The sequence below is a fragment of the Aulonocara sp. 'chitande type north' Nkhata Bay genome, linkage group LG5, assembly GCF_057382095.1.
Source record: "Aulonocara sp. 'chitande type north' Nkhata Bay isolate Kocher_YH1m ecotype deep benthic linkage group LG5, A_spYH_male_GT1.1, whole genome shotgun sequence".
Taxonomy (NCBI): Eukaryota; Metazoa; Chordata; class Actinopteri; order Cichliformes; family Cichlidae; genus Aulonocara; species Aulonocara sp. 'chitande type north' Nkhata Bay.
In genome coordinates, this window is record NC_141348.1 from 3,482,764 (window position 1) to 3,554,852 (window position 72,089).

At 46.9% G+C, this 72,089-nt stretch overlaps 1 protein-coding gene and 1 pseudogene across 1 annotated transcript; one reads left to right on the plus strand and one right to left on the minus strand.

The window, feature by feature from the left end:
* Positions 1-20,882: 20,882 nt before the first annotated feature.
* On the plus strand, positions 20,883-23,298 carry LOC147329712 (E3 SUMO-protein ligase ZBED1-like; annotated as a pseudogene).
* Positions 23,299-42,790: 19,492 nt separating this feature from the next.
* Positions 42,791-43,869, minus strand: LOC147329713 (uncharacterized). The gene is made up of 3 exons (XM_086290867.1): positions 43,538-43,869; positions 43,131-43,413; positions 42,791-42,997 (listed from the first exon to the last, which is right to left on the minus strand). Exons 1-3 carry the CDS (start codon positions 43,867-43,869, stop codon positions 42,791-42,793), a joined length of 822 nt encoding a protein of 273 aa, XP_086146993.1.
* Between the last annotated feature and the right edge of the window lie 28,220 nt (positions 43,870-72,089).

The following is a 72,089-nucleotide window of genomic DNA, read 5'->3' on the forward strand; positions in this document are numbered from 1 at the left end:
TATAATATAATATAATATATTATATATATATATAGCAGCTGGATAGCGTAGTGGTTAGACTACACGCCTTTGGAACAGAGGATCGCAAGTTCGATTCCTGCCTGGGGCGTCTGTATCCAGTAAGGGTCCTAAGGCTAGACCCCCTATGCTAAGCAAGCCTACCGCAGACATGAGCGAGACAGATAAATATGAAGGCATGCCGGCTCGGACGTCGCCCAGATCAACAAGGTCCGCGTCAGGTGTTGAGGAACCAGGGCACCCTGACGAAAAGTGGGCTACTGGAACAAGAAGGCATCGGTGGGCAAGAGACGAAAACAGGGCGTTGTTGGAATGCTACTATGCAAGTAACCCCGGCGGAAGGGGCTACATGAATAGGATGAGGGACCTATGGATTCTTCGATACCCAACATCCACAATGACGGCGAAACAACTAGTAGCTCAGTGTTCCAACATTCGAAAGAAGGGACTGCTCTCACAGCTAGAGATTGACGAGGTACAACACAAATGCTACGGCAAGGAGGAGTCAGGACGCCAGGTCAGGGGGGAGATATCATCACCCCCACCCGAGATTGGGTACATAGCCCCAAGTGCGATAGGAGAAGGATCGTTGAGTGCGAGAGGAACTGACCTGAAAAATAGGATCATGGCCAAGCTTGAAACCTGGATCCCGCGTAGCCGGTTACCAAGATTACGTGAAGTTCCCTCAGAAGGTCTGCTAGATGATGTTAATGCAGCACTACGGGCAATACCTACAACCACGATTACCGACACTAACAAGCTGATCTACAATACGGCAACAGTTATCAGTGAGATGCTTGGCTACAAGTTGAACAGCGACAAGGGGCAGTACCCTCCATGGAGAAGGAGGCTAGAGGGCAAGATCAAAGTAGCACGGAGGGAGGTTAGCCAACTAACGGAGTTGCAGAAAGGTGCGACAAATAAGGTGCCTAAGAAATACAGCAAGCTGTCCATACCTGAGGCCTTGGAAACTGCCAAGCAAAGACTCACAGCCTTGGCCAGCCGCTTGAGGAGGTACACCAGAGAGATAGAAGGCAGGAGAATAAACCAGCTGTTCTCCACAGAACCAGCAAAGGTGTACTCTCAGTGGCAAGGGAACAATAAGAGAACAGCACCACCAAGGCTGGAGATGGAGCAATACTGGAAGAGCATATGGGAGAAGGATGCAACCCATAACGGCAATGCTCAGTGGCTAGAGGATCTGAGGGCTGACCACAGCGACCTCCCTGAACAGGGTCCAGTAACCATCACAGTGGCAGATATCCAAGAAAGGGTCTCCAGTATGAAGAGTTGGACAGCACCAGGTCCTGACATGGTTCACGCCTACTGGCTGAAGAAGCTGACTGCACTCCACGAGCGTCTGGCAACACAAATGAACCAGCTGCTAGTTAACGAGAGACACCCGGAATGGCTAACTGAAGGCCGGACGGTCCTGATCCCCAAGGACCCCAAGAAGGGACCGGTCCCCTCCAACTACCGACCAATAACCTGCCTCAGTACTACATGGAAGCTCCTGTCAGGCATCATATCGGCTAAGATGAACGGGCACATGGGTCAATACATGAGCGGGACACAGAAAGGAATTGGCAAGAATACCAGAGGCGCAAAACACCAGCTACTGGTAGACAGAACAGTCAGCCGAGACTGCAAGACCAGACTGACCAACCTGTGCACTGCCTGGATTGATTACAAGAAGGCCTATGACTCAATGCCCCACAGCTGGATACTGGAATGCCTAGAATTGTACAAGATCAATGGGACCCTAAGAGCCTTCATCAGGAACTCAATGGGGATGTGGCGTACAACACTAGAGGCCAACTCCAAGCCCATAGCACAAGTCACCATCAAGTGCGGGATCTACCAAGGAGATGCTCTGTCCCCACTGCTGTTCTGCATAGGCCTGAACCCCCTCAGTGAGATCATTAACAAGACTGGCTACGGATACCGACTACGGAACGGAGCAGTTGTCAGCCACCTCCTGTACATGGATGACATCAAGCTGTATGCCAAGAGTGAACGAGACATCGATTCACTGATCCACACTACCAGGCTATACAGCAATGACATTGGAATGTCGTTCGGACTGGAGAAGTGTAGTCGGATGGTAACAAAGAGAGGGAAGGTAGTCAGAACTGAGGGGATTGAACTACCAGAAGGCAACATTGCAGACATAGAGGACAGTTACAAGTACTTGGGGATCCCGCAGGCGAATGGGAACCATGAAGAGGCCGCTAGAAAAGCTGCAACCACCAAGTACCTGCAGAGGGTCAGGCAAGTCCTGAGGAGTCAGCTGAATGGTAAGAACAAGATCCGGGCCATCAACACGTACGCCCTGCCCGTGATCAGGTACCCTGCTGGGGTAATAGGCTGGCCAAAGGAGGAGATAGAAGCCACTGACATAAAGACAAGAAAGCTCCTTACCATGCATGGAGGGTTTCACCCCAAATCCAGCACCCTGAGGCTGTACGCTAAGCGGAAGGAAGGGGGCCGGGGACTGGTGAGTGTCAGCACCACAGTCCAGGATGAGACAACGAACATCCAAGAATACATTAGGAAGATGGCCCCAACTGACCGAGTGCTCAGTGAATACCTCAGGCAGCAGAAACCCAAGAAAGAGGAGGGAGACGAGGAACCATCATGGAAGGACAGGCCCCTGCACGGTATGTACCACCGGCAGATAGAGGAGGTGGCTGATATCCAGAAATCCTACCAGTGGCTGGACAAAGCTGGACTGAAAGACAGCACAGAGGCACTAATCATGGCAGCACAAGAACAAGCTCTGAGCACAAGATCCATAGAGGCTGGGGTCTATCACACCAGGCAAGACCCCAGGTGCAGGCTGTGTAAAGATGCCCCAGAGACAATCCAGCACATAACAGCAGGGTGCAAGATGCTAGCAGGCAAGGCATACATGGAACGCCATAACCAAGTGGCCGGCATAGTGTACAGGAACATCTGTGCCGAGTATAACCTGGAAGTCCCGAGGTCAAAATGGGAGATGCCCCCAAGGGTGGTGGAGAATGACCGAGCTAAGATCCTGTGGGACTTCCAGATACAGACGGACAAAATGGTGGTGGCTAACCAACCGGACATAGTGGTGGTAGACAAACAGAAGAAGATGGCCGTAGTGATCGATGTAGCGGTTCCGAATGACAGCAATATCAGGAAGAAGGAACACGAGAAGCTGGAGAAATACCAAGGGCTCAGAGAAGAGCTCCAGAGGATGTGGAGGGTGAAGGTAATGGTGGTCCCCGTGGTAATCGGAGCACTAGGTGCGGTGACTCCCAAGCTAGGCGAGTGGCTCCAGCAGATCCCAGGAACAACATCGGAGATCTCTGTCCAGAAGAGCGCAGTCCTGGGAACAGCTAAGATACTGCGCAGGACCCTCAAGCTCCCAGGCCTCTGGTAGAGGACCCGAGCTTGAAGGATAAACCGCCCGCAGGGGCGTGCTGGGTGTTTTTATTAATATTAATATAATAATTATGAAATCCGGACTTCAGCAATTATTGACCTGTTGAAACGCTCAGCTGTGTCCAGGTTTCAAAGGTCTAAGTGGTGATTTAAGGAAAAGCTGAAGAATTAAGAAGAAAACAGACACTGTCAGGTTGCTGGGTCGTTGGTCCACCCTGACAGTGAGTTTATTTTGTATTTATGATTGCTTTTTACTGCATTTTTCGAGAAGTTCAAGTTTTTGCAGTTAGTACGAAGTTTTTTTGTATTTCTAGTTCATGTTTTCCTGCCTCTGGCTCATTCCTGTGTCTCATCTGAGAGTCTGTTATGTCCTTTGTGTATGTTTCCTCAGTCATGTCTGTGTTTCCCTCCATTTCTCTAGCTCACTTTCTCTTTCTTCGTCTCTCGTCTCCCTTTTCTGTTCCCATGTCTCCCCTGTCTGTCATGTGTATCCATGTGTGTTCTCCCTCAGTGTTTCCTGTTTTATTTTGACAGTCTCTCTCATCCTGCGTTCAGTGTGTTTAGTCCCAGCTGTGTTCCCCATGTGTTTCTACTTCCCTTGTCACTCTCATGTGTATATATTGTGTGAGTTTCCCTTTATGCCTGGTCAGGTTGAATGGGTCAGGTTAAACGTTTCAAGAACTTTTCATTTTACACAAAGCTTTCCCTCCATCAGGCAACCTACTCCACAGCGTCCCAATATACTCTTTGTTGATTGGCTCAAAGCTCTAACAGTTGAAAGTTGATATAATGCTGAATGGTCTATTTCAAAATGTTTTTAAAGACGTCATTTTTGATTGTTGATATGTTTTTGATTAACATCATTTTAATATTTCTTCGAATAAAGAGAACTGAAACATTTTTGCACACTGCCTCGATTTTTTCTTAACTTCCCTCTTTCATCCAGAAAGAAGAAACAACAACAACAAATATTACTAAGAAAAATGTGCACAGCAATCACCAAACGCTCGTGTTGTGCAAGTACTATACCAAACAGCTATACAGGCCTTTCATATATATAAAAATACAGAACTTTAAGATCTACTGTTTAAACTTTTACATGCTATCTGAACTTAAGCTATTTGAAGACTTAAGAAGTGTGTTGAATTTGATCTTGAGTTTAAGTAAAGAAGCCTACTTTGCCCTGTTTCACAGAGTATGGCTTGGTTCACTGCGTCTGAAAATTCACAAGTTTTCAAAGGGGAAAGAAATTATGTATCTCTATAACCCACAGATACAATAAAATAATTCTGATTATATGTCTTATACTATGTATTAAATACAAAATCCTGCTCTCTTACACACAGACACACAAGCAGTCACCACCACATCCATTAAAACCAAACATCAGCTGAGCACTCTGTGTTCAAGACGGTCATTGTGCAGACATATGAGACACAAAAGGAATTTGAAAGCCCAGTGAGCACGATTAAAGGGCAGGAAGCTCCAATTAAATCTGCAGGTCCACTTTATCCCCCCTGACTGATTACTCATGACTTACAGTACATATCTGAACTGATTTGGTAGATGAGACACTTTGATCATCTTCTTATTTTGTCATGGTACCAGCATTTCTAAGTCTTAGGCTTTTGTTTAAGTTTCCAGTTTAAACATTTGTATTTCTAATTTTCTTAGTTACTATCTGCTCAGGTTATATTTATAGTTCTAGTCTTTAGGTTTTTGATACTGTTCCTCCCCTGTTTTCCTCATTTCATGTTTAGTCTCTGTTATGGTTCAAAAATTGAGGAAGGAGAGTACAAACCACCATGGTCCAGAAGGTCTTTGGTCAAACAGTTGATTTTTAATGACACATGTGGGAAGACACTCTGTACGCAGACAGCCAGTTGTCTTCGACTTAATCAACACATACACAGATTCTTATAGCATCAGGGTTTGAATTTACTGACGCCCCTTCATACGTCACAAACAGGATATATACATACGTCAGATCAAAACCACAAAGACCTTTTAACACAGTTTTTAAGAACATCGTCTTCCATCTCCCTAACAGGTGCATCCTGTCCCTGCCGGATGCTCGCTTTGTCATCCTGACACCTCAGCAGCAGTTTGGCGACAAACTGCTTTTGCAAGCCAAGCAAAACATAATTAAACTTTCCCCCATAAATGATTCTCTCTAACTGAGTGTGTGTGTCTGTGTGCTTAACCACAATTGCACCCTGTTTCACCTCACGACTAGCTCCTGACCTCTCACCAGACAGAGAGACAGAAACCACTCTCGTATATGTAATAATCGAACTGAAACTATGGATATATCATCTACTTAAAATAAATGTTTTAATCAAGAACCTCTACTAAAAAGCTTAATACAAGAATATAAAAGTATAACAGAATCTTTTAAATAACCTAGCAATTAAAATAGCCTCGTCTAGCCTGCTCCTCAGAATAACTTTCGGTTTCAGTCCTGCAAACTCTCTGCAACTTCCTGTTTCCTGTCAGCCTGTCACTTAATCTTTCTGAAAGACACACACTGTTTAAACCTCTGAATACAATATCAACTCCAGATTATATTTTTAATGCAATGGTAATGATAATAATTATTTAGCAATAGCAGTAAAATAATTTCCCTGCTCCACATTCCCTCTCTCGACCTCTGGCACACCAGAGGTCGCAATACATTGTGTCCTCTCGGTCCCTCTCTGGTGGTTCCTCAGGCCTCGAGATCTCCAGGATCCTCGCCCCTCCTGTGGTCACCGAGATCGATCTTCTGCAAAGGAAGCAAAACACCTTTTCCTGCATCTCCCTAACTTACCCTATTTGGGACTCTGTAATCAAAAGCCTGATCCTAATTATCTTCTTTAACTTATTGACTTGTATTTATATATATATTCTTCAACGTTACTCATCACTTTAAAACTCTTTTTCCCTTATCTGATCATCAACATCCTGTCAAGTTCCTCCCTAACTTAAGTCACCTTTTTAACAAAAAATCATTATAAGCGCCTATTCTACTAAAAGCTCCAAAAGAAAACAACCACTTTAATCAATTAAGTTTAAGCATATAAGCAATTACTCCTGTATACATTCCATCATAGCTAAATGCTGCCTTGAAACCACTCCTGTGTGTTAACACTAACTTCATTTTAAAACCTCATTTCCTATGTTATAATCTGTTTTTGGTATAGCTTTTTGTTTCATTTTGCTCCTTTTAATGTAACAATACCTTCTAATTCTTAATTTATCAGACTTAACCAAAATATATGCTTTCCTTCCTTTGGTCCTTCTTTAAGTTCAGTTAAAAGCTAAATGAATTTGAGGCCTTTTGCCTGGAATCAATACTGTCATGTGTGTTTCTTAACCCTGTGTTTGTAAGCATGTGCAATCCTTCAAAAACTCATATTTCATCCTCACAGTAGATTGGCTAATCATAGCGCTAGCCAAAGGCTCATGACCCTCAAGAGACGAATTGAGCCACAACTCCTTTAAAGGCACAAAATGCAATATGTATAAAAATCACTTCTATGTATAAGCTCTCCCCTTTATCCTAAAAATAAATCTATGTGACATCTGTATGTGTAAGCCTACATTATAACCACTCCTTCTAGAAATCAAAAAAGAAATCAAACCTGTTCTCCTCCTTAAACTTCACTAATTTTCCCTCTAAGATTTATTCACAGCTTTGAAAAGCCGGCATTGTATCTTCTAAACAGGATTCAGTTCACTTTAACCCTTTAACCTTAAAATAACAGTTTCAGTTTTACCATACCCAAATGACAAACAAACCCCCAAACATGATTACGCATAATAAGAACCAAAAAAATGCTCCTAACTTATTAAACAATTAAAAACAATTAAATTATTAAACCCTAAATTCCCCCTTTATTTTGACACATGAAATGTGTCACAATACAAACTTAAAATGCTCAGTTTTTCCCCCTCATGCTCCAATCTATGTCATGAAAATAAACTTAAAACAGAACAATTATCAGTCATGTGTTTTCTTCAATTAATGGTAACTCAGTTACATCAAAAATGTTTCCCCTTTAACATTTGGCATTCTCCCCACAATATACTATAATCCCATAATCTACCCCAGTCAACAAAACAGAAATTTTCTCTGGTAAAAGCCAATTATTTGTCCACATTTATTCATCCACACTCACATGCAGTCACACCATATTTTGCTAATAGTGGAGCCTCCCGCACGATCAGATTCTCCACCCTCAGCAAAATGAGCTCATTCATTTTTTATTTTCCATAGGAAAATATTTCTTTATGCTTTTGGGCTGGATTGACTCGCATAAAATCCTTTTGAGACAGGGACTTACGACCTGATCAGTCCCCAGGTAGCTTTCTCCTCAGCCAATTGTAATCTGGAAAGCCCCCTTATATTTGCTCGTCCCGAGAATTTGTCAGCGCTGTTGCAGGCCTGCTTAGAACAAAAATGGGAAAAAGTAGAGCTGATTATTAGCTCACAAAACACAAAACAAAATCACCTGACAGGTTTTCTTTAAGTGCACTGTTACAAACTAATGGGCCCCTCAGACATGTCCATGTTTCCTAAAACTCCCTCTATTAAAAACAAAAGCAACAACAACCCAAACCTAACTGACAGAATCAACCCATCACCACAACAACCTCAACAACCTTAAACACAAAGGTTTTGCCACCACATAATTTCACCTCCTCAGTACACCAAAAATCTCATTAAAACCACACAATTTGCACCCCCTTATGCTCTTTAACATACTTAAATTCAGCATAAAACCCCCTTACGATAACATATAATCACTAAACTATAAATTCCTACCCAAATCTGCACTTCTCGTCTCTGCTATGCTTCCTTTTCTGAAAGTCACTTCCTCAGTCACACACACACAGGAAGCTAATTTGCATACTTAGTCATATCTCAAGAAGTTGCTGTAACAAGAGAAACATATGTTTAAACATTATCTCCTTATTAAATTATTTTATTTCTTTCTACAGTGATCACTAGCGTTGATTACTCAGTAAAAGAGCACTCCTAAGTCACTCTTTTTTTTAAAACTACTTTAATCACCGTTTCTTTTTCCATAACTCCCTTTCCTCAGCTTCAAACTCAAGTGTATTTTATGTTTGTGTATGTGAATTTGCCTATGTTGCTTCTCCTAGTGTGTCAGACTCCTTCATAATTTTGCCTTTAAACAGTCAATTTACTCCTTCCCAAATTTACTAACCCAAATTCTGATTTCCTACCTTAAATAGCATTCCTGCTCCTCAGCCAGAAGTTAGGGCTCCACTTGCCACTTTCCACCTCCACCTTAGCCCAGCGGCTTTACCCCTTGAGGTCCCATCCTCTTCACTTCATCTCACCAGTGAGTCGGAGCTCACCGGGACTGAGTGAGGCGAATAATCGTGACTGTGCCTGCCTTAGGCAGGTGGGATCTTACCCGTCATGGGCTATCAGCCTTCCATACTCGCCTGATACGGGGGCCAAGTGGGCAGGGGAGGGAACACACTGGCTCTGGGAATTAGAGGAGTGAAAGCTGCTCCCTTCATTGCATCTTATCTTAAACTATCTCACCTCTAATTCTTTCCTAGAATAATTTCACATATGGCACTTTGTGTATGTGTGTTTTCTATTCATTAATGTAATTATCAGTTATTTTCTCTCTTTATTTTATTTTATTTATCTGTTTGTTTATAACGTTCTACTTTAGTTCTACTAAATCCTGGTGTAAAAACAACATCCTCATTTCACGCACACACTTCTCTCTCAGACTTCCTTTTATGGGCATGTAAACTTCCTGTCACACACCATTTCCTGTTACAGACACACCGCACGCCGTTGCTCAGAGCAGCTCAAGCTGCTTTTCTGTTTCTGCAGGCTAATCAAACTTATTTTGTATTCACAACCTACAAACCCTCTGTAATTCTACTACCTTTTATCTAAAATGTAGCATCATTCACACAATGATTTCATAATCCTCTCACACACACTGCCTTTTTTTAAAAACTAAACTCTTGCATTTGTCAGCATTCACATCACAATCTTCAACGTGCCCACTTTCACTCAGTACCAAACGCAGAGATGGACATCTCCTTTACCTAACATAAACTAAATTACCATATCAACATACAATTACTGAAATTCAAACTCAAATACACCGTCTGTTTTAATAAAGTCAAAGAGTAAACGGGTGTACCAAGTATATGTACTTATGTGTTTTTGAACTGAAAGAAAAAGAAATTCAAACTCTTATAACATCACTCATGCATCTCTTAAATTAAAAACACTTTCAAACTTGAAAACATCCTACTTTACATCACCAAAGAAATACCTCTCACACCTTTATTCATCATTCAAAACCTTCTAGTCACCGCATTCACACACTTAAACTGTGACCAGAGTTGAGAAATATAACTCCAAACACGCTTTCCGAATAAGTCAAAAACAAAGAAAAAACGATTGAAACCTCCATTAATTCTCACCGCACACACAAGAAATTTAAAAAATAAAACACACCAGCAACTATTGCTCGAGAGAAGTTACTACTGAAAGTAATCTGTTAATCTTAAGTATACACAGTGCACTCAATATATTTATACATCTACATCCAAACTCAGTCAATTACTATACATCCTCTGTAACTCAAAACTTTATTTATAACCCTCTAATAAACAAAAATGGCATCTTAAACACACACTCAACAATGTTAGCAGCAGCATTTGTAAAACCAACTGTGGCTTAAACAGTTCACTGCTTACTAATTTGCATTTTCACACTCACACACACTCCATCTAAAAATAGCAGCAGCAGTCAGTGCATTGCTGACTCGACACACAGCCTCCTCTCACACCAAGTTCTCTTTTTTATATAATTACAAAGACGTCTTATATATGTACAACCACTGTCAGATCTGTCAGCTTTAGCGCCTAACCAATTTTGACAAATTTAAGTTAACGGTCCAACCGGTAAAGTCCAACTTTTTTGTAATCAATTAACCAGTATCTGTCCAACAGTTTCTGGCCTCATCTCTAAAGTCCCTAACTCAATTTAAAAGTGTCCAACACCCAAGGTCCAACCTTTTCTACCCAAAAAAGCGCAGACTACCGTTCCAAACGGTAGAGTGGTCCAACCACTAGCTTATTCCAGGATGCCCTGTACCCCACAGTTAAGCCAAACTGAACTAACCCTGTTCGCCGACAGGTCAATGTCGCGCGTCCACGACAAGGAGGGAGCGTAACCTCCGGCCTCTGCGCTTCTTACCAGTCCAACTGGCGTTCTATAATAATTTATAATATTCTGGAACAACAGCAAAACACCCAACAAAGTGTAAGACTGAAGCAGGTCCAACCTTATAACCAAAAAATAACCAAATCCCCTAACATACTAAAATCATTGAGCAGTCCAACTGCTTTTACGGTCCAACCGTATTAAATCCTTTTAGCGGTCCAACCGCATTCAATCATTTTACCAGCAGTCCAACTGCTTTTACGGTCCAACCGTATTAAATTATCTTCAGCAGTCCAACTGCTTTAAATCCTCAGTACTGTCATAAGATTCTCATTAAAATCAAAACAGACATTTACCGGCAACTTTTACTGAATAGACATTTAATTTTATCATCCAATTCAGCACATTTCGGATAAAATCAACAGGCCTGTGCCTACCTCTTTTTAAAGGCGCCTGTCCCCTCAGTTTGGTTGCCGGGTCACGCCTGCCTGTCTGACCACAACGGACCACCGAATTTCTCCATCTAAACCTCAAATTCTCCTCCTCAACCACCGGACGAAGCCCCCAAATGTTATGGTTCAAAAATTGAGGAAGGAGAGTACAAACCACCATGGTCCAGAAGGTCTTTGGTCAAACAGTTGATTTTTAATGACACATGTGGGAAGACACTCTGTACGCAGACAGCCAGTTGTCTTCGACTTAATCAACACATACACAGATTCTTATAGCATCAGGGTTTGAATTTACTGACGCCCCTTCATACGTCACAAACAGGATATATACATACGTCAGATCAAAACCACAAAGACCTTTTAACACAGTTTTTAAGAACATCGTCTTCCATCTCCCTAACAGGTGCATCCTGTCCCTGCCGGATGCTCGCTTTGTCATCCTGACACCTCAGCAGCAGTTTGGCGACAAACTGCTTTTGCAAGCCAAGCAAAACATAATTAAACTTTCCCCCATAAATGATTCTCTCTAACTGAGTGTGTGTGTCTGTGTGCTTAACCACAATTGCACCCTGTTTCACCTCACGACTAGCTCCTGACCTCTCACCAGACAGAGAGACAGAAACCACTCTCGTATATGTAATAATCGAACTGAAACTATGGATATATCATCTACTTAAAATAAATGTTTTAATCAAGAACCTCTACTAAAAAGCTTAATACAAGAATATAAAAGTATAACAGAATCTTTTAAATAACCTAGCAATTAAAATAGCCTCGTCTAGCCTGCTCCTCAGAATAACTTTCGGTTTCAGTCCTGCAAACTCTCTGCAACTTCCTGTTTCCTGTCAGCCTGTCACTTAATCTTTCTGAAAGACACACACTGTTTAAACCTCTGAATACAATATCAACTCCAGATTATATTTTTAATGCAATGGTAATGATAATAATTATTTAGCAATAGCAGTAAAATAATTTCCCTGCTCCACATCTCCCTTGTCTTCATGTTCATTTATCTCCTGTGTCTGATTTCCGTGTTTCCTTTCTGTCTCCCCAGTTGGCTATGTCCCTATGTCTGTCTCGTCCCCAGTCCCAGTGTCAACCCCACGTCTTAGTGTGTGTGCATGTTTCCTGTTTTATTTTGATAGTCCCATGTCCTGTGTTTATTGTATTCAGTTTTGCTTCCTCCCTGTCATGTCTCTTTGTATTTAGTCCACCGCCTTCCTCTGCCTGTTGTTGTGTTGTCTCACATTGCTGTGTATTCCCCTGCTGTCCTTGTGTCCCTCTCTTCTCTTATTCTCCCCAGTTCCTGATCCTGGTTTCGAGTTTTCAGTTCTCAGTTTCCAATCACTGTTAGGTTTTGTTTACATGTATAGCTTAGGATTTTGGCTGTTCCCTGACTCAGGCTAAGGAGGCACTGAGAGCTGGCCCAGGTCATTGGTCCTCCTCTTCTACGGCGCTGCAGCTTAATTCCTCCATTACTACGTCACCACAGCAGCAGGAGTCTTCTACATCACCACAGCTGCAGCAGCGGAAGAAATTTTCCATGTCTCTCCTCCTCCAGGTCCCAAGTTTTTTTTTTTAAAGACAAAGCTGTCCTGATCTGAGTGTTTAGATTCTAAAACTGTTTATTCTGACGCAGTTTCCTCCATTTAAAAAAAAAAAAAAAAAGTTTTCATCATGCTCCTTCCAAGCCTGGAAGTATTACTACAGAGACTGGTAACTCCAGCTCAAAGAATTTAGAAGACTGTTTTCTTCACACTCCTCCCAAGCCTGGAAACTTTATAGCCCCTTTTGTGTTAGTACCTTCGCGCATTGACAGTTTACCGCAGTTTTCCATTAGGTCATAGTACCTGGTACCTGGTACCTGGTACTTTTTCAGATCCAAACGATCCGAGCAGGTACTAAAATGTGATGTCGTCACACTGCATGACACTGATTGGCTGGTCAGTAGTGTCACTCAATGAGTCATGAGAGCTTCTCATTCACGAAAGTCAAAACCGTCATCTTTGAAACCCAGCAACGAGGGAAATAGCTCCCAAAAAAAAAAGAAATGCGGTGATCCTTGAGTCTGACGAAAAGCCACAGACCAAGCAGTAGGTATATTCTTGCCTAAATGTCCACCTTTAGTCTTCGTATCGCACATTATTGACGTCGTGGGACGTGCAGATGCATTGCTATGTTGACAAGCATGCACACAAGGTAGTACTAGGTTGTAATGGGAAACCAGTCATTCCAAGCCAAGTTGTGGTGATAAGGGGGTGAGTCGATCTGAGTAGCTGCTAATGGATAAGGGCCTTGAGATTGTTTATTCCAAGGCTTTGTTACCCAGTTCCGGATAATAACAGTTTTTCTGGAACTGTTGTGCAGCTAAACTGGGCCAATTACAAATTGAAACTTTACCCAGGCGGAATTCAGCAGTGTAGGGACTAACGCGTTATTAAGTAATGCGTTACAGTAACTACGTTATTATTGTGATAATGAGCACGGTAACTAGTTATTATGTCAAAATCAGGAACACGTTAATCGTTACTGGGATTTAGATAGGCTCGTTATTCATTACTTCTTGTGGTGGCTATCGCGGCGCATCCACAGATTCATTAGCAAGTGGTGGAGGCCAGCAGGTGGATGAGGGAAAGGTGAGGCAGGAGGAGCAGAGACCCGAGGAGTCCGAGTGTCAGGTGAACTGAACTTCAGGTAAGAAGGTATGACCTGCAGTCTGTCTGGGTCAGATATAAACTACGTTTAGGTGGAGTTTATTTTCGTTATGCTGACTTTTTCGTACTGGGTACTAGCTAGCATCACAAGTTTCTATACAGCTGGGTGGGTGCTATGATGTTACTGATGTTGAACTTTATTTTGTTCATAAGGTTAGTTAGTAGAGTTTCCAACCGTCCCGTAAAAACGGAATCGTCTCGTATTCAGAGAAAATATTATGCGTTTCGTATTGAGGTGAAAAGGAACGTACACTCAACAAAAATATAAACGCAACACCTTTGTTACTGCTCCCATTCCCCATGGGATGGACGTAGAGACCTAAAATTCAGTCCAGATACACAATATAACCATCCCTCCCAAACAGTGGTCACAAATCAGTCCAAATGTGTGGTAGTGGGCACATCTGCCATATTGAGATAATCCATCCCACCTCACAGGTGTGCCACATCAGGATGCTGATCTGACATCATGAGTAGTGCACAGGTGTACCTCAGACTGCCCACAACAAAAGGCCACCCTGGAATGTGCAGTTGTAGTAAGTGTAGTTGTAGTGCAGTTGTACCCTCGGGCAGACTCACTACTACCTACCCCCAACAACAGCATCCAGCACACATTAACACAAGGCTCCAGCCTGTCTCTCTCAACCACCCAGGTTAGGAGGGAAATGAGGAGGATTAAAACCAAGTTGGCATCAGGTCCTGCGCAGACCAACTGTGTTGGGTGATGTAGAACATCTCTAACCTGACCCTGAGGCTGGGGAGAGTCCCACAGTTCAGGAAAATCTTGACATTCAGTGAAAAAATAAACAATTATATTAAACAAAATTGATTCCAAACAGAAACAAAGACATTTCAGGTTTTAATCTTGCTGCACATTGTGGCTGGGTTTAACAGCAGGATGCAGGAGAACAATGAAGAGACAAAATCTGAATCAACATTTGCGATGTAGTCATGGTAGTCATGGTACATAAGAACTGCAGGCACAATGCAGTTCTTCTCCAGGACTTTATCACGAGGAAGAGCTGCAGTCAAGGAACACGGATGCATAAGCTGCAGCAGTACCTGCGGAAGAAGCAGCAGTCTGCATCTGCTTCCACAAACGCTCCAACTAAGCCCCTGGGTAAGTTGTTTTAATAATATTTTAATAACATTGTTGATGTGAAATAAGTTCAGTATATATTTATCTAATTGTTGCCTGCATCACAGGGATGGATGAGGATAAAGACCTGGAGGACGCAATGCTGAGCATCTCACCTCCAAAACTAGACATGCAGAGCTGTAAGTACTGCGTTATTACTAAATGTCAGACATGATAATGGCTAAGTCTGTTTAAATCTCATATGCCTCTGTCCTCTGGCTCTGCATAACTAGTCACTGTGCCAGCAGCAGCAGAAGGGTCCACACCCAGAGGATCTTCAGCAGCAAACACGGGTTTTCAAATGAAAGGTTTCAGAACTGGAGTACAATTGTTTTCCATGAATTGCTCTCCAAAGCTGAGCCTGAACTTGAACTTTTATATATCGTCTTGTTCTTGTTTTTGTGTGTTCTGGCCACGTTCTGGCGATGTTCCTCTAATAGTATAGTTGTATGCTGGCATTATACTAACTGTCCTAAGGACTATGAATTGATACCTACCATCATGAATTGATACCAACCACAAAGGGTGAGTATGTGTTCTTGTTCTCTATGAATGTGTTAAAAACAAATTAAGTAGCAGTAGTTACTAACACCCGAATGCATGTTGTTCACTGACTTATACCGCTCCTCCTGCTTCGATGTGAAGAGGTTAAAATGATTTGGTTTGTCATTTCTCTTGCATATGAATAAATTACATTTGTTTTGCAATGAGAAACAGGAGACCAAGATGGCGCCGCGTATGGATGCCCTGGTGCTTCAGTGCGTTACTTTTGTTTTGTTTTTGTGCATTTCTTCTGTGTCTGGGCACTCCTCTGGATACTCTTACACCAGAGAAGTGCTTCTTAACTACAGGACTACAACACCTGTGGATTTATTTCCGATATTTGTCGCATCTGCGGCAGATTTACTGCAGACTCTGATCAGGAAAGTGAGACGCCGAAAGAGAGGGAAGCGAGCCGGCGCACTCGTGCGTCTGAGGAGACGCGGACTGCGAACTGCTCTTCCTGGGATCTTCCTTTCCAATGTACGCTCACTCGGGAATAAGATAGACGAACTGTCCCTGATGAGAAGCATGAACAGAGACTTTGCCTCCTCCTGTGTCTTATGTTTTACGGAGTCGTGGCTCAGCGAGAACATCCCGGACTGCGCGCTTGAGCTGGAGGGTTTTCATCTGCTGCGCGTGGACCGGCAGGCCTCTCTCTCTGGTAAGACCAACGGTGGAGGCGTCTGCTTCTACATCAATAGTGGCTGGTGCACAGATGTGACAGTGATTGCTCAGCACTGCTCTTCCTCTCTGGAATATCTTTCTCCGCGGGAGTTGCTTCATTCATCCTGGCCGCTCTTTACATCCCGGCAGACGCGGATGCGCAGGCAGCTCAGTGCGCACTCGCAGAGCAGATACTCCACATGGAGCGGACATTCCCGGACTCTCTCATCATTGCTCTTGGGGACTTTAACAAAGCCAATCTGAGCCATGAGCTTCCGAAATATAAGCAGTATATTAAATGCCCGACCAGAGAGGAGAGGACATTAGACCACTGTTACAGCACGATCAGCGGGGCCTACCGCGCGGTGCCCCGCGCTTCACTTGGACTTTCTGACCACGTCATGATCCACCTAATCCCCGCGTACAGACAGAGGCTGAAGCTCTCCAAACCTGTCGTGAGGACTAAAAAACTGTGGAGCAACGAGGCTGTGGAGGAGCTTCGCACGTGTTTGGAGTCCACAGACTGGGACACAATGAAGGCTGCTTCTAACAGCTTGGACGAGTTTACGGACACTGTCACCTCCTATATCCACTTCTGTGAGGACAGCATTGTGCCATCACGCACCACGGTGAGTTATAACAATGACAAACCCTGGTTTACTCCTAAACTCAAAAAGCTGTGGCTGGAAAAGAGAAAGGCGTTCAGAAGCGGAGACAGGGACTGCTACAGAGAGGCCAAGTACAGGTTCACTAAAGAAGTGGACATTGCTAAACATCAGCACTCTGAGAAGATGCAGCAGCAGATCTCAGAGAATGACTCGGCCTCTGTGTGGAAAGGTTTTAGGAATATCACGAACTACAAGCCTAAAACCCCCCACTCCACTGATGACCTGCTCTTGGCCAACACCCTCAACGACTTTTACTGCCGTTTTGACGAGCCATCAGGCAGCCTTCACACCTCCAACGGCCCCAACAATAGAGACACTTTGGACACTCATTCCCCCACCTCTCCCCCCTCCATAGAGCCATCACCACCTTCAAACTGTTCACCTACAACACCCCCCTCCTCACCCCACACAAAAGAGGATTTCACACCACCTCCTCCAACCACAACTCTTCATATTCATGAAGCAGATGTGAGGAAGCAGTTTAAGAATCTGAATGCTCGGAAAGCTCCCGGCCCAGACGGTGTGTCTCCTGCCACCCTCAGACACTGTGCAAACGAGCTGGCCCCAGTGTTTTCTGGCATTTTCAACTCCTCACTGCAGGCATGTCATGTGCCTGCCTGCTTCAAGTCCTCTACCATAATCCCTGTCCCCAAGAAACCAAGGATCACTGGACTAAATGACTACAGACCCGTGGCTCTGACATCTGTGGTCATGAAGTCATTTGAGCGCCTAGTTCTCTCCCATCTCAAGACCCTCACGCCCCCCCCTCCTGGACCCCCTGCAGTTTGCATATAGAGCCAACAGGTCTGTAGACGACGCCATCAACATGGCCCTACACTCCATCCTGCAGCATCTGGACTCCCCAGGAACTTACGCCAGGATCCTGTTTGTGGACTTCAGCTCTGCCTTCAACACCATCCTTCCAGACCATCTCCGAGGCAAGCTTTCCCAGATGAATGTGCCTGATCCCACCTGCCGGTGGATCACTGACTTCCTGACGGACAGGAAGCAGCATGTGAGGCTGGGAAAGAATGTCTCGGACTCTCGGTCCATCAGCACCGGCTCCCCTCAGGGCTGTGTTCTTTCTCCTCTGCTCTTCTCCCTGTACACCAACTGCTGCACCTCCACCCACCAGTCTGTCAAGCTAATTAAGTTTGCAGATGACACCACCCTTATTGGGCTCATCTCGGACGGGGATGAGTCTGCCTACAGGAGGGAGGTTGAACGTCTGGTGTCTTGGTGCAGCCACAACAACCTGGTGCTGAATTCCCAGAAAACAGTGGAGATTATTGTGGACTTCAGGAAGCACACAGCTCCACTCCCCCCCATCATCCTGACTGACCTCTGTGGACTCATTCCGCTTCCTGGGTACCACCATCACCCAGGACCTGAAGTGGGAGCCCACCATCACCTCCGTCATAAAGAAAGCCCAGCAGAGGATGTACTTCCTGAGGCAGCTGAAGAAATTCAACCTGCCAACACGGACGATGATGCAGTTCTACACCGCAATCATTGAGTCCATCCTCACCTCCTCCATCACTGTGTGGTACGCTGGAGCCACTATCAGGGACAAACAGAGACTGCAGCGTGTTGTGCGCTCTGCTGAGAAGGTGATTGGCTGCAGACTCCCATCTCTGCAGGACCTGTACACCTCCAGGACATTGCGGCGTGCAGCTCGGATCTCAGCTGACCCTTCTCACCCTGGACACAGTCTGTTTGACCTGCTCCCCTCAGGCAGGAGGCTCCGGTCCATTCGCACCAGAACCTCTCGCCATAAGAACAGCTTCTTCCCCTCTGCTGTTGGACTCATGTCATAACCATATGACTGTTCCCACCACTAACACATGATCCTACGCTGTGTTCACTGCATCATTCCATGTTTAGCACTGATCACCACCTGCACTCATGTATATATCTTTCTACGTAGCACTCTTAATTCTTATTCTCATGTATATATCTCATGTATATCTCATGCATATATCTTTCTACGTAGCACTTTAAATTCTTATTCTTACTTTTATTTTTTTCATGTCTATTTAAGCGCAATTTATGACACTATGTTTGCACTGAAGCACCGCAGCAATTTCCTAATGTTGTAAACCTGCTCAACATTTGGCAATAAAACCCTCTCTGATTCTGATTCTGATTCTGATTCTGAGAAGTAAGAGAATGGGTGTGTGAGTTCCTACTAACAGCAACACTCACATACAGTGTAAATTATGAAGTTGCTCCACCCGAACAATGGGCGGGTTAAGAGGCAGGCAGATTTTCATCGCTGCGCTGAAAAGAATTAGTGCAATTCAGAGCGTGCCCATTCCCCCACCTTTGCAGAAAGCAAAAAGACAGGGAGCCAAGGTCAGGAGCCAGTCTCGCTAAGAATTAGAAAAACATGTGAAGATGTAGCTTTTATGACTAGGTGGGGGTCGTCAGAAGCTATAAAAGACTGTGAGATCTGTCGCCATGTTGAGACGTGCTGCATACCCTCTGCAAAACACCTCTCCCGTCCGGACGTTTTAATGCTCTTAAGTGTTGAATTGTATGGAAATAAATGATTGTTGATTGAGCATTTATACACCGAGTACTGTCCTTCCTTCAGCCCAAAGATTAAAAGAAAAGAAGAAGCATTTTTGCTACCAAAAACTATTATGAACAACATTTGATGCTTTAACAGTGTGGTAAGTTTAACTCAATCCAAAAAGATTTCTTTCTTTCTAACCTGTATCATATTTTAGTTTAATACTCCACGCTTTGTAGCTACCAAGAGCAAGCAACACTTCATGATGAGTTCATTTACTGACATGGATGAAATGAAAATTATGTTATACAGTCTTTTCTGATAATTTTGATACAAAGACAAGGTAACCACACACTGGAGACAAATAATTACTTAATAATAAGTACATTAAGCTGTAGAAATAAGTACTTAAGTACAAAATGTACTACATTTGTATGTTTGTGTCTATTTAAGTAGCCTCAAATAACTGTGAACGAACTGTATCCCTGAGATGAAAATATAAAACAAGGGCCTGGGACATGGGACAAGCTTGATTCCTCCATTATTATTGTGCACAAATCAAACACTTGCACATCACATGAGACTGAACTAACAAAAGTGCAGCTATTTTTACACAAGGTCAAATCTTCTGTTAGTGGAATGAGACAGTCTTCTGCACCCTAAAGGTGAGGGGCCATGTGCATGACATCAGGTATCCCGCAGGGCACGTTGTTATTCTTTGAGGGCCTTATACGGTGAGCATTCCAAACACTCCGGATGTCATTCAATACCTCCTGATGAAGAAACAAGAATTAGGTCAGAGCTGTAATACAATGCATTTTTAAAATGTCATTATGGTCTAAAATAAGTGTGGTGCATCCTTAAATAAATTGAAAAGCAGCAATGTTTGAATGCAGTTTAATGAAAACCAAAGGAAGAGGGAGTGATGGCAAAAAAAGAAAAGAAAGAACAACACCAGGCAAACCAGTGAGTTGTGGGATCTGGGCTTTTCTACAAAATTAACGAAATAACCTAAAGAAAATTTACCCAAAGGAACTGTCAATAGAAAATTGTACTTAGTAGTCAGTAGGGCTGCTCAATTAATCGAATTTTAATCACGATTACGATCTGGGCTTTCAACGATCATTAAAAATGACTGGGCCGATTATTAGCCCCTCCCTCGTGCTTTACTCTCGCGAGGTGGCAAATCGAACACACGTCACATCAATTAAGAGTACCTGAGGAAAGCTAACCAGACGTTATTTGGAGAGGAGAGGATAATGGCTGCTAAAGAAAGAATGCCGTTGGTTGAAAAGCGAGGTAAAACTACTTCAGTGGTGTGGAAACATTATGAGTCCGACGTGGATCAAGTCGATATAGTGTGTAAACTTTGCTACGATGTTGTAGCTGCACCACAGGGCAACACTACGAATTTATTCAATCATTTGAAGACCGCTCACAAAGTGACATACGATCAAACAATGAAGGAGCATAGAGAAAAACCCTCAACAACACATGCTTCATCCTCACAGACCTCCATTCACGCTACCATGTACAACGCGACTAAATATCCCACCAGCTCCCAGAGACACAAGGAGATAACAAACGCGGTAACGTTTTTCCTCGCCAAAGACCAATGCTCAATTAACACAGTGGACACCCCCGGCTTTAAGAAACTAATCAACACTTTGGACAAACGGTATAACTTGCCATCTCGTCACTATTTTAGTCGAGTGGCGATTCCCGCTTTATATGATGAGTGTCATGATGGTGTCACAAAGGAAGTGGCTACAGCCCAATATTTTGCCACCACAACGGACTTGTGGTCAAGCCGCACCATGGAGCCGTATTTGAGCCTCACGGTACATTTCATTGACATGGATTTCAACATGAAAACAAAATGTCTCCAGACAGCATTTTTCCCAGAAGACCACACAGGGCAGAACATAGCTGCAGGTCTGAAACAAGCACTGGCTACGTGGGATCTGGAGGAGAGTAAACTCGTCTGTATAACCACAGACAACGCTGCAAATATCATACTGGCTGCACAACTGAATGGCTGGATGAGGCTCCAGTGCTTTGGGCACAGATTACATTTGGCCATAGGTGAGTAGGCCTAATTCCTACTGAATATGATGCATAATGTGATTTTCTTTCAATAAGTATACAACATAATGCTTCGAATGAATATAATAAATAAAAAACAATTTAAATTCAGAGATACTTTTATTCATTCTCACAGTCATACACATTTTCTATGAATTATACAAACACATAAATAAGCTACCATCACTTTGTCTTATTCATTCACACTCAAGGAAATGACAATCATCATCCTGATAATGCTTGTTTATATTTTTTATGTTTTTATAGAAAGAGCCATGAAAGATCACAGGATTGAGCGTGCAGTGGGGGTCTGCAAAAAAGTGTTCAGCACCTTTTCATTCAGTTGGAAAAAAAAGAGAGAGCTGAAAAAGGCACAGGAAGACCTCAAACTGCCAGACCACTCCTTAAAGACTGAATGTCAAACCAGATGGGGATCTAGGCAGGCCATGGTTTCCAGAGTCCTTGAGCAGCAGAAGGCCATTGCCCATGTCCTCTCCCAAGACAAAGGAACCAGGCACCTCATCCCCTCCCTCATCCCCTCATGGCAGGACATTGATGTCCTTGAGGCCATCAACAAGACCTTGGGACCTCTGGTTGAATTCACTGATGCACTTTCTGGAGAGAAATATGTGAGTGTGTCTTTAATAAAACCAACACTCCACCTATTTAACAACTCAATCTTGGCTGAGCAAGATGATGACACAGACCTCTCAAAATGCATCAAGAGGAGAATACTGGAGTACCTAAATGAAAAGTATGGTGACTCACCAACACAAGAGTTGCTTGACATGGCCACTGTCCTGGACCCAAGGTTCAAACTGAGATATGTAAGCGAGGTCAGCCAAGAGACAATAAAAGCCAGACTGACAATGGAAATGAAGTCCATCATGGTATTTATAAAGATACTAAACATCTATCTATCTATCCATCTATCTATCATTATTTATAGTAATTATTTAAGGATTGTATTTTAGAATGCCAAACCCGAGACAGATAAAACCGGTTCCTCATTCTGTGTTGCTGTCATTTTATGTTTGTCCCATTAAAGGAGGCTGCAGTGATGGGGACACCTGTTGGCAACACGGAGGTTGCTGATGATGGTGCATCAAACCAAAAGAAGAGGAAAAAGGGCCTAAGCAGCTTCTTTAAGGCCCCTCACAGCACAGCTCCAGGTGCAGAACATGCTCTTCAACTGGACCAGGCCATAGCTTTTGAGCTTTTTGAGCCTACCTCCAGGCAGGGACCCTGGACACAGAGGAAGACCCACTGGGGTGGTGGAAGCTATCACAGAACCTCTTCCCACGACTCTCCATCCTGGCAAAGAAATATCTTTGCATCCCAGCCACAAGTGCCTCATCAGAAAGGGTCTTTAGCACTGGTGAAAATGTTGTCAACTGCCTGTGTGCATCCCTGAAGCCTGATCATGTCAATAGGCTGGTGTTTTTGGCTAAAAACCTTTGAAAGGTTGCAGGAACCATGTTTTGTTGAGCCATTTTGAGATTGTATGGGACTCAGGCCTACTAGTTTTTATTTATTTCTTATAAAAGGTACTACTTTCAGTGTTTAATTTTATTTTTGTTCAGGCAGCAACTTTAGTTGACATACCTCAATGTCAGTTTGATGCAATTGTGCATTGTGTGGCTACACAGCTTGCCTTGATGTTTGGTTATTTGTATGCATAAATATTATGCAGTAGTTTGAAGTTCACTAAACATTAATGTTTACATTTTTTTATTTATTTTTTATATTGCAAACATTTGCACGGTTATCAGAATTTGCACATTATTTTATGACAATCTTTAAAGCAATTATTCAATGCATTGTTATTGTTAAATAAATATCGTGAAATAATCGTGATCTCAATTTCATTGAAAATAATCGTGATTATCATTTTAGCCATTATCGAGCAGCCCTAGTAGTCATTATAATCTTTTGAATAATATAAGTTTGCATATGATAGAATACTGCGTGATCATCTCTTTATAACTCAGACTGTTTTTAATTCACTGTGACCCGTTATCACGCAGGGAAGGAGCAGTACCTGCTACATAAGAGCTTAACAAGCAGTTTCACTTCGTAGCAGGAGCCTCTCCTGGAACACGCGCACAAACACACACATATACACATCCACATTCCAATGTTTTGATCAAATGCACCTACTGTTGTATATAAATATAGAACAGGGCAGTGGCAGAGCACGAGTCCCGGAGCTGTCGCTCTCGTGCCAGTGCTCTGTGACTGCCCTTGCATGAGTCAGTTTTCTTCAGCTTTGTCCCGTGTCTCTCTTTGTCCCACTGTCTCTTTCATTGCCATCTCACTCCAAACATGGCAAATGTCAAACTCAGACAGTCTTCTCAAAAGTCCTTCACACACAGTGAGGTTGCAGCTTGCTGGAAACGCATCTCCATCCATCCAATCTAGATGGTGGTTCTTCTCTTTCTGATGCTGTTTGCCCACAGCGCTGCTGGACCTCTCTGCTCAGAACTCTGGTATTGTCTCTTGGACTTCTGTCCACCGTTGATGTTCATGCTTGTGCTTCTGGAACTGCACTCGGTGTCTTCAGGGAGAGATTAGCTTCCTTGGAGCTTGCTTGTTCAGGATGAGGATGGGAAGCTGCAAAACAATTCAGCCAAAAAATTCTGGCTGGGTGTTTCTATTTTTTCTAATGATTTTAACCTATAATTTTCTTCCGACTGCTGCCCGTGGAGAATTGATCCAGGTCCGTTCCCCACCTGTAATCGACAGACTGAGAGACTTTCATTATTCACTGTGACTGCATATGTTTTCATCACTCCTAAAGCAACACATCTCTGCTTATTTTGTTTTGAACTCTACTGACTTTAAACCCCAAAAATGAACTTTTTATTTGGTCTTAACCGCAAACACAAAAATCTTCTTAATGTTATTGTTAATTATTTTCATCCACCACACTCCAAATTATGTTTTCTTTTGTGTCCAGCAGGGGAAGAAGGTGACCTGTAGCGTCACTGCTTCCCCCAGTTGGAGACAATTTCCCACTCACACTTCCACACTTTTTGTTTTCTTTGTTTTCATCATTTTCTTTCTCTCTCTCTCTCTTTTTTTTACCCCATTGTTTTACACCCACACATTAACCTGTTAACTCACTCCTCCAACCTCATTTTCCTTTCACCCCAACAGCTCTCATACACTCAGCAATCAAATTCTCCATTCATCCTTGAATACTTGAATACTTGATCACCTTTAAATGTCACTGTTAATTTTATCAATTTATTTATCATTAGTTTAACACTAATCCTTTCTTTCTTTCTTTCTTTCTTTCTTTTTATTTACTTTAGTTCATTTTTTCCTCTTTGATCACTACGATTTCTTGACTATTTATTATTTCACAAAAAATCAACTAATCTACTTTGTCTCCCTCTTTGTCATCAAGGAATTCACACACACTCACAGGCTGGTCACTCGCCCCCACCTTTTCTTTCTCTCTCACACACACTCACATTTTACTCTTCGTTCGTTCCACCTGTGAACCCGCCCCCTCGAGGCTGGCTCACACGCACCTCATGCTTCTCGCAGTCCCATTCAAACTTTCTGCGAGACACTTCTGCTGATTCAGGACAACGCCCTAATCAGCACACAGAGCGGGTGCCGTCCGCTCTCGTACATTTCACAAATCATTCAAACTGCGCCACGGACTCGATACCGCGGTTTCTCTTCCCCTAAACAATATAAAACCAAATTAAACCCCCAATTGACTTCACAGTTTCCAACAATTCGCGACACGGCATCCTGCCGCGATTTCTGCACACCACAAACACACACTTTTAGACACGAATTCTTTTTGTTACTTTAATTAACTCCCGTACTTCAGACGAGACGCCGACTCTAACGGCGCTTTCACACACACTACACCGTCCTCCTTCTGCATCAGGCACTGGTTCAACTCAGCTCGGAATCTAACCCGCGAAAGCAACCGATCCTGCTTTTATGCATACTTCAGACTGTGACAGGGACCTCTCCCCGACTTAGTTATTTAAGGAGCCACGAATCCCCAGGTCACCACCCTGGATCTCCTGCCTTCAGGTCCTAGCCCCGCGTCCGAGACTAGGTGGGGTAACCAAACCCGTGACACGCGCAGCGCTCAGCTGGCGACACAGCCTTTCAGCCCCGCTTTCTAACTAATAGTAACACAAGTTTCCTGCTTTAACGCACGAGGACGGATCACCGCCACTTTTTTCCTAATAACTAAGACGGATGAAACACCGATGCTATTAATCCGTAACCAAAATCTCCTGCTTTAACGCACTGAGATTTTCTTACGGGGCGCAAAACATCAACTTGGAGTTCTTACAAAAGTCTCTTGCTTTAGTCGCTCACAGTACGCTAAACATCAACTTGGAGTTCTTAGAAAAGTCTCTTGCTTTAACGCACTGAGACGGACGCTAGCCGCCTTTTTTTTCTACTGAGTGAATTTACACTGGGATACGTTCAACTTAGCGAACAGATAATTTAGGCTTTAAACAATATGCACGGTTCGAAAATAAACAGGTTGTGCTTACCTTTTAATCATGTGAGCTAGCTCTCTGTTCGCCTCGTTTCACGATCTCAGCTCTGCCAATTCATCTCTGCGCCTCGAGCGAATCCCAGCGGTTTCGGCACCAAAACTGTTGAGAAATCAGTTTTACACCGGTTCTTTTTATTCCTCGAGCATCCAGAGATGGCACCGGACTCAGTAGTCATTTTCATAAAACTTTTATTCATCTTTATTCATCTTCATTTAAGCATGCACTTCTAGAAGGGAAGACGAGGCCGGTGTGTCCCTCTGCAAAAATCTTCACCCCTTTGTCTGTGAAACACAGTTTTATAGAAGGACCCCATCAACCAACACCGAACAAAAACAAGCTCCAGCGAACCAAGTGAATTGTCCAAAACAAACACACAGGCTGGAGTTCAAGAACAAAACACAGTTCAGGGGGCCGACCGTGCACACGGCAGCGGCGGCGACGGGGAAACCGTTCAGGCGGCCGACCGCGCGGACAGCAACGTCGGGGACGGGGAAACAGTTCAGGCGGCCGACCGTGCGGACAGCAACGGCGGCGACGACACAAGTCTGGAGGCTGACCGTGCGGACAGCAACGGCGGCGACGACACAAGTCTGGAGGCCGGCCGCACGGAAAGTAGCGGTGGCGTTTGGGAGGTCGTCAATATCGGCGATGACACCCAACAAGCGGCCTGGCAGATGACCGCCGATGTCGAGGCGGCAGTTCGGGACCTGAAGGTGGTGTGGCCTTCGCAGCACCAGACGAGACGGCAGCAGAGGCCGGGCCAGACGAGGCGGATGCTGAAGCCGGGCCAGGTGAGGCAGAAGCGGATGCTGAAGCCGGGCCAGGCGACGCTGATGAAGCCGGGCCAGGCGACGACGATGAAGCCGGTCCAGGCGACGACGATGAAGCCGAGCCAGGCGACGACGATGAAGCCGGTCCAGGCGAAGACGATGAAGCCGGTCCAGGCGAAGACGATGAAGCTGCAGGAGACGAGGATGATGAAGCTGCAGCAGACGAGGATGAAGCTGCTGTTGCAGCCAGCGAGGATGATGAGGCTGCAGCTGGCGGCTGGACGGGCTCCTCGGGCCCTCCAGCTGACGAGGCAGGAAGCTGGACGGGCTCCTCGGGCCCTCCAGCTGACGAGGCAGGAAGCTGGACGGGCTCCTCGGGCCCTCCAGCTGACGAGGCAGGAAGCTGGACGGGCTCCTCGGGCCCTGCGGCTGACGAGGCAGGAGGCTGGACGGGCTCCTCGGGCCCTCCAGCGGAGACAGGCGGCTGAACGGGCCCCTCGGACCCTCCAGCGGAGACAGGAAAGTGCTGGCCGGGCTCTCCAGAACCCCCAGCGGAAATAGTCACTGAACCAGCGGGCACAGGGGCCCCTGGCACACGCAGGGCTGAACCAGCAGGCACACTGGCCTCTGGAAAACACAGATCAGAGCCAGTAGGTGCACAGGCCTCTGGCAGGAACAGATCGGAACCAGCAGGCGCACGGGCCTCTGGCGAACACAAAGCAGACTGCGGCTGCACAGAGCATTGACTCAGCTCAGGCAGCGACAGCCGGATGCAGTCCTCAGCTGGCTTCAGCCAGCCTCCAGGGGTCCAGAGTCGGCTGGGGGCTGAAACCCAGCCTCTGGGGAGGCCCTGGAGTGCGTCACAGTCTCTGAACTGGCCAGCTGTTGAGGACTGATTACAACATTGTGTGGTGTGTCTCTCTGCTTGGAATGAACACATGAAAAATAGTTATTTTCGGGTTGGATGGACTCAACTTTTTGTACCGGAGGAGTTGGTGAAGATGATGGCTGAGCTGATAATAAGGCTGATGAGTCTCTTACCAACTGAGCTATTGACTGGGCTATGGACTGTAACATAGTGTCTACTAAGTCTGGCTGTGACTGTAACTGGGCTATGGGTAGTGAGGCTGAATGTGATGGAGGTGATGACTGAGCGACTAACTGAGCTAATGACTGCTGGGCAGCTAACCGAGCTACCGGCTGGGCAGCTGACTCAAAAAACACAGCCCCGGAATAAACAGTCACACGATCTGGCGAAACAGACAGAGTGTCTTTTCCATTCACCACAGCCGGCAACTCTGAAGTCCTAATATCCGGATGTGGGGTGACGCGCCAACGGCACCATCGTCGCTTCCTCCCGGGCAAAACCTCCGGCGGGCCGGGCAAAACCTCCGGCGGGCCGGGCAAAACCTTCACCGCCAGGCTGGGTTGGGAAGCGATAGCGGCTGGTGGGTGAAGGTGCAGTTCGTTGAGTATGAAATTCTGTGCGAGCGGGTGAAGAGAGTCCAGCAGCCAGGAGTGAGCAGAGATTAACTGCTGTAGCCTGGCTTCTACAGCGCGGTGAAACTCCTCTCCCTCACGTTCGAGCCACAGATTGACCAACCTTGAAACTGTCATGGTCTGGGTGGGTACCTGCAGGTCTCCAACAGCGGCCCCTCCTCCTTTAGGCGGAGTTCGGTTGCTCCTCCCTGGCTGACCACCTGTGAGCAATTATTCCAGCAGTATATCAGACCTGCGCTCTCAACCGTTCATCGCCTGAGTATCTGCTATCCCCATCTTAGTCAAGTGGAGCATCATAACTCTGTCCAGAATCCGTGTGATGACTTACTTGTTCTCCTTGTTCTCAGAGGTAGCACCTGGAGTGGAGGTCTTGTCTCCCTCACTCCCGCCTTCCTGGATCTGGACCGCTTGCTGCTGATACGACGTGGCCTGCCTCCCCACGTCTCGACCGCTTCCGGGCCTTCCGCCCCACCTGTCCCCTCCACCTGGAACCAAGTAAGGCAACTCAATTCAACTGTGGAGGATCGTTGCTTGTCTGCTGAATCCCACTGACCGTGATCTCCTCTTATTCCAGTGCCCCGGCCCCTGCCTAGTCCTGTTTCCGCCTCCCCGCTGCCTCTGCTGTTCAGCCGTCTCCTAGAGGTGTCTAGGTCACCCTCCGTTATCTTAGATTATCCTACGCGCCACTAGTGTGGTGGCGTCGTTTTGTTTTTTGCTTGTGTTTGCCTGTGGGCGCAAAAAAATCCTTTGTTCCTTATCGTCTCGCTTCCGGGTTGGTTTCTGCACCTGTGTCCATCTCTGTTCCCTCGTGCTGCTGGGCCGTGACAGAAACACAGTCAATTAATTCCTCCCGAAACTCCTGGGAAGGTGCGGATGCTGCTGGGTCCATGTTTGGTCGGCTCGTACTGTCACGGCTGGCGGGTTGAGCCGTGTGGTGTGGAGGAAAAGGAGGACCCAAAATGCAGACAGCCGACGATATGAGTGAGGGTTTATTTACAGGTGACAGTGGCAGAACAGACAACGAATCATGAGACATAGTAACGGAAACCTAAACTGGGAAAACTAAAGCGCAACTAGAAATCCTCAAGACACGGGGTGAAAGGCAGAAAGACGCAGACTGACGGAGGATACCAAAAACGCAGAGATACACAGATGAACGCAGACGAGCCGACAACAAACACAGACCGACACCCACTATATATACACACATACACAAGGTAATCGGGTAATCGCACACAGGAGGGAAGAACAGCTGATCTGAATACACATGATGACTGGAGGACACAAGCTGAACACAATGACAACAGACACAGACCTTCAGAATAGAACAGGAAATCCAGAACACGAGCCTTCAAAGTAAAGCAGGAAACACACAGACTGATTTACAACACAACACGGGGACATGAACAGAGCACCAAGGACAGACACAGGTAGGGCTGAATATACACCAAACTTCAGGTTCAACCCTAAACTAGTACAAAATCAGAATAAACACAAGGCACAAAACTGAACTTCAAGGAAACACAAAACGCTGGGTCAAAATGACCCAGGACCATGACAGTTAGTGTGTTAAAAGCTTCAAGGCTGAAGGAAACAGAATGACTTGGGACATCTACATCTTTACATTGGCTGTTACTGGAAGTTCATTTTATTTAGGAATGTGTTCATTTGAGTTGGATGTTTTCATTGATCAGTATTAAGTGAACAAATGCATTTTAAAAAACAAAATCTCTCTCTTTCAAACAAACAGAAACAGAAACCCACACACTCTTTCACACAAACGCAAAAACACACAAACATAGAAAAACACATACTCAGAGATTAACTGTTGAATTTAAAAGCACCCTTATATGATATACCTGCATCCCAGAACTCTCCAGTGGCCAGGATCAGAAAGCAGCTCTCAGATGTGGCTACACTGCAATTTATCCTGTCTTCTCCTTAGAATCTGCATGGCTTGCCCTACAAACTGGAAAGGTCAGAGGTCCACATGCAAAAACAAACTTTCACACAAACACAAACATCCATCCATCCATCCATCCATCCATCCATCCATCCATCCATCTTCATCCGCTTTATCCAAGGCCGGGTCGCGGGGGCAGCAGCCTAAGCAGAGAGGCCCAGACCTCCCTCTCCCCAGCCACCTCCTCCAGCTTATCCGGGGGAACACCAAGGCGTTCCCAGGCCAGCCGAGAGATATAATCTCTCCAGCGTGTCCTGGGTCTGCCCCGGGGCCTCCTCCCGGTGGGACATGCCCGGAACACCTCACCCAGGAGGCCCCCAGGAGGCATCCTTGTCAGATGCCCGAACCACCTCAGCTGGCTCCTTTCGATGTGGAGCAGCAGCGGCTCTACTTTGAGCCCCTCCCAGATGGCCGAACTTCTCAACCTATCTCTAAGGGTGAGGCCAGCCACCCTTCGGAGGAAGCTCATTTCTGCCGCTTGTATCCGCGATCTCGTTCTTTCGGTCACTACCCACAGCTCGTGGTCATAGGTGAGGGTAGGGACGTAGATCGACCGGTAAATTGAGAGCTTCGCTTTTACACTCAGCTCCCTCTTCACCACGACGAACCGGTGCAGCGTCCGCATTACTGCAGCCCCAATCCGTCTGTCGATCTTCGGCTCCCTTCTCCCATCACTCGCGAACAAGACCCCGAGATACTTGAAGTCCTCCACTTGGGGCAGAAACTCATCCCCGACCCGGAGTGGGCACTCTACCCTTTTCCGGCTGAGAACCATGGCCTCAGATTTGGAGGTGCTGATCCTCATTCCCACTGCTTCACACTCGGTTGCGAACCGTTCCAGTGTGAGCTGGAGGCCCCCACCCGATGAAGCCAACAGAACCACATCTTCCGCAAAAATCAGAGATGAGATTCTGAGGCCACCAAAGTGAAATTATGAACAGAACCGGTGACAAAGGGCAGCCCTGGCGGAGCCCATCACCCACCGGGAACGAGTCCGACTTATTGCCAGCAATGCGAACCAAGCTCTTGCAACGGTTGTATAGGGATCGAATGGCCCGTAGCAATGGGCCAGACACCCCATACTCCATTGCAAGACCTCCCACAGGACACCCTGAGGGACACGGTCGAATGCCTTCTCCAAGTCCACAAAACACATGTAGACTGGTTGGGCAAAATCCCATGCACCCTCAAGTATCCTCGAGAGGATAAAGAGCTGGACCAGTGTTCCGCGACCAGGACGAAAACCGCATTGTTCCTCCTGTATCCGAGGTTCGACTAGCGGACGAACTCTCCTTTCCAGCACCCTGGCATAGACTTTCCCAGGGAGGCTGAGGAGTGTGATCCCCCTGTAGTTGGAACACACCCTCCGGTCCCCCCTCTTAAAGATGGGGACCACCACCCCGGTCTGCCAGTCCAGGGGTACTGCCCCTGATCTCCACGCAACATTGCAGAGGCGTGTCAACCAGGACAGCCCTACAACGTCCAGAGCCTTCAGGAACTCGGGGCGGACCTCATCAACACCAGGGGCTCTGCTACCAAGGAGCTGTTTAACTGCCTCAGTGACCTCGCCCCCAGAAATTGGTGGGTCATTCTCCTCATCCCCAGACTCTGCTTCCTCCTCGGAAGATGTGTCAGTGGGATTAAGGAGGTCCTCGAAGTATTCCTTCCACCGCCTGACAATTTTCTCAGTCGACGTCAGCAGCGCTCTGCCAGCACTATACACAGTGCAGGTAGAGCACTGATTTCCTCTCCTGAGACGTCTGACGGTTTGCCAGAATCTCTTTGAGGCAGTCCGAAAGTCTTTTTCCATGGCCTCTCCGAACTCCTCCCACACCCGAGTTTTTGCTTCAGCCACTGCCCGAGCCACATTCCACTTGGCCTGTCGATACCTGTCGGCTGCCTCCGGAGTCCCACAGGCTAACCAAGCCCGATAGGACTCCTTCTTCAGCCTGGTGGCTCCCTTCACCTCTGGTGTCCACCATTTGGTTCGGGGATTACCACCACGACAGGCACCAACCACCTTGCGGCCGCAGCTCAATGCAGCAGCTTCGGCAATGGAGACGCTGAACATGGTCCATTCGGACTCAATGTCCCCAGCCTCCCTCGGAATGCTGTTGAAGCTCTGCCGGAGGTGTGCGTTGAAGACCTCGCGGACTGGGGCCTCTGCTAGACGTTCCCAGCACACCCTCACTACGCGTTTAGATGCACCGGGTCTGTCCAGCGTCCTCCCCCGCCACCTGATCCAACTCACCACCAGGTGGTGATCAGTTGACGGCTCAGCCCCTCTCTTTACCCGACTGTCCAGAACATATGGTCGCAGGTCTGGTGATACGATTACAAAATTGATCATCGACCTACGGCGGAGAGCGTCCTGGTGCCACGTGCACTTATGGACACTCTTATGTTCGAACAAGGTGTTCGTTATGGCCAAACTATGATTTGCACATAAGTCCAATAACAAAACGCCGCTCGGGTTCAGATCAGGGAGGCCGTTCCTCCCAATCCCGCCCCTCCAGGTCTCGCTGTCGTTACCCACGTGAGCATTGAAGTCTCCCAGGATGTAACTGCTCCTGAAGGTTTTTCATGTTCGAAGTAGAATAAAGGGCCATGCTCCAACTGATGTTCAGCCAGTATTTTAATCTTCTTTTCACCAGCAAACACCGTGAAAAACTATGGTGAAATGATCAATGAAAAACACGGATATTACATCAGCAGAACAAAAATTACAACTCAAATAAAACATACACACAAAGTAAATGCACCAACATACCGTGTGCGCCTTTCTACTGAACATTCATGAGCAATTGTAGTCCATATTTTCTATATTTCCACCCTTTACACAGGCCAGCATTCTCTTTGTGGCTCGAGCCTCAGTCTCTGGTGACACGTGCTCTTAATTGAGCCTCACCCCAAAGCATGCGCACCACAAAGCGCCACACTCAGGCCCACCAGTAGGTGGCGACAACACAACATGAATCCAGATTAAACACCAAATTTTTCAACATTGCAATCACATAATAATTACATTTCAATGTGACAGCTACACTGCCACCAAAATTACAAAGGATTTCTATTTACAAGTGTTAAACAAAATTAAATCCTGTAATTTTTAATAAATTGACAATCAAACATCAACTTATGTCACAAAAAAAAAACACTTCTTAAATAAACTTATAGATCACATATTATGTTTGTGCTCTTAACCCATGTACTACTTCACTGTAGTTTAGACCCTTTAACTAGTACCACTAGTTTCTGAACTGGTCTCTCAAGAAAAGAGACTTGTTTCAAACGTTCACCTTTCTTTCCCAGATCCTTTTGCCCTATTTGGATCTTAACCTTCCGCACTAACCCATCATCATCTTCATTGGCTTCAACCACCCTTGCCAATTTCCACTCATTTCTTGGAATATTGTCCTCCTTTAAAATCACTACATCTCCAACCTGTACATTTTGTTTAGGACTATGCCATTGTTGTCTTAAACTAATGCTGGTTAGGTATTCCTTGCGCCACCTGCTCCAGAACAACTCTGTTAAATATTGCACCCTCCGCCACCTCTTCCTGGCGTACAAATCTTCTCTTACAAATCTACCAGGAGGCGGAAGTGGCACAGACTCTTTCATTGTGAGCAAATGATTAGGCGTCAAAGGCTCAGCACTGTTGGGGTCGTTGATTGTATCAGTAGTGAGTGGACGATGGTTCAAAATTGACATGGCCTCGTAGAAGAAAGTTCTCAATGAGGTGTCATCTAAACTCCCTGTGGCTTGGGCTAGGACAGAACTCATGACATTCCTAACAGTGCGGATCTGTCGTTCCCAAATGCCTCCTCTGTGACTAGCTTCAGGAACATTCATTTGAAAGTCACACTGGTTTTTAGCTAGATAAGTAGAAATCATCTCCTTGTCTAACTCCAACAGACCCTTCTTGAACTCATTCTTAGCTCCGACAAAATTTGTCCCTTGGTCAGAACGAATCTGTCTGACTGTGCCTCTGATTGCTATGAAGCATCTTAAAGCGTTTATAAATGCGTCAGTGGAGAGATCCTCCAACATCTCAATGTGCGCGGCTCTCGAGCTTAAACACGTAAACAAAAGGCCATACCTCTTCCATTCCTTTCGACCTTGTTTCGTATAGAAGGGGCCGAAAACATCAACTCCAGTGTAGGTGAATGGGGGCGAAGGATCCACTCTGTCAACTGGCAAGTCAGCCATGCGTTGTTCTTCAGCTGGCCCACGCACTTTTCTACAATTGACACACCCTTTAAGGTATTTGGCCACTACCTTACTGCCACCTATGATCCAATAGCCACTTTCCCTGAGTTTGTTCAGAGTTTGGCCTCGGCCTTGGTGTTGCGTTTTCTTGTGACAGTGGTCAAGAACAAGTTGTGTGACAATGCCTTCCTTTGGAAGGATTACTGGATGATTCAATGCAAATGATGCTGAGGACTTTCTCAACCTTCCTCCAACCCTAAGCAAGTTGTCTGCCAAAATAGGATCAAGTTGATACATTTTATGAGTTTTTGGTAGTCCAGCTGAGTTTTGACTGAACCATTTGAGCTCTTCTTTAAAGACTTCCCTCTGTGCTGCCTGGAGGAGTACAAAAGCGGCCATTTGTCTTTCTTTTACACTAATGGGTCCTGAGTTATCTCTCCTTGCAAGTCTTTTAATTCTTGCCACAACGTTAAGAGCTGTATCCCAATTGGAAAATCTTGAGAACCTCTCAAGAAAGCTGTTTTCTTCAAGGGCATTTGTCTTCAGGACCTTTACTTCTGGGTCCCCAACAAGAAGATTAGGGGAATGTTGGTTTGTGACAATTTCCCTTTCCCATAGGAATTTAGGTCCAGTGAGCCAATTCGAGCTTAGCAGATCTGCCACCTTGAGGCCCCTAGACGCGTGATCAGCTGGATTTTGATCAGATTCAATGTAAAACCATTGCTTCGGATCAGTAGAGTCTCTTATTTTCTGAACTCGATTTGCCACAAAGACATGAAAGCGGCGAGCATCATTTTTTATGTATCCAAGCGTCACTTTAGAATCTGTCCAGAAAAACTCCTCGTCAATTTTCCGCTCGAGCTCTGACCTGAGGAAGTTACTTACAGCTGCAGAAACTGCAGCTGCAGTGAGCTCAAGGCGTGGGATAGTGATTATTCTTGTGGGTGCCACTCTGGCTTTACCCATGACCAGTGCACAATGCACGTTCTTATCAGCAACAATCCTGATGTATGAACATTGTCCATAGCCACTGCTGCTGGCATCCGAAAAATGATGCAGCTCAATTTTTTTGACCTTGCCGAAATTCTCAGGAACAAGGCATCTTGGTATTTCAATCCTTTTTAGATTCTCCAAGTCACCGAGCCATGCTTTCCATTTGGTCTCTAGTGCCGGGGGAATAGGATCATCCCATCCCACTCCGCGTTTGCACATTTCCTGGAGTACTTGTTTTCCTGTCAAAATGTAGGGTGAGAGAAATTCTAACGGGTCATACACACTAGCAACTGTTGCTAGAATTCCTCTGCGTGTGGCTGGCCTTTCTTTGAGTGCTACACTGAATGAGAACACGTCAGCCTCTATGTTCCACTTTACTCCCAGCACACTTTGCATTTGAATTACAGAGTAGTTCAGGTTTACATCTTTAGTCTTGCTGGCTCGTTCTGTTTCTGGGATAATGCTCATGACCTCCTTGTTGTTGCATGCAAATTTGTGCAAGCGCAGTTTCCCTTTTGCACAGACCTCTTGTGCTTCACAGACCAGCTGCTTGGCTTCCCTGACTGAATCAATGCTGATTAGCCCGTCATCCACATAAAAGTTTTTGTGAATGAATCTGGCTGCCAGTGGGTAGTCCTTTTTTTGTTCCCTGGCGAGATACTTCATGCCATAGTTAGCACATCCCGGTGATGATGCCGCTCCAAAAATGTGCACTCGCATGCGATACTCCTTAGGCTCAGTATCTGTATTCCCGTCCTTCCACCACAGAAACCTTAAGAAGTCTCGATCCTCTGGGTTGACATGGAAGCGATGAAACATTTTTTCCACATCACACATAATTGCTATTTGATGCTCTCGAAATCTGCACAAAACCCCTGCCAGAGCATTAATCAAGTCTGGGCCTGTGAGTAGGTGGTCATTTAAAGAGATGCCTTCGTGTTTAGCAGAGCAGTCGAAAACAACTCGAATTTTCTCTGGCTTCCTGGGATGATACATGCCATGGTGCGGAATGTACCATGTGTTACTACCTGATGTGCCATCTGCTTCCTCTGCATCACCATCCTTAAAGACACTATTCATGAACTTGATGTAGTCTTCCTTGTACTTTGGGTTCTTATCCATTTTTCCTTTTAAACGTTTCAAGCGAAACATTGCAAGCTGCTTGTTATTTGGAAGCTGTGGGCGTTCTCTAAAAGGCAGAGGCATTTCTAAATGGCCTTCCTCATTGTAGTGAATGTTCTCATTCAGCATCTCTAGAAACTGAATGTCCTCTTGAGATACACTCCCTTCTTTATGGTTTGTGTCCAGAAAGTCAATTTCAAGTGCTTTAATCACAGAAGCAGGTGTGACAGATGGCAGCTCCTTTACTGTGACACGATGACAGATCCCTGCTGCTTCCATCGAACTTTTCCATGGCTTAATGGCTCCCACGATACTCCACCCTAAGTCTGTCTTTATTGCATAGGGATCATAATCATTTCCTGGTATGACTTCCCTTGGCTTTAGTGCTCTTGCACAGTCGTAACCGATGAGAAGAGCTATAGGACAGTCCAAGAGATCTGGCATTTCATTTGCAATGCTAAGTAGATGGGGCCACTTCTTTGCTGTCTCTCGAGTTGGAATAGTGTGTTTCTCCAATGGAATGTACTCTTGAGTGTAAGTTGGTGGCAAGTCAATGTACTTTTCTGAGTTGTACCCTCTTACCCTCAGTCCATCCACTCTTTGACTAGGTACAATCGAACACCTGTCAGTCATTGTTGTCAGCTTTAGCTTCACTGGTTCCCTGCTTGCCTGTATCTTTTCACAAATATCTTGGTCAATAAATGTGTTGCTGCTTTGGGTGTCTAGCAGAGCATAAACCAATGTCTCTTGATTCTTCGCTGATGAAGAAAGCCACACTGGAACAATCATTGAAGTGCAATCATTGTTGCCCACTCTCACACTGCACGATACGGTGACTGCATTCTCCTCTTCTGATGGTGGTTCAGGTTCATCTCCCTGTGGAGGATCTTCATGGAGAGGAGAAGGGTGGCTTCGTCTGCAGACATTACATGTTGCTCTCTGTCGACAGTTTTTGGAAATGTGGCCGACTCGCAGACAAGCAAAGCACATATTGTTGTCCCTAATAAACTGTTTCTTTTCTTCAAGCGGCATTGCTGTAAACTTTGCACATTTATAGATAAAATGGTTTTGCTTGCAGCAGATACATTCAAGTTGCCGTTTGTTCTGAGTTGAGGAAGGGTTGGGTTTTGATTTTCTGTGGCTCTGAACTGGAGTTGTGTTCTTCACATCTTTAGACCCATTTGCTGATGTCACCAGGACACTGGCCTTCAGACGTTTTTGTTCTTTCTCAGGTTTTTCAAATGTGTTTTTTAAGGCAAACAGAGAAGAAACAGGATTACATGCTATACGCGCCTCTTCAGCCACAAAGTCCGCAAATTCTGCAAACCCTGGATATGCCTTTTCTTCATCCAGTAATTTTGTGACATAACGATTCCAGCGGGTTGTGGCCCAGTCAGGAAGTTTCAGCAATATTTTTTGATTTTCTTCACAATCATCTAAAACCTTAAGGCCTTGGACGTGAGGCATAGCATTCTTACAAGAAATGAGGAAATCACTAAACTCTCTCAATTTAAGTGACTCCTTTGGACCAATCTTTGGCCAACTGCTTAGTTTTCCCCTAAAGGCTCTTTGAACTACAAATGGGTGTCCATAGCGTTTGTTCAGAGCATCCCAAGCTTGTTTGTAAGCTTCCTCGTCACTTCGATAAAATGTCCCTTCTAAAACACAGAGAGCTTCTCCACCAATGTACTTCTTCAAGTAGAACAGCTTATGGGCTGAATCTGTGCAGCTAGTCTCGATAAGCGCCTTAAAGCAAGTGCTCCACTCAACAAATTTAAGTGGGTCTCCTGTAAATGTAAACGGCTCTGGCACTGGGAGTCTAGACATTACTAAGGACTCTTTTAATGCCTGCACCAGAGAGAGCTCACTTTCTTTTGGCACCACTTGAGTATCATATTGAGGGGCGTGAACACTTTGTGAGGTCAGGATGAATTTACCTTCAGAGTGAGGAGGTGCAGTGCTCTGAGGAACTTGGGTGCATGGGGGACTGCTAAGTGGTTTAGGAAGCTGACTGAAAGACAAAGTACTCCTTACTTCACAATTTCTTATTTCAGCATTCATTTTTGATTCCTCTTCAGCATATACATTGTATTCTGCCTGAATGACCTCAAGATCTCTTTGATTTTCCAACATTTTCAATTGCTCTTGTTGAGCTAATATCTCCTTTCTCCGGGCAGATATTTCCATTTCTCTGTTTATTTCAGCTTGCTTCGATGCCAGTCGTGCTGCTGCCTCTGCTTTCCTTGCAGATACATGACTTCCTTGCTGACTATGGCTGTGCTGGCTATTTCTTCCAGCTCTAGACACAGTTGAGCCATAAATTGATTCTGCACCTTCTCTTTGGAGTAACTGAAGGAGTGATTCTTTTACAGCTCCTGCATCAAACTCTTTGTCAACATCTGCGTAACGCCTTTTCAGAAGTATCATCATCTCAGCAGAAACTGAAGTACAGCTATCCATCTTTCTTCTCATATCTTGAGATGGTGTAGTCAGTGCACGTAAAGCCACATAATCTTGCTGTAGGTCTAACTCGCATTTTTCTACTGACTTGATCATTTCAGCTAATTCTGCTTTAGAACATTCTTCTTTAAGTTTGGACCTAGTGAGCTGAATTTCTGCCTTAAAGTTTAAATATGTTGACATAAACTTTCTTTCTTTGCTTGTTATCTCTGTCTGTTTAAACTCGCGCATTTTTTCTGTTAGTTGCCTTTGACGGTCTGTCCGTCTTACCTCTGCGTCAGGTTTAGATGATGGCTGAGGCAGCCCTACTTTGTGTATTTCAAGGTCTCTATGAATTTCTCCTATGCGTGCTTCAACTTCTTCTCTTTCTGCATCTTCAAGTTCAGTTTCTAATTTCTTTTCTAACTGTGCCTTTTCATCTTCTAAGGCTATAAGTATTTGCTCAAGGATATGAGTTTCTTGTGTACTCTGCTCCATTACAATGTTTGAACCAACAACTTAGAACAATAAAAGGAAACTTACCCAGAGTACACTACCTTAAATATCAAACAGCACAGTAATAAACTTTCAATAAATGAACAGATGTACAATATCTACACCATACAATTTTACCTTTGGCTTTTTCTTAGATCTCTTTATGCAGATCTCACAGTCTACTCTTCCACATGGGCTGCCGTCTTGGAAGAATGGCGTGCAGGGCTCTGGCTGCTCGCTCCATAACAGGCCACGTTTTTCACTGTAACTGCTCCTGAAGGTTTTTCATGTTCGAAGTAGAATAAAGGGCCATGCTCCAACTGATGTTCAGCCAGTATTTTAATCTTCTTTTCACCAGCAAACACCGTGAAAAACTATGGTGAAATGATCAATGAAAAACACGGATATTACATCAGCAGAACAAAAATTACAACTCAAATAAAACATACACACAAAGTAAATGCACCAACATACCGTGTGCGCCTTTCTACTGAACATTCATGAGCAATTGTAGTCCATATTTTCTATATTTCCACCCTTTACACAGGCCAGCATTCTCTTTGTGGCTCGAGCCTCAGTCTCTGGTGACACGTGCTCTTAATTGAGCCTCACCCCAAAGCATGCGCACCACAAAGCGCCACACTCAGGCCCACCAGTAGGTGGCGACAACACAACATGAATCCAGATTAAACACCAAATTTTTCAACATTGCAATCACATAATAATTACATTTCAATGTGACAGCTACACAGGAGGACAACAGAGTCTCTAGGTGGAGCACCTTCCAGCCTGCAAGGAACTCAACTCCTAAAGATTAAAAGGCAATTTTTAAATTCAGAGGGCAAATAGACCATAACTGGGTTGTTCTTCTGACTAAAAATGCCATGGTCTTGGGTCCAGTGACCCAGTGTCCATTTTTATTTATTTTTTTTCTTCTTTTTTTTTTGAAGATTGACATTCCTTGGTTTTGTATGAGTTATAGTTGTTGTGTTTACGTTACTGTTCAGTCTCCTTTGGACTGTGTTTCTGGGTTAAAAGAATATTCTATGTTTAGGTTCTCTGAGTGGGTTATGTTAGGTCAATTGGTTCCTTGCTATTAGTGATTATGTTTTACTTCCCTCATTGTCTAGCTGTTTCTTGTGTTTTGTGAGTTTTGTCTGTTTCATTCCTCCACTCACAAGTGTTAAGGTTACTTGTCTTGAGTTCAGTCTCAGTGTTTTTGAGACCTGAATACTAAGTGCTTATACTGAGAACGTTTTTAGCATGATTTTACCTTACGTAGTGTATATCTTAATGCATTCTCAAAAATTCAGGTAAGTAAATCCCCAAAACTTGATTCTGTCCATCCGGATGTAGTGTTTTCAGTTGGAAAAACATTTCATCACTCATCCAAGTGACTTCTTCAGTCTCAACTGACTGCAGGTTTCCCCAACCTTATAAACAGTACATTTGCATAATGAATGAAACTAGGACCAATGAAGGAACAATGGGCTGGGAGGTCAGTCCCTTGAAACCATGATCTCATACAATGTTATCATTTGGCTGAACTGGCACCTCTGTCAACTGCTTTAAGGCCCCTAAAGACTGTCTGCACCGGAGATGCTAGCCATGAAGCTCATCTAAGCCTCTGTGGGACTGAGACCCAGGCCAGGTTGGATCCAGAGGCTGAGTTGGAGGACTCAGTTTGCTCTGGACTCCCTGAAGAGCCTCTTGCAGTTTCCATGGGGATCACTGGGCAGTTTGTGTAGCCTCTTCGAGTGTCTTCTGGGGGTTCAAGTGAACCACTCCAGCACTCCGCAGCTTACAGTTTTTCTCAAATGCTAAAACACATTTCACAAACGTTTCCACCATGTTTCCCAATGTCTAAACACAACACCCTTCTCTAAAGCTACATAAACACAACCACACCTTCCTACTGCAAAACTCAAACTCCCACACCAAGAGAGCAGCTCGAAGCTGTCAAAACTGTAAACACTATACACAGCATTACACACTACAGCAAAACAATTGAAAACACAATGCACAATCTGTGAGAAGGTTCTTTGGTTCATAACTGCCAATGCATATTTTTATAAACTGTACAGTAACGGATCGTCATAGAACCCTGCAGAGGATTAGGCATTTAGATTTGTGAGTTTCACATGAAGACTATAAATCTATAAAAACATCCTGCATGTACGTACACTACTGTAACACAACTCAATGCAAAAACAGAATCTATCGCACACAACAGTACTCTCGGAAACATGATCAGGGTGTGAAGTCTTTTTTATTGTCTACACGGTCTTTTTACAGTATTACACACAGTCACTGTGCGGCATCATGTCGCCGAGCTGCATTGGGCCACATCACCTCATCCACATCACAGGCTATATTGTCCGTTGCTAGGCACCGCGGGAAAGGCGCCCTGGAATGGCGAATCCATCCCTGGAAGGCCTCCACTGGGATGTCAGCACAGGCCAGCTCCATTGCCCGTACGAGGTTCTCTCTTGTGTATGGCTGTCTGTCATACACCTTCCATCTCCATGTGGCATTCTTTCAGCTCTAAAGAAAGACACATGTGTTGTCAATTGACCGATTTATATGTAAAACTACATGTAAGGTAACAGACCACTGTCACAGGCCTGTAGAACTGTAGTGTGACAAAGAAAGCAATAGCGTACTATACCTGTTGTGTTGTCTAAATGCCTTGATAATGGTGGCCACGGTGAACCTACTCAGGTTTGGATGTACTCTTCGTCCCGCTTCAGCCATTGTCATGCCATGGACAATGACATGATCAATTACTGTTGCTCGCATATCATCTGTTATGATGGTGCGAGGTTGTCTTCTTCTCCCACCTGGACCTTCTCCCCTCACTTGTTGGCCTCCTTCTCTTCCTCCTCTACTCCGAACTCCTCTTCTTCTTAGGCCTTCACCTCTTCCTCCTCTGATCTCAACCCCTCTTCCTCTTTGGCCTGCAGCTCTTCTCCTTCCGCACGCTCGTATGCCTTCATCCATTGCGATTGTTTGGCATCTTCACCAAACTATGCTTTTATAGGTGGGGTCACATCATTAGCAACAGGTGTCTTCGGTTTTGAGTCGTTGTGTGTAGTGACTGACGCCAGGTGTGTTCCCTGTGTTCAAAGATTGCTGACTGTGGCAAGCATTTTGCATCACATGGGCTTTCATTTGAGAATATGAGCAGAGTTGTTTTGCAACATGTGTTTTAGCAAGGAAAAATGTGTTTAGATTTATGAGTACAGAGGGTTGTGTTTTGTGAATTGTGTCTTCATGTGACATGTGTTTATGGTACTGGAATATGGTGGCTACATTTAGTAAATGTGTTTAGACTACTGGTCATTTGGGTTACAGGATTGGCTTTTGTGTTTTAACATTTGAGAAAAACTGTAACCCCCCCGTTGGCCAGGAACCTCAGTGATGGCTCTTTGGCCAATGATGTTACGGCCTCTTCGCCTTCGTTCCTGGAGGTTGAAGCCAGCCTCATCCAGGAAGAGGTACTCATGGGGTCTGGCCATCGCGTCCAACTGCATTATCCTCTGTGAACATGGAAATGCGTACAGGTGTTTAGAACGGTCAATCAGGTAGCACAGTATTGTCCAGAAGTACTGTAGGCCACTAAGCAACACAGTATGTCCACTAACTGTACTGTGGACATGGATGTATACGTACTTGCACGTACTCGTAACGTTGTTCTATGTGTCGCGCAGAGTTGCGCTCAAAGGGAACCCTGTAGACCTGTTTCATCCTCATCTGTTGGCGCCGGAGAACACGGTCTATTGTGGACACGCTGACAGCATCAATGTTCTCAAAGTTGACATTATCTGCAATGACTTTGTCTCTGATCTCTCGGAGTCTAATGCAGTTGTTCTCATGGACCATATCTGCAATGAGGGTTTCTTGTGCCGCTGTGAATATGGCAACCCTCCCACCTCTATGTGGCATTCTTTCAGTTCTAAAGAAGGAAACATGTGTTGTCAATTGACCGATTTATATGTAAAACTACATGTAAAGTAACAGACCACTGTCACAGGCCTGTAGAACTGTAGTGTGACAAAGAAAGCAATAGCGTACTATACCTGTTGTGTTGTCTAAATGCCTTGATAATGGTGGCCACGGTGAACCTACTCAGGTTTGGATGTACTCTTCGTCCCGCTTCAGCCATTGTCATGCCATGGACAATGACATGATCAATTACTGTTGCTCGCATATCATCTGTTATGATGGTGCGAGGTTGTCTTCTTCTCCCACCTGGACCTTCTCCCCTCACTTGTTGGCCTCCTTCTCTTCCTCCTCTACTCCGAACTCCTCTTCTTCTTAGGCCTTCACCTCTTCCTCCTCTGATCTCAACCCCTCTTCCTCTTTGGCCTGCAGCTCTTCTCCTTCCGCACGCTCGAATGCCTTCATCCATTGTGATTGTTTGGCATCTTCACCAGACTATGCTTTTATAGGTGGGGTCACATCATTAGCAACACGTGTTTTCAATTTTGAGTTGTTGTGTGTAGTGACTGACGCCAGGTGTGTTCCCTGTGTTCACAGATTGGTGACTGTGGCAAGCATTTTGCATCACATGGGCTTTCATTTGAGAATATGAGCAGAGTTGTTTTGCAACATGTGTTTTAGCAAGGAAAAATGTGTTTAGATTTATGAGTACAGAGGGTTGTGTTTTGTGAATTGTGTCTTCATGTGACATGTGTTTATGGTACTGGAATATGGTGGCTACATTTAGTAAATGTGTTTAGACTACTGGTCATTTGGGTTACAGGATTGGCTTTTGTGTTTTAACATTTGAGAAAAACTGTAATGATTTAATCACTGAGCACAGCCTTGATTTTATGTTTTTAACTGAAACTTGGTTGGACCAAAGTAACAGTGGAGCTGTTCTCATCGAGACGACCCCTCCTAACTACAGTTTTATCAGTGAGGCCAGGGTGAGCAGGAGAGGAGGGGGGGTTGCTGTCTTATTTAATGAATCATTTCAATGTAAGCAGCTATCTCCTGGAAGTTTTCAGTCTTTTGAATATGTGGCTTTACAGCTGAAGGCCCCATCCAAAGTTGTGTTTCTTAATGTTTACAGGCCTCCCAAATACTGCACAGATTTTTTTAATGACCTCAGTGAACTGCTGTCTGTGATCTGTGTTGATTTCGACGGTGTAATTATTGTTGGGGATTTTAACATTCATGTGGACAACCCTCAGGACAAAGGGACTAAAGACCTGAGTAACATTCTGGGCAACTTTGGGCTGACTCAGCATGTAACAGAGGCCACACATAATAGAGGACACACTCTTGACCTACTGATCTCCAAAGGCCTGAGCATTTCAAAGGTTACTGTGTCTGATGTGGGCCTGTCTGATCATTACTGTGTTTTCTTTGAAAGTAAAATCTCAGCCCACACAAATATATCAACAACAGTGATCACAAAACGATGTATAACTGAACACAGTAGTGCAATTTTTAACCAGGTCTTCCCATTAACACCTGACCTGTCCAGAGGGTCAGTCAATGAGCTCGTCAATAGCTTCAATGCTAACATGTTAAATGTAATGGACACTATTGCTCCCATTAAGGTGAAGGTTATCTCTGGAAGGAAAAAGTCTCCATGGAGAAACTCCACACTGGTGAAAAATGAAAAAAGAGAGTGTAGGAAAGCTGAGCGCAGATGGAGAAAAACAAACCTCCAGGTTCATTATGACATTTATAAAGAGAAACTTCACAATTATAATTTACAACTGAGGAGTGCAAGGAGGTCCTACTTCTCTGACATCATCACTAAAAACAGCCATAATGCTCGGGTCTTATTTTCTACAGTTGACAGGCTAACAAACCCTCCTGTGTCAGTGGCAGCTGAACTTCATTCAACCATGGCCTGCAATGACTTTGCCAAATTCTTCACAGAAAAAATCCAAAAAATTAGACAAGCAATTGGTACATCAACAGCAGATCCAGGATATGTACTGTGTCCACCAAAAAACTGTTTAAACACCATGAAACAGTTTCAACCTATTAACAGCAAAGACCTGGAGGACATCTTAGGTCAACTGAACTCCTCCTCCTGCTGTTTAGATGTCCTGCCAACAAGTTTTTTCAAAAAGGTCTCAAAGACTTTAGAGTCAGACCTGTTACAGATCGTCAACTTTTCTTTATTATCAGGTGTGTTTCCAGAATCACTAAAAACTGCTGTAATCAAACCTATACTGAAAAAGGACAATCTTGACAAGACACAAATGAACAACTACAGGCCGATCTCAAATCTCCCCTTTTTAAGTAAGATCATTGAAAAAGCAGTTTCTCAACAGCTCAATTACTTCTTAAAACAGAATAATTGCTACGATGCCTTCCAGTCAGGTTTTAGACAGAACCACAGCACTGAAACCGCTCTGACCAAAGTGTTTAATGACATATGTCTGAATACAGACAGTGGAAAAATGTCAGTCTTAGTTTTACTGGATCTCAGTGCAGCATTTGATACAGTTGACCACAACATATTACTTAAACGACTGGAGAACTGGACAGGTCTTTCAGGAACTGTACTAAACTGGTTCAAAACATACTTAGAAAACAGGAAATACTTTGTATCAATAGGTAACTTCACATCTGAGCAGACAAGTATCACATGTGGAGTTCCCCAAGGTTCCATCTTGGGACCCCTTCTGTTTAACATTTACATGCTCCCACTGGCACAGATTATAAACAACAACAAAATAAACTATCACAGCTATGCAGATGACACACAAATATATATCACAATGTCACCAGGAGACCAAGGCCCTGTGCAGGCTCTTGGTAAATGCATTGAGGAAATCAATGACTGGTTGTGCCACAATTTTCTCCAGCTAAACAAAAACAAAACTGAGGTAATAGTCTTTGGCGCCAAAGAAAAACGATTACAGGTCACCAGAGAACTTCAATCTATACATCTAAAAACCACAAACCAGGCGAGAAATTTGGGTGTAGTGATGGATGCAGACCTAAACTTAGAAAAACACATTAAGACAATAACAAAGTCAGCTTACTATCACCTCAAGAATATTTCAAGGATCAAAGATCTGATGTCTCAACAGGACCTGGAAAAACTAGTCCATGCATTCATCTTTAGTAGGCTTGATTACTGTAACAGCATCTTTACAGGTCTACCTAAAAAATCAGTCAGACAACTACAGCTCATTCAGAACTCTGCTGCTCGAGTCCTCACTAAGACCAAAAAAGTGGATCACATCAGTCCAGCTCTGAGGTCTTTACACTGGCTGCCTGTCCGTCAGAGGATAGACTTTAAAGTTCTGATGCTGGTCTATAAAGCTCTGAATGGTTTAGGATCAAAATACATCAGTGACCTCCTGACCCAGTATGAACCTTCCAGATCCCTCAGGTCATCTGGATCCGGTATTTTATTAGTTCCCAGAGTCAGAACCAGACACGGAGAAGCTGCATTCAGCTTTTATGCTCCTTATATCTGGAACAAACTCCCAGAAAGCCTCAGATCAGCTGAAACACTCAGTTTATTTAAATCCAGGTTGAAGACTCACCTGTTCTCAGCTGCATTTGAATAAAGCACCAAATCCACACTTTTAAGCTTAAATTTCAAAACTTACATTTAACTACAGATTTTATCTACTGTTCTGATTTTATCTGTTTTGATTTTATATACTGTTTTGTTTGTTTGTCTGTTTGTTTGTTTGTTAATTAGTTAGTTAGTTTATTTGCTTGTTCTAATCAATTTTAAATCATGCTTTTTATTTGTTTTTTCTAATGTCTCTGTAAAGCACTTTGAATCACCTTGTTGTTGAATTGTGCTATACAAATAAACTTGCCTTGCCTTGCCTTGCCTTGCTGCACTGGGCCCCGGTCTGGATGGGCCTGGGCCCCCTTTCCCTGGCGGGTCGCGGAGTATGGGGGTGCCTACTGGGGTCAGCGGGGGAGCTGGCCCCTCCCCATCTCCAGCTGCCTCCCTCTTCCCGCTCCACCACAACCACCCATGCCGGGCCTTGGAGTAGGGGTATGTCACCAGGGTGCAGAGGAGGCTACCCCCCCTCTGTCCCCTTCTGGCTGCCTCTGCCTCAATTTTATCCCACAACTTAGACATTCACATTACTCACACCCTCATTACACATACATATAGGATCTTGGGGGTGGGCACGATACATGGAGTCCAAGTTACCATCAGGGTGTACACCTCACCCCTGGCGTCATTGCCCACCTCTCAATTTTAAATACACGTAGACATTGAGGGCTAGCAGGAGGGACTATGCGCTTACCTGCTGCTCTCTGGCAGGTAGCTCCTTGCCCTCCTGGGTTTTAAATGCACCTTAGAACACACATGCATCAACACTACAATGAGCGGGTGGAGGGAGGTTTGGAGTCTTCTCTCACCCCCTGTCAGGGACCAAGCAGTAAAGCATAAAGGACACAGGTGGTTTTAATTCAAAAAAGGGGTTTTATTGACCCAAAAATATGAAAACATATTTAACAAAGCCAAAACAGGCAGACCAATAAAAGAGGTCAACTCAATAGACTAAACTCAAGATAATAATTAACAAAACCTCAAACAAACATATGACAAACTGACCTCCTGAAATGACACACAGGGGGACTTAAATACTGGTTTAGCTAAACCAAATGACACACACGGGGGAAAACAAGATGGCTGCCATATAACCAACTAATACAAAACATTTAAACAAACATGAAACACCCCCCAGGCAATGAAGCATGTGGTGCAATCCAATTAGGCTGTCAGTAGTACTTCAGGTCTCCCAGCCCTTTGCCACACCTTTTGCCAGACAGGAGGAGACACCAACCCCCAGGTAACTCAAACAAAGAAAGATGTATTATATAACATAAAACAGAACTTTGACCTTGCAAGGTTAATATGTGTGCACGCCATATAAACATTGGAAGGTGTGATAGAAAAATGAATACATTTAATAAAGAAACAATATTGAACAATAAGTAGAATATTTTAAAGTAGTGACTATAAATTAAACTAAAGTGAACAGCGGGTGGTGAGGTGTGGAGCTTACCATGTGTGGCATGCCATCACACCCCCATTCTCTGCGACCTGCTGGAGCGGGGGGGCTAGGAGGAGGAGTTGGCCGTCCGACTGCGGTCTGGAGTGTGGGGCCTCCCTGCTGCTGCGGAGTCGGGGCGGTCTGCCTCTCCTCACCGCAGGGAAAAGGGTAACACCACCTGGGTCTGGGTGCAGTTCCCCCCTCCAGGGGCAGGGGTACCTAGACCCGGTTCGTAGAGTACGCTTGGGGAGTGTGATCGTGTGTACAGCGTCTCTTTATGTCTGTCTCCACGTTGGTTGAGTGTGGAGTAAGTGCATATGAGAGCATGAGGGTGGGAATGGATGTTTGTATCTGTGTGTGCCTGTATGTCTGTGTCTATATGTCAGGTTGGGTATCAGACGCCACCCCTCTGGGGACATCTCAGGCCCTCCAAGGTTTGGAGGCCTATCTCCCCCCACCACCACTTCCCCTGCCAGTGGCGGACTCCCTCAGACATCGGTGCGTTGGTGGTTCTTTGTGTCTGGGGATGGGCGTCCAGGTACACACCGGCTCACTCATTGGCGGCCGCTTATCGGGGCCTGGAGCCTGGGGCTCGCTCGGGCCACTTCGGAGTAGAGATGGACCGATCCGATATTACGTATCGGTATCGGTCCGATACTGACCTAAATTACTGGATCGGATATCGGAGAAAAATAAAAAAATGTAATCCGATCCATTAAATTTCACGAAAGCACTTCACAAAACTTGCAACACGCCGTAACTCACCTCAGAACGTTAGCACGTCGGAGCAGTATGCATCACGTGATAGAGCGGCTGTGGCATGGGGGACCTGTCGGTGGTCTGGATAGCATTTTGGAGCTTCGCTAGCAACCCGGCATTTCATCTCCGACAAAGTTATCCCCGAGAGAAGTAAAGCAAGTCTGTAAGTCCATCTCTGAATGTTTGTAAAGCATTCCTGCGTTAAGCTTAACAAACGATATATGGAGCGACTGCCTCTTCTTGCTGCTACTTCAATCATGAAACTGATCAGCTGATCGGCTTTTCTGTCGCCAGTACGTCTCTTGTTTGCTTTTGGCCCACTTTGCACCAGAAAGAGGAAACCAGCGGCTGAACAACAGCAGCACGTTTAAGCTTGATAAGCTGTTGTTAGAATTTATTTAATATTACTTTTTACACCAGGATCGTTTCCTACGTACCTGACGCTGGTAACTGTGCAGGGGCGGATCTAGCAAAGTTTAGCCAGGGGGGCCGATAGGGCATTAACAGGGAAAAGGGGGCACAAAGACATACTTTTCTTTCTTATTCTCATTAAAATGTCTAGCTTTTAATAAATAATTATCTGACACCCAAAGTTTTAATTTGATGTAAAATGAATAGAAGTCAATTACTGTATATAGTAACTATTAAGTCTAATATACCCTAGTAAGCTATAGTACTTTTTCCTTTGGGAAGGTACCATCTGTGCAGTCTGCAATTTTGTTGAAGAAAGATGTTGAATCTGTTTAATATTTCTTGAAAAATAATTGATTTCTGTGCATTTTTTTTCACACTGCATCAAATTAAGGTTGATTACGTCGATTAAGCATCATGAGGTCGAGCGTGAGGGGTGGTTCCCTATTTTTTATTTATTTATTTTTGTTGTTGCTGGGAGTTGGAACCCTATTAGTTAGGTTGCTTAATATTTATGCTAAGTACTCTTTAAAATACCAGAATAGGGAGGATGATGTAGGTTTAAGTTTATTAGATTGATCAGTATTGCTGAACTATGAATTTTTTTTTTTTTGCATACAGGTATAACAGAATAGCTTTAGTGTAGTTGTTGTTTTAAACTTGAGTATGAACTTATACAAAATGCAGCAAGATATTTAAAAAACAGTTTTGTTGATTAAAAAACACTATATCGGATTCATATCGGTATCGGCAGATATCCAAATTTATGATATCGGTATCGGTATCGGACATAAAAAAGTGGTATCGTGTCATCTCTACTTCGGAGGTGGGGTGCCCCCGGCCTCTCGGCCTGGGGCTTGGTCACTAAGGCACAGCTGGCTGTCGGCGGAGCTCACGGGCGCGTCACTGCAACTCCCCCTGGCTTCTGCTCCGCGGCTGCTGAGTGAGCTCTCATCTGGGACTCTCCTCAGCTCTTTCTGGGACAGTGGCCCCTCTGTTAGTCTTCCTTGGTCTCTTGTGTTCTGGGGGCCTCACGTTAGCAAAGGTAGGAGAGCCAAGCACGAAAGACGGCACTGCAGGAAACAATTTTTCGGTGAAAGAAAATGAACAGAATAAATGTCCCGGTAAGTAATATTAAGTTTGTTGAGTTGAAGATACTTGAAGAATTATTGCAGCCGTGGAATATTTCAGACAGTAGACTACTGAGGGGAGCTAACATAAGAGTTATGAGTTATAAGATATAATCTAAGTCGTAACATTGCTGTATGGAGTTGCAGATTTGGTTGCAGGTTAACATAGCTGGACTGGCCATCGGGCATACCGGGCATATGCCCGGTGACTTATTATTATTTTTTTTTTGTAATGGCATGAACAATGAGAGGTGGTGGATTGGCCAGATGCAGGTCGATGTGTAAAAATAACTCAGTTGTTTGGTGGTGGCTATGGCGGGGCTTCCACAGAGGCCAGCAGGTGGATGAGGGAAGGGGAGGCAGGAGGAGAGCCCCGAGGCAGCCACCAGTCCGAGTGTCAGGTGAACTGAACTTCAGGTAAGAAGTTATGCAGCAAGATATTTAAAAAACAGTTTTGTTGATTAAAAAACACTATATTGGATAACTGTTTTTTAAATTTGTCAATTGTTTGTTAAAAATGTTCGTATTTTAATATTAAAAAATGTTTTTGCCCAAAACATATGTGCACTATATGTCAGTAAAAATACTATGCAAATATTGCTGTCCTTGAATGCTGAGTAAACACTGACAAAGCACTGATTGTATCTCTTGTACTTCATCAACGCAGTATCTAAAAACTTTGCACCGTAGTGGTTAAAATCTCATTCTAATAAGAGTTAAAAGCGCATTAGGTTATTAGGTTTATAGGGTTATTGAATTATGGTTAACAGTTGGTAGAATTTTTTTTAAACATTATCTGCCAATTACATCTGCCACCCTTCTCCAAATCTGTGCCCCTACCTGCCCCCCCCCCCCAACAAAAATTTTCTAGACACGCCACTGAATAGCCATGCTCTAGCAGATCATTACATGAAGGAACCTTTTTAAAAAAATAAGCGCGTCCATGCTCACAGGTGTACACACGGGTGCTCACACACACAAACTACACCCTTTTTGGCTCCTACCTCAAAGCACACTGTGTTCTGTTGATCTTATGTGCTGCACAATAATGTTTAATATTTAGTATTTACTGTCATATTCCCATATATCATTGTGATGTTGTTTATTCTATTACTCTTGTTCTCTTCTGCTTGTTTTCTTTTTTCTTTCTCAACAGGTGATCCAGCTGATCGATATATGCATTTTTTTTCTTTTTTTTTTCTTCTGCCCATTCTGTTGGTTTTTGTTTTTTGCCCTTCTCCCCCGTGCCTCTTCTCAGCTGTTTCTCTTTCCCTTTCTTTCTCCCCTTCTTTCCCCCAGTCAAGTCTGTCCCGTATTCAGCAAATGAAAATAAAATAAACAATAAAAGGTGAATCAAATGGACCATTATGGCAAGGCTGGGATGGTCAATTTGGTAAAGTAAATCCGTTGGGCATCTTTCCTTGCCTTTAGACAATAATTCTGATGGCAAAAGAGCCAAACGGGACAGGCAAAAAAAAAAAAGAAAAAAAAAGCGAAGCTCTCAATTTACCGGTCGATCTACATCCCTACTGTTACACCCCGGCCTAGGCAACTGGCGTGCAACACAGGAAAAATAAAAATAAGGAAAAAAGAACAAACAAAAATACTACTACAGTTCTCCACAAAAAAATCCCAAAACGAAAGTATTGACAACTATTTACATCAAAGCAAAATAGGACATTTATTTACATCAAAACACCAAACTATTTACAACCGGGGGTGAAGATTGCGACCATGACATACTGAAACACAAGGCTTAAATACATAGAAGGAGCAATCAGGGAATGGACCACAGGAGGGAAACACAGCTGGGGCAAATTAGACCTGACGAGAAAAAAAAGGGTGAACTGAACACACTGAGATACAACAGACCTTCAACATAAAGCAGGAAACACATAACAGTCACGCCAAAAACAAAACACTGACAACACCGAATCGTAACAGTTCCCCCCACCGAAAATTCAAACATTTAAAACATGTAACCCCAAAGAAAATGTTTAATTCATGCCCAGTGCATACGGCACCGGCTGCTGTTCTGCAGGCGACGCTGATGGCTGGACGGGCCCCTTGGATCCTCCAGGGGAAACGGAAGGCTGGAGAAGTCCCTCGGACCCCCCAGCGAAGGCGGACGAAGGCTGGAGCGGTCCCTCGGACCCCCCAGCGAAGACGAACAAAGGCTGGAGCGGTCCCTCGGACCCTCCAGCGAAGACAAACGAAGGCTGGAGCGGTCCATCGGACCCCCGAGCGAAGGCGGACGAAGGCTGGAGCGGTCCCTCGGACCCCCCAGCGAAGACAAACGAAGGCTGGAGTGGTCCCTCGGACCCCCCAGGGAAGGCGGACGAAGGTTGGAGCGGTCCCTCGGACCCCCCAGCAAAGACAAACGAAGGCTGGAGCGGTCCCTCGGACCCCCCAGCGAAGGCGGACGAACGCTGGAGCGGTCCCTAGCACACTCCAGCGAAGGCGGACGAAGGCTGGAGCGGTCCCTCGGACCCCCCATCGAAGACAAACGAAGGCTGGAGCGGTCCCTCGGACCCCCCAGCGAAGGCGAACGAACGCTGGAGCGGTCCCTAGCACAGTCCAGCGAAGGCGGAAGAAGGCTGGAGCGGTCCCTCGGACCCCCGAGCGAAGGCGGACGAAGGCTGGAGCGGTCACTCGGACACCCCAGCGAAGACAAACAAAGGCTGGAGCGGTCCCTCGGACGCCCCAGCGAAGGCAGACCAAGGCTGGAGCGGTCCCTCGGACCCCCCAGCGAAGGCGGACGAAGGCTGGAGCGGTCCATCGCACCCTCCAGCGAAGGCGGACGAAGGCTGGAGCGGTCCCTCGGACCCCCCAGCGAAGACAAACAAAGGCTGGAGCGGTCCCTAGCACCCTCCAGCGAAGGCGGACGAAGGCTGGAGCGGTCCCTCGGACCCCCCAGCGAAGGCGGACGAAGGCTGGAGCGGTCCCTCGGACCCAACAGCGATGGCGGACGAAGGATGGAGCGGTCCCTCGGACCCCCCAGCGAAGGCGGACGAAGGCTGGAGCGGTCCCTCGGACCCAACAGCGATGGCGGACGAAGGATGGAGCGGTCCCTCGGACCCCCCAGCGAAGACAAACGAAGACTGGAGCGGTCCCTCGGACCCCCCAGCGAAGGCGGACGAAGGCTGGAGCGGTCCCTCGGACCCAACAGCGATGGCGGACGAAGGATGGAGCGGTCCCTCGGACCCAACAGCGATGGCGGACGAAGGATGGAGCGGTCCCTCGGACCCCCCAGCGAAGGCGGACGAAGGCTGGAGCGGTCCCTCGGACCCAACAGCGATGGCGGACGAAGGATGGAGCGGTCCCTCGGACCCCCCAGCGAAGGCGGACGAAGACTGGAGCGGTCCCTCGGACCCCCCAGCGAAGGCGGACGAAGGCTGGGGCGGTCCCTCGGACCCAACAGCGATGGCGGACGAAGGATGGAGCGGTCCCTCGGACCCCCCAGCGAAGGCGGACGAAGACTGGAGCGGTCCCTCGGACCCCCCAGCGAAGGCGGACGAAGGCTGGGGCGGTCCCTCGGACCCCCCAGCGAAGACAAACAAAGGCTGGAGCGGTCCCTAGCACCCTCCAGCGAAGGCGGACGAAGGCTGGAGCGGTCCCTCGGACCCAACAGCGAAGACAAACGAAGACTGGAGCGGTCCCTCGGACCCCCCAGCGAAGGCGGACGAAGGCTGGAGCGGTCCCTCGGACCCAACAGCGATGGCGGACGAAGGATGGAGCGGTCCCTCGGACCCCCCAGCGAAGACAAACGAAGACTGGAGCGGTCCCTCGGACCCCCCAGCGAAGGCGGACGAAGGCTGGAGCGGTCCCTCGGACCCAACAGCGATGGCGGACGAAGGATGGAGCGGTCCCTCGGACCCAACAGCGAAGACAAACGAAGACTGGAGCGGTCCCTCGGACCCCCCAGCGAAGGCGGACGAAGGCTGGAGCGGTCCCTCGGACCCAACAGCGATGGCGGACGAAGGATGGAGCGGTCCCTCGGACCCCCCAGCGAAGGCGGACGAAGACTGGAGCGGTCCCTCGGACCCCCCAGCGAAGGCGGACGAAGGCTGGGGCGGTCCCTCGGACCCCCCAGCGAAGACAAACAAAGGCTGGAGCGGTCCCTAGCACCCTCCAGCGAAGGCGGACGAAGGCTGGAGCGGTCCCTCGGACCCAACAGCGAAGACAAACGAAGACTGGAGCGGTCCCTCGGACCCCCCAGCGAAGGCGGACGAAGGCTGGAGCGGTCCCTCGGACCCAACAGCGATGGCGGACGAAGGATGGAGCGGTCCCTCGGACCCCCCAGCGAAGGCGGACGAAGACTGGAGCGGTCCCTCGGACCCCCCAGCGAAGGCGGACGAAGGCTGGGGCGGTCCCTCGGACCCCCCAGCGAAGACAAACGAAGGCTGGAGCGGTCCCTAGCACCCTCCAGCGAAGGCGGACGAAGGCTGGAGCGGTCCCTCGGACCCCCCAGCGAAGGCGGACGAAGGCTAGAGCGGTCCCTCGCACCCTCCAGCGAAGGCGGACAAAGGCTGGAGCGGTCCCTCGGACCCCCCAGCGAAGGCGGACAAAGGCTGGAGCGGTCCCTCGGACCCCAAAGCGAAGACAAACAAAGACTGGAGCGGTCCCTCGGACCCCAAAGCGAAGACAAACAAAGACTGGAGCGGTCCCTAGCACCCTCCAGCGAAGGCGGACGAAGGCTGGAGCGGTCCCTCAGACCCCCCAGCGAAGGCGGACGAGGGCTGGAGCGGTCCCTCGCACCCTCCAGCGAAGGCCCTCGGACCCCCCAGCGAAGGCGGACGAAGGCTGGAGCGGTACCTCGGACCCCCCAGCGAAGGCGGACGAAGGCTGGAGCTGTCCCTCGCACCCCCCAGCGAAGACGAACGAACGCTGGAGCGGTCCCTCGGACCCTCCAGCGAAGGCGGACGAAGGCTGGAGCGGTCCCTCAGACCCCCCAGCGAAGGTGGACGAAGGCTGGAGCGGTCCCTCGCACCCTCCAGCGAAGGCCCTCGGACCCCCCCAGCGAAGGCGGACGAAGGCTGGAGCGGTCCCTCGGACCCCCCAGCGAAGGCGGACGAAGGCTGGAGCGGTCCTTCGCACCCTCCAGCGAAGACGAACGAAGGCTGGAGCGGTCCCTCGGACCCCCCAGCGAAGACGAACGAAGGCTGGAGCGGTCCCTCGGACCCCCCAGCGAAGGCAGACGAATGCTGGAGCTGTCCCTCGCACCCCCCAGCGAAGACGAACGAAGGCTGGAGCGGTCCCTCGGACCCCCCAGCGAAGGCGGACGAAGGCTGGAGCGGTCCCTCGGACCCCCCAGCGAAGGCGGACGAAGGCTGGAGCGGTCCCTCGCACCCTCCAGCGAAGGCCCTCGGACCCCCCAGCGAAGGAGGACGAAGGCTGGAGCGGTCCCTCGGACCCCCCAGCGAAGACAAACAAAGGCTGGAGCGGTCCCTTGGACCCTCCAGCGAAGGCGGACGAAGGCTGGAGCGGTCCCTCGCACCCTCCAGCGAAGGCGGACGAAGGCTGGAGCGAAAGAACGAGATCGCGTATACAAGCGGCAAAAATGAGCTTCCTCCGAAGGGTGGCTGGCCTCTCCCTTAGAGATAGGGTGAGAGGTTCGGGGCTCAGAGTAGAGCAGCTGCTGCTCCACATCGAAAGGAGCCAGCTGAGGTGGTTCGGGCATCTGACAAGGATGCCCCCTGGTCGCCTCCTGGGTGAGGTGTTCCAGGCATGTCCCACTGGGAGGAGGCCCCAGGACAGACCCAGGACACGCTGGAGAGATTATATCTCTCGGCTGGCCTGGGAACGCCTTGGTGTTCCCCCGGAGAAGCTGGAGGAGGTGGCTGGGGAGATGGAGGTGTGGGCCTCTTTGCTTAGGCTGCTGCCCCCGCGACACGGCCTCGGATAAAGCGGATGAAGATGGATGGATGGATGGATGTTTGTTTGTGTGTGTGTGTGTGTGTGTGTGTGTGTTCCTTTCAGCAATCATATGACACACCTGGGTGGGGGATCTGGAGAGCCCCTGGGGTCTGAGTACCACTTGCTAACAATCATGATCTAAAAACATTTTGCTGTAAAAAAGGATCTAATGGTGTCAATGTGGTTGTTTCCTAAAAAGTTGTGGGTTTACGATTGTCATCACTGTGGGACTCAGTAGTTAGTGAAGTAAGAGTAATATTCTAACCTTTTGGGTCATTAATGGAAAAATGGGTCACTAAGAGTCATATCTGGATATTGGTGAGCAAAGCTGGGCTCATATCTGGATATTGGGTGAGCAAAGCTGGGCTAAAGCTGGGCTTTACAGACTCATATCTGGATGTTGGGTGAGCAAAGCTGGGCTACACAGACTTACTGGAATGTTGGTCCCAATACACACTCATTGAATTCAGAACTGCGAAAGGAGTGCTGGGCTTTGCATGCCCTAACTCAATATAACCATTATAAAAAGCCCAATATATCCATATCAGTATCTTAGCTCAAACAGCTGCAAAACCTGTTTGCCCAGCACGGAGACCTTGAGTTCTATAAGATAAAGCCATAAACATGTGTATCCGAGTCTTCTATCAAAAGTTACAGCTATTTATATGAAGTTGTACAAAAACGCTTTCTTTCGCCAAGACAGTGCGTTTCTCACTGTTACATGCATTTGAATGGGGAACTCGACCGAAACAAAGTATAAGTTTTCATTATGTGAATAACTTGGAAATCTTAGCTCCAACAGCTGCAAAACCTGCTTTCCCAGCACGGAGACCTTGAGTTCTATAATATAAGGCCATAAACATGTTTGTCTGAGTCTTCTATCAAAAGTTACGGCTATTTATATGAAGTTGTACAAAAACGCTTTCTTTCGCCAAGACAGTGCGTTTCTCACTGTTACATGCATTTGAATGGGGAACTCAAGGGCTGGCAAGGCTTTCGGAGCCTGGGGAGCGGACACCCTCACAAAGGGTGGCCAGGCGGCCCGGTCCGGGTTTTTTCTTCTTTTCTTCTTTCTTTCACACGCCTGGTGGGCGGTGCCACCCGATCACAAGGGCTGGCAAGGCTTTCGTAGCCTGGGGAGCGGACACCCTCACAAAGGGTGGCCAGGCGGCCCGGTCCGGGTTTTTTCTTCTTTTCTTCTTTCTTTCACACGCCTGGTGGGCGGTGCCACCCGATCACAAGGGCTGGCAAGGCTTTCGTAGCCTGGGGAGCGGACACCCTCACAAAGGGTGGCCAGGCGGCCCGGTCCGGGTTTTTTCTTCTTTTCTTCTTTCTTTCACACGCCTGGTGGGCGGTGCCACCCGATCACAAGGGCTGGCAAGGCTTTCGGAGCCTGGGGAGCGGACACCCGCACAAAGGGTGGCCAGGCGGCCCGGTCCGGGTTTTTTCTTCTTTTCTTCTTTCTTTCACACGCCTGGTGGGCGGTGCCACCCGATCACAAGGGCTGGCAAGGCTTTCGGAGCCTGGGGAGCGGACACCCGCACAAAGGGTGGCCAGGCGGCCCGGTCCGGGTTTTTTCTTCTTTTCTTCTTTCTTTCACACGCCTGGTGGGCGGTGCCACCCGATCACAAGGGCTGGCAAGAATTTCGGAGCCTGGGGAGCGGACACCCGCACAAAGGGTGGCCAGGCGGCCCGGTCCGGGTTTTTTCTTCTTTTCTTCTTTCTTTCACACGCCTGGTGGGCGGTGCCACCCGATCACAAGGGCTGGCAAGAATTTCGGAGCCTGGGGAGCGGACACCCGCACAAAGGGTGGCCAGGCGGCCCGGTCCGGGTTTTTTCTTCTTTTCTTCTTTCTTTCACGCGCCTGGTGGGCGGTGCCACCCGATCACAAGGGCTGGCAAGGCTTTCGGAGCCTGGGGAGCGGACACCCGCACAAAGGGTGGCCAGGCGGCCCGGTCCGGGTTTTTTCTTCTTTTCTTCTTTCTTTCACGCGCCTGGTGGGCGGTGCCACCCGATCACAAGGGCTGGCAAGGCTTTCGTAGCCTGGGGAGCGGACACCCTCACAAAGGGTGGCCAGGCGGCCCGGTCCGGGTTTTTTCTTCTTTTCTTCTTTCTTTCACACGCCTGGTGGGAACCTTGGTGCATTCCGGAACTCTGAACATTCCGGAATTCCGAACATTCCGGAACCTTGGTGCATTCCGGAACTCTGAACATTCCGGAACCTTGGTGCATTCCGGAACCTTGGTGCATTCCGGAACTCTGAACATTCCGGAACCTTGGTGCATTCCGGAACTCTTAACATTCCGGAACCTTGGTGCATTCCGGAACTCTGAACATTCCGGAACCTTGGTACATTCCGGAATTCCGAACATTCCGGAACCTTGGTGCATTCCGGAACTCTGAACATTCCGGAATTCCGAACATTCCGGAACCTTGGTGCATTCCGGAACTCTGAACATTCCGGAATTCCGAACATTCCGGAACCTTGGTGCATTCCGGAACTCTGAACATTCCGGAACCTTGGTGCATTCCGGAACTCTGAACATTCCGGAACTCTGAACATTCCGGAATTCTGAAAAATCCGGAACCTTGCTGCATTCCGGAACTCTGAATTCCGGAACCTTGGTGCATTCCGGAACTCCAAACATTCCGGAACTCTGAACATTCCGGAATTCCGAACATTCCGGAACCTTGGTGCATTCCGGAACCTTGGTGCATTCCGGAATTCCGAACATTCCGGAACCTTGGTGCATTCCGGAACTCTGAACATTCCGGAACCTTGCTGCATTCCGGAACTCTGAATTCCGGAACCTTGGTGCATTCCGGAACTCCAAACATTCCGGAACTCTGAACATTCCGGAATTCCGAACATTCCGGAACCTTGGTGCATTCCGGAACTCTGAACATTCCGGAACTCTGAACATTCCGGAATTCCGAACATTCCAGAACCTTGGTGCATTCCGGAACTCTGAACATTCCGGAACCTTGGTGCATTCCGGAACTCTGAATATTCCGGAATTCCGAACATTCCGGAACCTTGGTGCATTCCGGAACTCTGAACATTCCGGAATTCTGAAAATTCCGGAACCTTGCTGCATTCCGGAACTCTGAATTCCGGAACCTTGGTGCAATCCGGAACTCTGAACATTCCGGAATCTTGGTGCATTCCGGAATTCTGAATATTCCGGAATTCCGAACATTCCGGAACCTTGGTGCATTCCGGAACTCTGAACATTCCGGAACTCTGAACATTCCGGAATTCCGAACATTCCGGAACCTTGGTGCATTCCGGAACTCTGAACATTCCGGAACTCTGAACATTCCGGAATTCCGAACATTCCACAACCTTGGTGCATTCCGGAACTCTGAACATTCCGGAACATTGGTGCATTCCGGAACTCTGAACATTCCGGAACATTGGTGCATTCCGGAACTCTGAACATTCCGGAATTCTGAACATTCCGGAACCTTGGTGCATTCCGGAACTCTTAACATTCCGAAACCTTGGTGCATTCCGGAACTCTGAACATTCCGGAACTCTGAACATTCCGGAATTCTGAAAATTCCGGAACCTTGCTGCATTCCGGAACTCTGAATTCCGGAACCTTGGTGCATTCCGGAACTCCAAACATTCCGGAACTCTGAACATTCCGGAATTCCGAACATTCCGGAACCTTGCTGCATTCCGGAACTCTGAATTCCGGAACCTTGGTGCATTCCGGAACTCCAAACATTCCGGAACTCTGAACATTCCGGAATTCCGAACATTCCAGAACCTTGGTGCATTCCGGAACTCTGAACATTCCGGAACCTTGGTGCATTCCGGAACTCTGAATATTCCGGAATTCCGAACATTCCGGAACCTTGGTGCATTCCGGAACTCTGAACATTCCGGAATTCTGAAAATTCCGGAACCTTGGTGCATTCCGGAACTCTGAATATTCCGGAATTCCGAACATTCCGGAACCTTGGTGCATTCCGGAACTCTGAATATTCCGGAACTCCAAACATTCCGGAACTCTGAACATTCCGGAATTCCGAACATTCCGGAACCTTGGTGCATTCCGGAACTCTGAACATTCCGGAACTCTGAACATTCCGGAATTCCGAACATTCCAGAACCTTGGTGCATTCCGGAACTCTGAACATTCCGGAACCTTGGTGCATTCCGGAACTCTGAATATTCCGGAATTCCGAACATTCCGGAACCTTGGTGCATTCCGGAACTCTGAACATTCCGGAATTCTGAAAATTCCGGAACCTTGCTGCATTCCGGAACTCTGAATTCCGGAACCTTGGTGCAATCCGGAACTCTGAACATTCCGGAATCTTGGTGCATTCCGGAATTCTGAATATTCCGGAATTCCGAACATTCCGGAACCTTGGTGCATTCCGGAACTCTGAACATTCCGGAACTCTGAACATTCCGGAATTCCGAACATTCCGGAACCTTGGTGCATTCCGGAACTCTGAACATTCCGGAACTCTGAACATTCCGGAATTCCGAACATTCCACAACCTTGGTGCATTCCGGAACTCTGAACATTCCGGAACATTGGTGCATTCCGGAACTCTGAACATTCCGGAACATTGGTGCATTCCGGAACTCTGAACATTCCGGAATTCTGAACATTCCGGAACCTTGGTGCATTCCGGAACTCTTAACATTCCGAAACCTTGGTGCATTCCGGAACTCTGAACATTCCGGAACTCTGAACATTCCGGAATTCTGAAAATTCCGGAACCTTGCTGCATTCCGGAACTCTGAATTCCGGAACCTTGGTGCATTCCGGAACTCCAAACATTCCGGAACTCTGAACATTCCGGAATTCCGAACATTCCGGAACCTTGCTGCATTCCGGAACTCTGAATTCCGGAACCTTGGTGCATTCCGGAACTCCAAACATTCCGGAACTCTGAACATTCCGGAATTCCGAACATTCCAGAACCTTGGTGCATTCCGGAACTCTGAACATTCCGGAACCTTGGTGCATTCCGGAACTCTGAATATTCCGGAATTCCGAACATTCCGGAACCTTGGTGCATTCCGGAACTCTGAACATTCCGGAATTCTGAAAATTCCGGAACCTTGGTGCATTCCGGAACTCTGAATATTCCGGAATTCCGAACATTCCGGAACCTTGGTGCATTCCGGAACTCTGAACATTCCGGAACTCTGAACATTCCGGAATTCCGAACATTCCGGAACCTTGGTGCATTCCGGAACTCTGAACATTCCGGAACTCTGAACATTCCGGAATTCCGAACATTCCACAACCTTGGTGCATTCCGGAACTCTGAACATTCCGGAACATTGGTGCATTCCGGAACTCTGAACATTCCGGAACATTGGTGCATTCCGGAACTCTGAACATTCCGGAATTCTGAACATTCCGGAACCTTGGTGCATTCCGGAACTCTTAACATTCCGGAACCTTGGTGCATTCCGGAACTCTGAACATTCCGGAACTCTGAACATTCCGGAATTCTGAAAATTCCGGAACCTTGCTGCATTCCGGAACTCTGAATTCCGGAACCTTGGTGCATTCCGGAACTCCAAACATTCCGGAACTCTGAACATTCCGGAATTCCGAACATTCCGGAACCTTGGTGCATTCCGGAACTCTGAACATTCCGGAACTCTGAACATTCCGGAATTCCGAACATTCCGGAACGTTGGTGCATTCCGGAACTCTGAACATTCCGGAACATTGGTGCATTCCGGAACTCTGAACATTCCGGAATTCTGAACAGTCCGGAACCTTGGTGCATTCCGGAACTCTTAACATTCCGGAACCTTGGTGCATTCCGGAACTCTGAACATTCCGGAATTCCGAACATTCCGGAACCTTGGTGCATTCCGGAACTCTGAACATTCCGGAACTCTGAACATTCCGGAATTCCGAACATTCCGGAACCTTGGTACATTCCGGAATTCCGAACATTCCGGAACCTTGGTGCATTCCGGAACCTTGGTGCATTCCGGAATTCTGAAAATTCCGGAACCTTGCTGCATTCCGGAACTCTGAATTCCGGAACCTTGGTGCATTCCGGAACTCCAAACATTCCGGAACTCTGAACATTCCGGAATTCCAAACATTCCGGAACCTTGGTGCATTCCGGAACTCTGAACATTCCGGAACTCTGAACATTCCGGAATTCCGAACATTCCAGAACCTTGGTGCATTCCGGAACTCTGAACATTCCGGAACCTTGGTGCATACCGGAACTCTGAACATTCCGGAATTCTGAACATTCCAGAACCTTGGTGCATTCCGGAACTCTTAACATTCCGGAACCTTGGTGCATTCCGGAACTCTGAACATTCCGGAATTCCGAACATTCCGGAACCTTGGTGCATTCCGGAACTCTGAACATTCCGGAATTCCGAACATTCCGGAACCTTGGTGCATTCCGGAACTCTGAACATTCCGGAACTCTGAACATTCCGGAATTCCGAACATTCCGGAACCTTGGTGCATTCCGGAACTCTGAACATTCCGGAATTCCGAACATTCCGGAACCTTGGTGCATTCCGGAACTCTGAACATTCCGGAACTCTGAACATTCCGGAACCTTGGTGCATTCCGGAACTCTTAACATTCCGGAATTCCGAAAATTCCGGAACCTTGGTGCATTCCGGAACTCTGAACATTCCGGAACTCTGAACATTCCGGAATTCCGAACATTCGAGAACCTTGGTGCATTCCGGTACTCTGAACATTCCGGAACCTTGGTGCATTCCGGAACTCTTAACATTCCGGAACCTTGGTGCATTCCGGAACTCTGAACATTCCGGAATTCCGAACATTCCGGAAACTTGGTGCATTCCGGAACTCTGAACATTCCGGAATTCTGAAAATTCCGGAACCTTGCTGCATTCCGGAACTCTGAATTCCGGAACCTTGGTGCATTCCGGAACTCCAAACATTCCGGAACTCTGAACATTCCGGAATTCCGAACATTCCGGAACCTTGGTGCATTCCGGAACTCTGAACATTCCGGAACTCTGAACATTCCGGAATTCCGAACATTCCGGAACCTTGGTGCATTCCGGAACTCTGAACATTCCGGAACTCTTAACATTCCGGAACCTTGGTGCATTCCGGAACTCTGAACATTCCGGAACTCTGAACATTCCGGAATTCCGAACATTCCGGAACCTTGGTACATTCCGGAATTCCGAACATTCCGGAACCTTGGTGCATTCCGGAACCTTGGTGCATTCCGGAACTCTGAACATTCCGGAACCTTGGTGCATTCCGGAACTCTGAACATTCCGGAACTCTGAACATTCCGGAATTCTGAAAATTCCGGAACCTTGCTGCATTCCGGAACTCTGAATTCCGGAACCTTGGTGCATTCCGGAACTCCAAACATTCCGGAACTCTGAACATTCCGGAATTCCGAACATTCCGGAACCTTGGTGCATTCCGGAACTCTGAACATTCCGGAACTCTGAACATTCCGGAATTCCGAACATTCCAGAACCTTGGTGCATTCCGGAACTCTGAACATTCCGGAACCTTGGTGCATTCCGGAACTCTGAACATTCCGGAATTCTGAACATTCCGGAACCTTGGTGCATTCCGGAACTCTGAACATTCCGGAATTCCGAACATTCCGGAACCTTGGTGCATTCCGGAACTCTTAACATTCCGGAACCTTGGTGCATTCCGGAACTCTAAACATTCCGGAACTCTGAACATTCCGGAATTCCGAACATTCCGGAACCTTGGTACATTCCGGAATTCCGAACATTCCGGAACCTTGGTGCATTCCGGAACCTTGGTGCATTCCGGAACTCTGAACATTCCGGAACCTTGGTGCATTCCGGAACTCTGAACATTCCGGAACTCTGAACATTCCGGAATTCTGAAAATTCCGGAACCTTGCTGCATTCCGGAACTCTGAATTCCGGAACCTTGGTGCATTCCGGAACTCCAAACATTCCGGAACTCTGAACATTCTGGAATTCCGAACATTCCGGAACCTTGGTGCATTCCGGAACCTTGGTGCATTCCGGAACTCTGAACATTCCGGAATTCCGAACATTCCGGAACCTTGGTGCATTCCGGAACTCTGAACATTCCGGAACTCTGAACATTCCGGAATTCCGAACATTCCGGAACCTTGGTGCATTCCGGAACTCTGAACATTCCGGAACTCTGAACATTCCGGAATTCTGAACATTCCAGAACCTTGGTGCATTCCGGAACTCTTAACATTCCGGAACCTTGGTGCATTCCGGAACTCTGAACATTCCGGAATTCCGAACATTCCGGAATCTTGGTGCATTCCGGAACTCTGAACATTCCGGAACTCTGAACATTCCGGAACCTTGGTACATTCCGGAATTCCGAACATTCCGGAACCTTGGTGCATTCCGGAATTCCGAACATTCCGGAACCTTGGTGCATTCCGGAACCTTGGTGCATTCCGGAACTCTGAACATTCTGGAACCTTGGTGCATTCCGGAACTCTTAACATTCCGGAACCTTGGTGCATTCCGGAACTCTGAACATTCCGGAATTCCGAACATTCCGGAACCTTGGTGCATTCCGGAACTCTGAACATTCCGGAACCTTGGTGCATTCCGGAACTCTGAACATTCCGGAACTCTGAACATTCCGGAACTCTGAACATTCCGGAATTCCGAACATTCCGGAACCTTGGTGCATTCCGGAACTCTGAACATTCCGGAACTCTGAACATTCCGGAACCTTGGTACATTCCGGAATTCCGAACATTCCGGAACCTTTGTGCATTCCGGAACCTTGGTGCATTCCGGAACTCTGAATTCCGGAACCTTGGTGCAATCCGGAACTCTGAACATTCCGGAACCTTGGTGCATTCCGGAATTCCGAACATTCCGGAACCTTGGTGCATTCCGGAACTCTGAACATTCCGGAACCTTGGTGCATTCCGGAACTCTGAACATTCCGGAATTCTGAACATTCCGGAACCTTGGTGCATTCCGGAACGCTTAACGTTCCGGAACCTTGGTGCATTCCGGAACTCTGAACATTCCGGAATTCCGAACATTCCGGAACCTTGGTGCATTCCGGAACTCTTAACATTCCGGAACCTTGGTGCATTCCGGAACTCTAAACATTCCGGAACTCTGAACATTCCGGAATTCCGAACATTCCGGAACCTTGGTACATTCCGGAATTCCGAACATTCCGGAACCTTGGTGCATTCCGGAACCTTGGTGCATTCCGGAACTCCAAACATTCCGGAACTCTGAACATTCCGGAATTCCGAACATTCCAGAACCTTGGTGCATTCCGGAACTCTGAACATTCCGGAACCTTGGTGCATTCCGGAACTCTGAACATTCCAGAACCTTGGTGCATTCCGGAACTCTTAACATTCCGGAACCTTGGTGCATTCCGGAACTCTGAACATTCCGGAATTCCGAACATTCCGGAACCTTGGTGCATTCCGGAACTCTGAACATTCCGGAACTCTGAACATTCCGGAATTCCGAACATTCCACAACCTTGGTGCATTCCGGAACTCTGAACATTCCGGAACATTGGTGCATTCCGGAACTCTGAACATTCCGGAATTCTGAACATTCCGGAACCTTGGTGCATTCCGGAACTCTGAACATTCCGGAACCTTGGTGCATTCCGGAACTCTGAACATTCCGGAACTCTGAACATTCCGGAATTCTGAAAATTCCGGAACCTTGCTGCATTCCGGAACTCTGAATTCCGGAACCTTGGTGCATTCCGGAACTCCAAACATTCCGGAACTCTGAACATTCCGGAACTCTGAACATTCCGGAATTCCGAACATTCCGGAACCTTGGTGCATTCCGGAACTCTGAACATTCCGGAACATTGGTGCATTCCGGAACTCTGAACATTCCGGAATTCTGAACAGTCCGGAACCTTGGTGCATTCCGGAACTCTTAACATTCTGGAACCTTGGTGCATTCCGGAACTCTGAACATTCCGGAATTCCGAACATTCCGGAACCTTGGTGCATTCCGGAACTCTGAACATTCCGGAACTCTTAACATTCCGGAACCTTGGTACATTCCGGAATTCCGAACATTCCGGAACCTTGGTGCATTCCGGAACTCTGAACATTCCGGAACATTGGTGCATTCCGGAACTCTGAACATTCCGGAATTCTGAACAGTCCGGAACCTTGGTGCATTCCGGAACTCTTAACATTCCGGAACCTTGGTGCATTCCGGAACTCTGAACATTCCGGAATTCCGAACATTCCGGAACCTTGGTGCATTCCGGAACTCTGAACATTCCGGAATTCCGAACATTCCGGAACCTTGGTGCATTCCGGAACTCTGAACATTCCGGAACCTTGGTGCATTCCGGAACTCTGAACATTCCGGAACTCTGAACATTCCGGAACTCTGAACATTCCGGAATTCCGAACATTCCGGAACCTTGGTGCATTCCGGAACTCTGAACATTCCGGAACCTTGGTGCATTCCGGAACTCTGAACATTCCGGAACTCTGAACATTCCGGAATTCCGAACATTCCGGAACCTTGGTGCATTCCGGAACTCTGAACATTCCGGAACTCTGAACATTCCGGAACCTTGGTACATTCCGGAATTCCGAACATTCCGGAACCTTTGTGCATTCCGGAACCTTGGTGCATTCCGGAACTCTGAATTCCGGAACCTTGGTGCAATCCGGAACTCTGAACATTCCGGAACCTTGGTGCATTCCGGAATTCCGAACATTCCGGAACCTTGGTGCATTCCGGAACTCTGAACATTCCGGAACTCTGAACATTCCGGAACCTTGGTGCATTCCGGAACTCTGAACATTCCGGAATTCTGAACATTCCGGAACCTTGGTGCATTCCGGAACGCTTAACATTCCGGAACCTTGGTGCATTCCGGAACTCTGAACATTCCGGAATTCCGAACATTCCGGAACCTTGGTGCATTCCGGAACTGTTAACATTCCGGAACCTTGGTGCATTCCGGAACTCTAAACATTCCGGAACTCTGAACATTCCGGAATTCCGAACATTCCGGAACCTTGGTACATTCCGGAATTCCGAACATTCCGGAACCTTGGTGCATTCCGGAACCTTGGTGCATTCCGGAACTCTGAACATTCCGGAACCTTGGTGCATTCCGGAACTCTGAACATTCCGGAACCTTGGTGCATTCCGGAACTCTGAACATTCCGGAACTCTGAACATTCCGGAATTCTGAAAATTCCGGAACCTTGCTGCATTCCGGAACTCTGAATTCCGGAACCTTGGTGCATTCCGGAACTCCAAACATTCCGGAACTCTGAACATTCCGGAATTCCGAACATTCCGGAACCATGGTGCATTCCGGAACTCTGAACATTCCGGAACTCTGAACATTCCGGAATTCCGAACATTCCAGAACCTTGGTGCATTCCGGAACTCTGAACATTCCGGAACCTTGGTGCATTCCGGAACTCTGAACATTCCAGAACCTTGGTGCATTCCGGAACTCTTAACATTCTGGAACCTTGGTGCATTCCGGAACTCTGAACATTCCGGAATTCCGAACATTCCGGAACCTTGGTGCATTCCGGAACTCTGAACATTCCGGAACTCTGAACATTCCGGAATTCCGAACATTCCACAACCTTGGTGCATTCCGGAACTCTGAACATTCCGGAACATTGGTGCATTCCGGAACTCTGAACATTCCGGAATTCTGAACATTCCGGAACCTTGGTGCATTCCGGAACTCTTAACATTCCGGAACCTTGGTGCATTCCGGAACTCTGAACATTCCGGAACTCTGAACATTCCGGAATTCTGAAAATTCCGGAACCTTGCTGCATTCCGGAACTCTGAATTCCGGAACCTTGGTGCATTCCGGAACTCCAAACATTCCGGAACTCTGAACATTCCGGAATTCTGAACATTCCGGAACCTTGGTGCATTCCGGAACTCTTAACATTCCGGAACCTTGGTGCATTCCGGAACTCTGAACATTCCGGAATTCCGAACATTCCGGAACCTTGGTGCATTCCGGAACTCTGAACATTCCGGAACTCTTAACATTCCGGAACCTTGGTACATTCCGGAATTCCGAACATTCCGGAACCTTGGTGCATTCCGGAACTCTGAACATTCCGGAACATTGGTGCATTCCGGAACTCTGAACATTCCGGAATTCTGAACAGTCCGGAACCTTGGTGCATTCCGGAACTCTTAACATTCCGGAACCTTGGTGCATTCCGGAACTCTGAACATTCCGGAATTCCGAACATTCCGGAACCTTGGTGCATTCCGGAACTCTGAACATTCCGGAATTCTGAAAATTCCGGAACCTTGCTGCATTCCGGAACTCTGAATTCCGGAACCTTGGTGCAATCCGGAACTCTGAACATTCCGGAACCTTGGTGCATTCCGGAACTCTGAACATTCCGGAACTCTGAACATTCCGGAATTCCGAACATTCCAGAACCTTGGTGCATTCCGGAACTCTGAACATTCCGGAACCTTGGTGCATTCCGGAACTCTGAACATTCCGGAATTCTGAACATTCCGGAACCTTGGTGCATTCCGGAACTCTGAACATTCCGGAATTCCGAACATTCCGGAACCTTGGTGCATTCCGGAACTCTTAACATTCCGGAACCTTGGTGCATTCCGGAACTCTAAACATTCCGGAACTCTGAACATTCCGGAATTCCGAACATTCCGGAACCTTGGTACATTCCGGAATTCCGAACATTCCGGAACCTTGGTGCATTCCGGAACCTTGGTGCATTCCGGAACTCTGAACATTCCGGAACCTTGGTGCATTCCGGAACTCTGAACATTCCGGAACTCTGAACATTCCGGAATTCTGAAAATTCCGGAACCTTGCTGCATTCCGGAACTCTGAATTCCGGAACCTTGGTGCATTCCGGAACTCCAAACATTCCGGAACTCTGAACATTCTGGAATTCCGAACATTCCGGAACCTTGGTGCATTCCGGAACCTTGGTGCATTCCGGAACTCTGAACATTCCGGAATTCCGAACATTCCGGAACCTTGGTGCATTCCGGAACTCTGAACATTCCGGAACTCTGAACATTCCGGAATTCCGAACATTCCGGAACCTTGGTGCATTCCGGAACTCTGAACATTCCGGAACTCTGAACATTCCGGAATTCTGAACATTCCAGAACCTTGGTGCATTCCGGAACTCTTAACATTCCGGAACCTTGGTGCATTCCGGAACTCTGAACATTCCGGAATTCCGAACATTCCGGAATCTTGGTGCATTCCGGAACTCTGAACATTCCGGAACTCTGAACATTCCGGAACCTTGGTACATTCCGGAATTCCGAACATTCCGGAACCTTGGTGCATTCCGGAATTCCGAACATTCCGGAACCTTGGTGCATTCCGGAACCTTGGTGCATTCCGGAACTCTGAACATTCTGGAACCTTGGTGCATTCCGGAACTCTTAACATTCCGGAACCTTGGTGCATTCCGGAACTCTGAACATTCCGGAATTCCGAACATTCCGGAACCTTGGTGCATTCCGGAACTCTGAACATTCCGGAACCTTGGTGCATTCCGGAACTCTGAACATTCCGGAACTCTGAACATTCCGGAACTCTGAACATTCCGGAATTCCGAACATTCCGGAACCTTGGTGCATTCCGGAACTCTGAACATTCCGGAACTCTGAACATTCCGGAACCTTGGTACATTCCGGAATTCCGAACATTCCGGAACCTTTGTGCATTCCGGAACCTTGGTGCATTCCGGAACTCTGAATTCCGGAACCTTGGTGCAATCCGGAACTCTGAACATTCCGGAACCTTGGTGCATTCCGGAATTCCGAACATTCCGGAACCTTGGTGCATTCCGGAACTCTGAACATTCCGGAACCTTGGTGCATTCCGGAACTCTGAACATTCCGGAATTCTGAACATTCCGGAACCTTGGTGCATTCCGGAACTCTGAACATTCCGGAATTCCGAACATTCCGGAACCTTGGTGCATTCCGGAACTCTTAACATTCCGGAACCTTGGTGCATTCCGGAACTCTAAACATTCCGGAACTCTGAACATTCCGGAATTCCGAACATTCCGGAACCTTGGTACATTCCGGAATTCCGAACATTCCGGAACCTTGGTGCATTCCGGAACCTTGGTGCATTCCGGAACTCCAAACATTCCGGAACTCTGAACATTCCGGAATTCCGAACATTCCAGAACCTTGGTGCATTCCGGAACTCTGAACATTCCGGAACCTTGGTGCATTCCGGAACTCTGAACATTCCAGAACCTTGGTGCATTCCGGAACTCTTAACATTCCGGAACCTTGGTGCATTCCGGAACTCTGAACATTCCGGAATTCCGAACATTCCGGAACCTTGGTGCATTCCGGAACTCTGAACATTCCGGAACTCTGAACATTCCGGAATTCCGAACATTCCACAACCTTGGTGCATTCCGGAACTCTGAACATTCCGGAACATTGGTGCATTCCGGAACTCTGAACATTCCGGAATTCTGAACATTCCGGAACCTTGGTGCATTCCGGAACTCTGAACATTCCGGAACCTTGGTGCATTCCGGAACTCTGAACATTCCGGAACTCTGAACATTCCGGAATTCTGAAAATTCCGGAACCTTGCTGCATTCCGGAACTCTGAATTCCGGAACCTTGGTGCATTCCGGAACTCCAAACATTCCGGAACTCTGAACATTCCGGAACTCTGAACATTCCGGAATTCCGAACATTCCGGAACCTTGGTGCATTCCGGAACTCTGAACATTCCGGAACATTGGTGCATTCCGGAACTCTGAACATTCCGGAATTCTGAACAGTCCGGAACCTTGGTGCATTCCGGAACTCTTAACATTCTGGAACCTTGGTGCATTCCGGAACTCTGAACATTCCGGAATTCCGAACATTCCGGAACCTTGGTGCATTCCGGAACTCTGAACATTCCGGAACTCTTAACATTCCGGAACCTTGGTACATTCCGGAATTCCGAACATTCCGGAACCTTGGTGCATTCCGGAACTCTGAACATTCCGGAACATTGGTGCATTCCGGAACTCTGAACATTCCGGAATTCTGAACAGTCCGGAACCTTGGTGCATTCCGGAACTCTTAACATTCCGGAACCTTGGTGCATTCCGGAACTCTGAACATTCCGGAATTCCGAACATTCCGGAACCTTGGTGCATTCCGGAACTCTGAACATTCCGGAATTCCGAACATTCCGGAACCTTGGTGCATTCCGGAACTCTGAACATTCCGGAACCTTGGTGCATTCCGGAACTCTGAACATTCCGGAACTCTGAACATTCCGGAACTCTGAACATTCCGGAATTCCGAACATTCCGGAACCTTGGTGCATTCCGGAACTCTGAACATTCCGGAACCTTGGTGCATTCCGGAACTCTGAACA

What these genes read in the sequence shown, in the direction of transcription:
- LOC147329713 (XM_086290867.1), bottom strand. Translation starts at nt 43,869, where the DNA reads ATGGATGAAGGCATTCGAGCGTGCGGAAGGAGAAGAGCTGCAGGCCAA. An exon ending in GCATTTAGACAACACAACAG is followed by an intron (nt 43,414 to 43,537) that starts GTATAGTACGCT and finishes TTCCTTCTTTAG; the next exon opens with AACTGAAAGAATGCCACATA. An exon ending in AACGTTACGAGTACGTGCAA is followed by an intron (nt 42,998 to 43,130) that starts GTACGTATACAT and finishes CCATGTTCACAG; the next exon opens with AGGATAATGCAGTTGGACGC.